At 32.0% G+C, this 61,704-nt stretch overlaps 3 protein-coding genes and 1 long non-coding RNA gene across 6 annotated transcripts; 2 read left to right on the top strand and 2 right to left on the bottom strand.

Moving 5' to 3' along the window:
• Positions 1 to 24,764: 24,764 nt before the first annotated feature.
• Positions 24,765 to 26,874, bottom strand: LOC134241252 (uncharacterized). Of its 3 annotated transcripts, none has more exons than XM_062723314.1 (3): positions 26,183 to 26,874; positions 25,524 to 25,646; positions 24,765 to 25,241 (listed from the first exon to the last, which is right to left on the bottom strand). In XM_062723314.1, exons 1-3 carry the CDS (start codon positions 26,823 to 26,825, stop codon positions 24,868 to 24,870), a joined length of 1,140 nt encoding a protein of 379 aa, XP_062579298.1. In that variant the 5' UTR covers positions 26,826 to 26,874; the 3' UTR covers positions 24,765 to 24,867. The 3 variants fall into 3 exon arrangements, with proteins under 3 accessions (XP_062579298.1, XP_062579299.1, XP_062579297.1); XM_062723313.1 differs by having other exon boundaries at positions 24,766 to 25,265; XM_062723315.1 differs by lacking the exon at positions 25,524 to 25,646 and having other exon boundaries at positions 24,765 to 25,265.
• Positions 26,875 to 34,929: 8,055 nt separating this feature from the next.
• Positions 34,930 to 38,208, top strand: LOC134241251 (uncharacterized). Its single transcript, XM_062723312.1, has 6 exons — positions 34,930 to 35,045; positions 36,541 to 36,772; positions 37,090 to 37,206; positions 37,672 to 37,744; positions 37,848 to 37,951; positions 38,129 to 38,208. The coding sequence occupies exons 1-6, from the start codon at positions 34,998 to 35,000 to the stop codon at positions 38,185 to 38,187; spliced, it is 633 nt and encodes a 210-aa protein (XP_062579296.1). The 5' UTR covers positions 34,930 to 34,997; the 3' UTR covers positions 38,188 to 38,208.
• Positions 38,209 to 43,696: 5,488 nt separating this feature from the next.
• LOC134241250 (uncharacterized) lies at positions 43,697 to 44,868 on the bottom strand. Its single transcript, XR_009986620.1, has 3 exons — positions 44,812 to 44,868; positions 44,577 to 44,711; positions 43,697 to 44,337 (listed from the first exon to the last, which is right to left on the bottom strand). It is a non-coding gene; the product is annotated as an uncharacterized LOC134241250 (long non-coding RNA).
• A 1,868-nt stretch (positions 44,869 to 46,736) lies between these two features.
• LOC134241249 (uncharacterized) lies at positions 46,737 to 58,296 on the top strand. The gene is made up of 9 exons (XM_062723311.1): positions 46,737 to 46,787; positions 47,834 to 47,915; positions 48,048 to 48,276; positions 49,040 to 49,156; positions 49,881 to 49,956; positions 50,198 to 50,316; positions 50,423 to 50,488; positions 52,995 to 53,049; positions 57,830 to 58,296. The coding sequence occupies exons 1-9, from the start codon at positions 46,762 to 46,764 to the stop codon at positions 57,918 to 57,920; spliced, it is 861 nt and encodes a 286-aa protein (XP_062579295.1). The 5' UTR covers positions 46,737 to 46,761; the 3' UTR covers positions 57,921 to 58,296.
• The last annotated feature ends 3,408 nt before the right edge of the window (positions 58,297 to 61,704 follow it).

The raw sequence follows: 61,704 nt of genomic DNA, 5'->3' as shown, positions 1-61,704 counted from the left end.
ACTTCTCTGCTAAAGGCTGATGGTCACCTTTAGAACCTACTAGCTCCTGGATGTATTCAAAACTTGTCCACCAGTCTGCCAGATCATTATCAGAGCAATCAAATACATTGTCAATAAAGAACATTTGTTTCTTTTTGGGGTTAACTAAGCTTCCAAATTCATGAGGACGCTTCAGTTTGCGCACTACAAAGTCTTTCAAATTCTTTAACATTAAATGATTTGCAATCTCTGTTTTTCCTGTCCCTTGTTTTCCTACAATAATGGCACATTTATTCTGCTTCAGAAACTTTTCTACCTCTTTAAATACTTCTGTTTCAACATAATACTGATTTTCCTTTACAAATCCTGCTAGATAGTGTTCTGTCTGGGCTGTAATATAAAAAAAATATAAACTTAACAAAAGTAAGACTTATTATAAAAATAAACATGCCATACATAAAAAAAATACATGTACATGTTATCATTATAATAATGATAATGAAAATGCACTGGAGAATACAATATTAAAATAAATCACTTCACCTACACAGTCAACACTATGTTAATGATCAGATATAAACTGTCTAATACCCCCCCCCCCCTCCACAACCCACCTTACAAAAAATATAAGTATTTTAAACAAAATCTTTCAATAGACACTTCAGCTTCAAGAACATAAATTTAACATGAGGCTCATGAGCCTTATAAGTCACCTGAGTATTATGTAACAACTTTCCAACAATTAAATTTGATTCGTCTTTTAAACCAGAGGCCATGAAATTTGAAATTCACAATTTTGAAAGAGGAATCAGTGCTTAACATAACTATAAACTTAGCATGCTTACTTTGGTTACTTAATACCCAGAGGTAGATCAGAGTAACAAAGAGAAAATGCACTTCCACTTTATCAGTTGTGCACCCCATCCCACAGGAACCACAGACCCTGGGGCCACATCTTTGAAAATTTTGGAAATTTTTTATACATTTCATTTCATTATGTTGTTGATTAATACCAAATTGCAGATTTCAAAGCATTTAATTATCATAGACTATGCCCCTCAGTTCCTCTGTCCCGAAAATTAACCATTTTGGAAGAAGCTGGTTTCTTCGTCATAAATATGTACTAAGATCATTGGCATAATTCCCAGGAGCAAAGGAAAATATTCTCAAAGAATTCATGTGTTTTCACTATAAAAACATAACAGGCCTGTCCTAACATAAGAAGCCCTGGTCCAGGGGCCCTGAAATTCACAAATCTCAAAGAAGCATCCTTCCTATATACATAGTTCATTGGTTTAATACCCTGATGCAGGAAAGAAGATTTTAAAGAATTTATGCATTTTCACTATATAATCAATAGAGTCCCACCCTAACACCAGAACCCCTGATTCAGGGGCCATGAAATGCACAATTTTGGAAGAGACAGCCTTATTAAAATAACTAATTACTTGGTCGGTTTATTTAATACTCAGGAGCAGAGAAGATTTTCAAAGAATTTATGCAATTTCACAATATAATCTATACAGCCCTGCCCTGCTATTAGAACCCATGACCCTGGGGCCATGAAATTCACAATTTTGAAAGAGACAGTCATTTTCAACTTAATAATGCACTAGGTTTATTTAATACCCAGAAGAGAAGAAGAATTTCAAAGAATTTATGCATTTTCACTACATAATCTATATAGCCCCGCCCTAGCACTAGAACCCACGAACCCTGGAGTATAAAATTTTCAATTTAGGAAGAGGCAGTCTATTTAAACTTAACTATGCACTTGTTAATTTATTTAATGCCCAGGAGCAGAAAAGAAGAATTTCAAAGAATTTATGCATTTTCACTTTATAATCAACTAATATATAGCCCCGCTAGAACCCTCACCCTTGGGCCATGAATCTCACAATTCTGGTTGAGGACTCAATGCTGATTACAATCATACCAACAGTTTGACTACTTGATGTCCAGGAGTAAAGAAGAAAATTTTTTAGGTTGCAATAATTTTTGTGGTGTTGCCCCACCCCAGACCAAAGCGGTTAAGGGACCATGAAATTCAAAATTTTTGTTTCCCTTCACCCATATATGCTGTATGTCAAAATTGGTTGAAATTGGTTCAGTGGTTTCAGAAAAGAAGCCGAAAATGTTCAAATGATAGCGCACGACGAACAACGCACGACAACGGACGAAAACGGATAGCAATAGGTCACCTGAGTTTACTAGAGATCAATGGGTCACAATGCTCACTTGAGTATTAATACTCAGTATCTGTGGCCTTTATCTTTACAGTAGTTTTTTCCTATATACATGTACATGTATTCCCAAGTAAATTTTGATCACCCAACGTAGACTCCAGTCTCACCATGAAGGATATGATTTGAAGAAGCTTAAATCTACACATCATGGCCATGCTTGCATATACATATGACTGATCATGGATTTGCTGTATTTCTTTTATTTGAATATTTCTATATGTATCTAAATGAATCTATTTGTATTCCTGAGTAAAACCTTGATTGCCTTTTGTGGCCCCACTCTACTTCTAAATGTCAAAATTTAAACAAACCTGAATCTATACTAGCTCACTATGCTTACATATAAATAAGACTGAGCAGGGCTTTTCTGTTCTTGAAAAGATTGTAAAAGATTTTTTCTACGTAATCTTCCTATGTACAACTTTGATAATCCATTGTGGCTCTATCCGACTCTCGCGGTCAAGATTTTGATGGCCCATTACGGCCCCACCCTATATCAGGGGTCCTGATTTGAAGGAACTTAAACCAACCATACCAGAAATATCTTGCAAACCTCTGCTGATTCAGTCCCCATCATCAAACTTCGGCTGTACGAGGAAACTTGATATGCATATTACTTCAACATTTGTGATATGACTGTCTATTTACTGCCTGGGGAAAACGTAACACTTTGAAAAGCGTTACTAAACAAGCATCCGACAAACGTTAATTCTCTTCAAAAGCAGAAATGTAAAACTTAGAATAACACTAACCAAGAAACGAACATTTAATTTTTTTTATTTATCAAGTGTTTGTGAATAGAACAAATTCAGCACATTATAAGGGGCAGTGATATTACTTATAATGTAGCTCTATTTCAGTGGTGGTTTATATGATACAGCCGAGGTTTGATGAGTTGCGAATTGGCCGAGGTGAACCAAGATATTTCCATATAAATATGACTAATCATTGCTCTCTTCATTTGACTTCACCTGCGAATGTACTGGTGAAAAGAATAGCATATTCTTCATCATAACATAAATCACGTGGAGCGTGTTTGTTTAACATTTGCAGAATTTGGCAATATAAACGTTCTAATTTTGCGTGTTCTCATCTTTATTTAAATTTATTATACTAGTAGACACCGCTTTTATATACCATATACTTTTTCGAATTTCTAGAAATAGAGAGAGATGTCGACTATAGTCATGCCTTCCATTAATATTGGTAACCTAAAACCAAATCAGGGTACATGTCAAATTCCGGACAGCTGTGTATGTATCTTTGATTTATGGCATCAAGGCATTAATTTTGTACAAAAATATTCTACATAATATAATCAAGTATACGTAGCTCTTTCTATTGTTTGCAAAATACTTTGGATTCATTTTTTTTACAGCTTGGTATAGTACTGTCAAAAAAATCCAGAATAGGGTGCTTAATCCACCCATTCTTTTCTGTATAATAACGGCTTATATGTTGCTATAGCATTTCACACAAAAATATAGCAAAAAAACGTATTCTTATATGGAAATTATTGAACCTACAAAGAATATAGGGTTAAGGCGGACGAAGTGCCTGTAGTGCGACAAATAAGAAGTCGAAAATTTAATCTCAATTATCATTGATTATATCCCAATTTTATTTCAGATTTTATCTAATATCAAAATATACTTATTGTAAAATCTCTACAATTTAAAATAATTTCACAAACATTTTTTCATGCAACAATTTTCATTTTATTCATCTTTATAAGATTCAAGGTTTTGGGAAGTCTTAGAAAAGGTCTTATAAAAGTTGACATTTGTACCCTATTAAAGAAAAAAATAAAGTTTTAGAGAAATAAGATTTTCTTGAATCCAGCCTTAGATACAAATGCTTATTAGCATGTTTGAAATGAGAAGTAATTTGTGGTGTCTTGCAATGAAAGCAAAAGCCTTTTACACCATGTATTATAGAATACATGATGGAAATAGAAGACAAAAATACCAAATAGGTATAAAAATCATGACAATTTCTCTGAATGCCTGGATACCTATTTTGTTAACCTAAAATATATTTCTTGATCAATTTGCAAATAGAAAATGCATTGCTGATATTCCAATTCACTTTTTTCTGCAGAAATATTGGAGATTTGACAATTTTTCTTACATAATATGATTAACTTTAATCGTTAACTTTAAAAAAAAAAATACTGTGGATAAAGGACAAGATAGGGTGAAAATTTTTGCCTTTGATGAAAAACCATACACACACTAAAAAGAGCAAAAACGATCATTTTCTTGTACTTTAAGGAAATTTTTCAATATGAGTGGGTCTTCGCTCCATTTTTGTGAGATAATCCAAAAAGTTTGCAATGAAATATACATATTTTGGTTAACAAAAACATGGAGTGAAGACGAAAAAAATTGGTTAGCAACTGTTCCTTCGGCACATTGAGGTGAACTTCGGATGAGACCTTAAAAACAGAGACCCGTATCAGCAGCAGGCGTTGGCACGATAAAGATCCCTCACTGCTCAATGGCCCTGAGTGCCCTGAGTGCCAAGTAAAGGTCAAAATTTGAAGCCCTTCACTGGCATACGGTGATGTCTCCATATGAATGAAACAGTCTTGAGAGGGACGTTAAACAATATACAATCAATAAATCAAAGCAATATGATACGTCGGATTTTTTTTGCAAGCCCGTTAGAGTTCGAATCCCACGAATGTTATTTTATACTTTTATAAAAGAAAAATGTTTACAATATTTTTTTTTCATCTCGGAAAAGGTTTTTTCTCATAATTTCATAAACTTTAATCATGAGAAGTTAACTTAAATACTCAATTCACATATTGAATATGGTTTCTTAATATCCGACATTATAGGCATTCTGCCCGCCTTGTTCCGCCATCTTCTTTCGGGACGTGTTTGATTAATACATTCTTGTCCTTTCATAAATTTTAATTTTATCCTATATTAAAGTAGCAATTATATTGCTATGTATTAATGAACATTATTACACCAGTCTACAATCCAGAAAATTCAGATGTATGAAAACTTTAATCCACACACAGGTATTGTTAGACTGTGCTCTGTTTTGTGTACAGTGTTAATCTCCCTTGGTGCGCTCTTTCGTTGAGGAGGGGAGTTTGGTTGCCGCGTAAACAAACAGGTGGGACAGATATTTATTATTGGATATATCGCATCATCGATATACTGGTTTATCATAACTATATAATTGTAAGGATGCACTGATCAACTCGAGAACAACCGAATTTAAGTAAAGGTGTCATTTTTTAAAGCAAAAAAATCAGAACAAAAAGAAAAATCAGTGGATGTAGGCAACAAAAAGATAAATGACGTGTGAAGGTCGACATAAAATGGGTAAACATGAATCAGATCATTACATGTCGGCAATCTAAATGACACATTGATTTTTTACCTTATTATAACTTAAAGAAAACTTTTTAGAGAATGTTGGTACAATCAAGAAAATATTTCACTTTTATGAAGAGCACGACGTTTATTTCGTTTTCAAGTACCCTATAATTCAAATTGTAATTGAAAGTAGATTTATAAATATACACAGTTCAGCTCGATACAATCATAAAATACATCACTGATTAACATCTTTATCTTTCTATAAAATGAAATAAATTTTAAAAGCCATAGACATCGTTCATTTATTTCTGCACGTTTATATACATAAGCAAACTGTCCCAACTCCATGCTGAAATGGATATTTTTGCGCCTATATCCCAGGAGAGTTACAATCTCAAAATTGGCGTATTGAATACATCCGAAAAAGCAAAAATAAGCTGTTTTTGTAAACAGGGCACGAGCTCTGTTGTTGCTAACGTTTATTTATGTTTTACTGGGTGTAATCAATTATTAAACTCTTCACACATTACTGGGCACGGACTGACGATACTGGTGAGTTGGTTTTGTCTTCTCAAATTTCTGCTCAGAATAAATTTGTAGTTTCGACAACTTCCATATAGAATAATACTTTTATTATATCTTTGTATGAAATGCTACAGCAACATACAAGTCATGAAACTAAACAGAAAATTTGAGAAAATATTAACTTCAAATCTGTGTTGAAGCACTTCTTGTAATGTGAAATAACATGTACATGCATCATAAGAATGCTAAATGGACAGAACCCCCCCCCCCCCAAGATTCTTATCCCTCATTTGGTCCTAATATGGTAAAAGGTTGTAAACTGGGCTGTATTCAATTCATCATTATGCATATTTTTAATGCTACATAGTACACCCTTAAGCATGTGCGATTTGTGGATATCATAACATTTTGAGAATTTTTTTTAACAATACAGAACAATGAAACTTTATCTGGTACAAATTAAGATTTTTATATTTGTCTCACCAATATTTGGGTCCTCTTGTCTGTTCATATCCACATGCAACTTTGACCTACTGGACCCTGAAATATGTTTATGAAAAGTAATTAACGTGTAAATTTATTGATAATAACATGATAAAAGCGAAACATACATACTTTGTTAAACTTTTTTATTAACTTTTAGACATCTCAATTAAGGTTATTGATTCAATGTCTTTATTTTCATAATAATTGTTTTCAAACATACATCATAAAAATACGGGTAATTATTCTTAATATCCAATATAACTAATGAAGTCATTATTAAAAATATAAATATTGATAAATGTTTTGACTTTAACATCTCAATCATAAGCTTCCCGAGCACACACAGCAATATACCCTTAGCACTATCATGCTCTGTAATTGATATATGCATTAACCTTCTACTGTGTTTACAAAATTTAAAATTTCAAAAATAATTACAGAAAACATTAATTACCCCATATAGTCTTCCTATACTTTTTTCTTATGCTAAGTAACTCTTCCAACTTGATATCTGTCTCAACTGAAATTAAAATGGCAAACTCAAAACAATCTGCACAAGTTTTATTCTCAACACTTTGTATTAAATATGTAAAAATTAAATAAAGTATAATTCAACATAAATTGATCTAATGATTTACCTGTCACTTCATATGCATCCATCAACCGTTTTTCCATTTCTGCCATACGCTGAAAAAGGGTCGTTGTTTTTGGATCAATGTTTGGATTCTTCTTTAATTTCTTTATTTCATCCATGTAACAGATAGCAACAATAGAAGGGTCTAAGTTTTCGTCTATTTTTTTCACCGCTACTTCAATTTCAATCCATATTTTATTGAAAACTGTGTCATCAACTTTTGCAGATGTATTATGAGCAAAAAATTCATTTCTGCAATGCCTAATTCTTTCTAAAGCAGCTAAAAGGCTGAAATCATTGCCATCTGGTGACTTGCCCCACTTCTCTTGCTTAGTAGCATCTGGCTCGATTTGATAAGGACAGACATTTCTTACTATGGTGTACATTAAGGAGAAATCGAGGGAACTGTATCTAACAAGCTCATTGCTTGGAGGCAATATCAATTTCTTCTGAGCATCATGTAGGTTTTTAAGATTGTTCAATTTGTTTCTTTTCTGATAAATTTTCTGCGTCAGTATAACTTCACCTCCTTTAATTTTGCATCGCAGTAGGTCCCTCATTGCATCACTACACACATCAAGAAGAATGCGTGCTAGTAAGCAAAATTTAATGGTTCCTGTCGTTGCTTCATATTGTGGAGCTTTTAAGAGTGGGGAACCCATGGCTGCCTGTGCATTAACTGACTGTTGTCGTGTAAGCAGCCTATAAATTCAAAATGAAAATAATAGCCATTAGACAGGAAACTGAAAATAAATTTTTCATTTTATGGAACAATCACATTCATTTGATAAAATTAATACAAGATCTACATTGCATCAAGAGTCACATTATTTTTAAGAAATGTTAATATCATTAAAATAAAAAAGAACATGTCTCTGTCTGTGTTTGTTTCTTGTAGCCATCATGTTCAAGAAAAAAATTCACTTTATTCTTTTTAAAATTTTATTTTTTCTTCTGCTGAAGTTTTTTTTCCTAGAAATGGCGATGGGAAATGACTTTAACAGTAATGTTATTAGCAAATATCAAACGACTTTTTAAGGGGGGCTTAGGTGATACATCCTAAGGTGTAATCAAAACATACATATTTCACATTTCCTATTCTTCATACACAAAAACATCAAATTCATTTAGATACTGTGTATTGCTTGCTGTCAAAAACTTGGATGTGAGGAAATGAGGTATATAAAAAGGTAGGTCAAATGCAGCATTTTATCTAAGCATCAGACAAAAACATTTAAAAAGAAAACATGTGAAGGTTTTGTGTGCATATTACCTGTCAGAATAATAGGTACAAATAAACTGCTTAAACATATTTTCTATATACATGTGGTAAGTCAAAAATAAAAATGTTTATATAATATGCAGTCTTTATCATCTCCTATAAATTTTAAAAACAGAATATTTATGCCTACAAAATTGTTTCTTAGATCTCTTACAATAAATAAAGAGGATACCCCTTCCTCAATTTCCTGTAGTTCGCCAAAGTCACTTAAACCTCTAATGAAGCATTCATATATACACCAACATTAGGAAATAACATCCATTAGAATATATTCTTTTCCAAAAAATTAGGAAAAAATCATAAATGGCATGCAAAATGAACTTTTCAATGCTTTTTATATATCTTAAGAAAAAATTATTCAGATATAAATGATTCATTAAGATGTGAGTAGGGAATAATCCTTCAAATATCTCTTAATTTATTCAACTTGGATTCCCTAATGTGGTTTTCCTATATATTTAAATATATATATATTTATCTATTATATATAGACTTTTCCTATATATTTCTATAAAACTTGGATTTCCTTCATGGCCCCGGCCTAACCCCAGGGGTCGTGATTTGAACAATTTAGAATTTACACTATCCTAGCATGCTTCCACATAAGTTTCAGCTTTCCTGGCCCACTGGTTCTTTGAAGAAAAGATTTTTTAATGACCCCACCATATTTTTGTCTTTTCTTTATTATCTCTTCTTTGAAGGAGACATGGTCCTTTATTTTTACAATTTAAACTCCCAATTTCCCATGGATGCTTTGTATCAAGTTTGGTTAAAATTGGCCCAGTGGTTCTTGAGAAGAAGTCGAAAATGTGAAAAGTTTATAGACGGACAGACGGACAGGCGACAGACAAAATTTGATCAGAAAAACTCACTTGAGCCTTCAGCTCAGGTGAGCTAATAAAAAGCTAACAATTTCAACTAGAGATACTTGTTTCAGTTTGTTCAATGGACAAACTAAAATACAGAGTGTGAATAAATGACAGAATAGGACAAGACAAACACTATACATGCATGCGTAGACTATATTCATCATAGGACCAAAAACAAAATTACCAAGATGGTGGTGTTGATTGACCAGAGTTGCTGCCATGTGGTGATGAAGTTGATGGTGATGATCTTGACTGTGAAGGCTCATTGCTTAATACAAGAAATAGATATATAACTAAAATGACGCTGTTTGCATATTAAAAAAAGTACCTCATATAACACAAGCAGAAAAAATCAGACTTTACTCTACAAAGTTCAAGGAAATCAATAAATTGCAATCATTCATTTATATTTACATCCACTGAATATTTTCTCCTTTATTTCTTAAGAAAACCCATTGCGTTAATCACTGCATGAACTACATTAGGCATGTCGCCTGTACAGATTTTTTATCAGTGGCTGTTCCATCAATTAAACGTATTAAAGACGGTCGCATCATTAATACAATAATTAATCTTTTTAATCCTACTTTAAATGATTCTTTAAACAGATATAAATATAAACAATAAAATGTCTTTCTTTGTTTGTTATTACTGGAAATAATGGAAGCAGCTGCTGCAGAAAAAAATACATAACCCATGTAAGCGGGTTTACATGTAGGTTATGTAATTTTTTTCTGCAATAGCTGCAACCATTATTTGTTAAATTACTGTAATTAACGGAAGCAGCTGTTGCAGAAAAAAAAAATAACCCATGTTAACGGGTATGTAATTTTTTTCTGCAATAGCTGCGACCGTTAATTCCAGTAATAACAAACAAACAAAGCATTTTATTGTTTAAAATACATGCATGTAATGTACCAATCTCCCATGCAGAGTTGTCGTTCGTTCCTCTCTCAGACACCTCTGCAATGGGCTCACGTCAAGATTTTTGACATAACGTATAAAACAAGATATTTGCAGGAATATTTCAAATTAAATTAATAGTTCTGGATTTATTTAGTAAATATCTAAGTACTGAGAACTCAGACATAAGCATAGAAATTGAATTATTGTGAATTAAAATAAACGCACTAATTTTCGTGTTTATCACTGTGACATATGCGGGCCAACGACATAGGTGAATGTATGCGCCGATGGTAGAGAGTGGGAATGTACCATTACTTACAGATTAGATGAGACCTGTGTGCGGACAGATAGTGATAAAGATGTCCGATCCTGGACAACTTCTGCAGTAGATGTACCTTCTTCTTGCTCGTAGACACTTCTTGCATCACACCTTGATGGTGTACATATTGCCTCTCTACAATGAACAATAAGAATGCATTATGCGCTTGTGGTAAAAGAAATGTTTTAAAAAGTCTTTCTTCAGTAATCTCTACATATATTCAAAATTCATTTTTGTAGTTTTTAGGCTTTACCAGCCCATGAATCTAAACAACATTAGGATGCCATTAATGAAAATAATATAGACATTCCTTATACAGCTACTTGGTTCTGATGCAGTTAATTTTTTTTACTTATATAAATATGACTTTAACTTACTTTCGACTGTTCTTGGGTGCCTTCTTTACTGGAATGTTTCCCATCACTTAATACATCAAATTCATCAATGTACAAATTTACATTATGGGTTCTTACTGCAATTCAAAATTGGAAAGGTTAGTACTTACATTATATTATTTTTAGAATCTCCCAAGATTTCGAATTGGATAATTTTTTATCCAAAGATTTGGACTGATAAACATCATATCTAACCATGTGCACACCCTGGAAAATTCTTGTAATATAAGACATGTACTGTTTTAAACACAGGGTAAGCTAGCTATATGTTATTTCATATTTTACAGTTTTACATTTATAAAAAAAATTGTGACAATGACAAGAATGGATATGAGAACATTATCTTATACAGCTGTTATATGAGCTATTTCCACTGTAACTGCAAGTATTCAATTTCGCACCATTTCAATGACCCCACAAAGCGTAATGATCTGATTTACACATTTGCATGTGCATTTATGTGCAGCCGCCCCCCACTTTTTTTCCCAACAATACCTTTACTATTGAAAATGTCCATTGAAAGGTTGGTTGGCTCCTCTCTTCTTACCACAGTATAGTGATATGAAGAAATATAGTATTGTGTGCAAAAAATTTCTAAGTGAAAAGTTAGTCTTGAAAAAAGGTTGGCCAGAACTCCCACCCCCCACACACATACACACACACCACCACCACCACCACCACCAAATAGGATTTTCGAGTTTGGCCAATTTCCTTTTTTTTTTTTTTGCTTGTCAACTTTTACAGTTAAGTAAATAAAATTCTCTGATTCTCCCCCCCCCCCCCTTCTTTCAAAAACGATGCTACATTCCTGTTTTAGAATTGTATCCAATAATTTATTATATATTTAAATCTTATTTTTGGAATAACGAAATATTTTCGTCATTTCATCATATGACATAAAATACAAGGCTTACAACGCTTGGATCTGTATATAACTCTCTGCTATATCTGTCTGTATTTTTTAAGCAGAGAGCTTCAGTTCTGCAGCTACCCGGAAGTTAAAAAACACACACACACACACAAAAGAAAATATGCGTAAATTTAGTTTAACCATAAGTTTACTTAAAATATTCTCAGATTTTTTCTCACATACGTACTCTATCCTTATATTAAAAATGAAACCACATTGAGTATGTGAATTTGTGAAATTAAAACAATCTTGTTTCGTTTTAACAACCTTATAAACCTCACCAATCGATGATTGACACAGTTGCACCCACCTTAGGACCAGGGCAGACTACACATTTTAAAATTTTGCATGTAATTTGTGCTCATATAGCTTAAATTACTGTATCTAAACTATCTGTTGAGTAAATTAAGTACATACAAGTACTTACATGTAACTGCACACAGTAGAAGAATGACATCACAGCGCCCCCTTCCACTTTGCAGTTCCAACTTGTGTTGTTATAAAGTAGGTCAATACACTGTTAAATGTATGGAGAAATATAAGTGCAATAACTCAATAGGACTTGTAATTACATTATCAGGCGTGTTCTAAACTTTTATAAGAATGAATAAAATGAAGAAATTAGTTGCCTGTAATTAATAATACAAACTTTTAAGATAAGGTTAGCTTCATAAAAAAATATGTAACCCTAAAATTAGAAAGTAAGGCTAACTATAATCTATTGAAGGTCATCGTTCAACGAAATATTGTAAAGGGAGATGGGCGTATTTGTAAGGCGGGCAGAATGCCTATAGCGCGACAAATAAGAAGGGAAAAAATTAATCTCAATTATATCCAAATTTTATGTCATATCTCATCTAATATTAAAGTATACTTAATGTAAAATCTCTATAATTTGTAAAGATCTCACAAAAACTGAAAATAATTGCCCGTGAAAAAGCATAGACAGACTTAAAAGAACAAAAACGATCATTTTTTCATACTTTAACAAAATTTTTCAATGTGAGTGGGTCTTCGCTCCATTTTTTGAAAGATAATCCTAACAATTTGCGATAAAATATATATTTTTGGGTTTACAAAAAAAAAAAAATGGAGGGAAGACCAGCTATACCTTAAAAATACACTTTTACGACAAAACATTTTCCGAGAAATACTTCAAGTCCATTTATTTTTTCTGAGAAAATTTTTTTTCTCATAATTTCATAAATTTCAATAATGAGATGTAAATTTAAATACTCAATTTATATATCAAATGTGATTTCTTTAAAATATCTGATGCTATAGGCATTCTGCCCGCCTTATCCGCCCATCTTCTTTAGGGCCGTAGCTTCCATTGTAGCAATGAGGCTGCCTCGCTAGATTTTTCAGCAACATATTCCCCTTTCCATGATTAATTAATAATTTATCGCAGAAAATATTTATTATATATATTTCTTAAACCTAATTGTTTTATTTATCGTTTAAATAAATCTATAAATTATTGTACTGGTTCTTGGTCAAAATTCACGAGATCGGGATCTATAGTTCTAAAACCTAAATGTATTAAGGGGGGGGGGGTATATGGACCACAAGAATAAGGGGCAGACAAGGTTTACATCGTTTCTATGGAAAAGGAAAAAAATGAAAGTCTAGAATCGGCATCAAGTATTTCACAAACCTTGTAAACTAGTGAATAATTTTATTATCTTTCCAAATGATGCCGAATTCAATTATATATATTTAAATATTTCAATAAATAAATAATGTAATTTTTTGATTCAAATTGTGTTACACGTTGGAATTATAAACATGTTTTTTACTCTATTAAAATAATTTGAAATACAGTACGTACTTGTAATACTAGTATCATATAAATGCTGAAAGTCATAAAATCGAAAATTTCAAGAAATTTCTGTCCAGGACAGATGTCATTTTTACATTTTAAAACCAACATTTTCTAATTTTTGTCGGGGGGCTTCACCTGAACCTGCTGGGGGCTTAAGGCGGCCCCAGACCCCCGGCCACAATAGTTTTGCCTCGATCACTAGAACTTTAGGTTAAGCTACGCCCTGCAATGTATTAAATATTTTAAGCGTGTACATGTACGATATTTTGCGGATATTAATTTTGGGGCATATTAGCGCGTAAAATGTTATCGTTCTTATTTTTGTGTACAAATACATGTATGTGTATGTGACATTTAGCGTTGTACTTGGATCAGCGGATGTTGCTTTCCGGTAAAGGCTTTTAAAAGATTACACAGCCAAATGTACTGTTTTATATAATATATATTTTGTTTCAATTTTCTTCAATATCAAGAAATTATTCAACAATATTTAGGATATTTTGTGCACAGGCACTTCGGATATGGACCCTCCCACCTTTCATTTTTTTTTCTTTTTAAACCTGGGGGTCGAGTCACCTTTTTCCTAATAAGTCTACTTTTGTATTCTAATATGTACACTTTATATTATCAATAATGTTTCTCTTTTGTCTCTATAAGATGTATTTTTAAAAAATATATCGTTTTCGACTGATAAATAAAAAGAAAGTATCAGTCGAAAACGATATTTTTAAAAATTAGCTTATAGAGACAAAAGAGTAACATTATTGATAATAATTATATATTGCATATTAGAATACAAAAATAGGAAAAAGGTGATTCGACCCCAGATTTAAAAAGAAAGAAAAAATAGAAAGGGGGAGGGGGTCCATACCCCTAGTGCCTGTAATTTTGTGCCAATTCTTCATCATAGACATGCTCTGATCAACTGATAATTATATGATGTCTTCAGCTGCAAAAGTGTAACGAAAAGTCAAATCTATATTTAAGGTCTTCTTCGGACTTCCGTCTTCACGAAAGACCTTCTAGTAATTCTATTGTTTATTATCAAGGTCTTCCGGCTTCCTTCGGAAGACCTTTCTGTTTTCTTATGTTTCTTATTATTATTATTATTCCCTTTTCATAGTACACGTAATTTCTCTGAAACTACTGAACCGATTTCAAAGATTTTTACAGGAATGATGCATTGTTAATACATGTATATCTCCAGACCATTTTGTATTTTTTGAAAAATCCCTTCCGGTCACATTTTTGTCCGATTTTCTTTTTTTTAATTGCCATTTTGTCCAGCATCTCCATGTTAACCACTCAAGATTGAATCACGATATTTTCGGGATATGTATATATATATATATGATTAAAAATCTCTTTGAGTTATTTGTACTTGTGACTTTGACGTCAGCCGGAAATGATGCCTAAATTGTCTAAATTCGTCAAATGATGTCACATCCAGTGAAAACGGAAGTAATCAGCAAATGCAAATTTTGCGTTTTTTGACATGTTAATGGTAAATGTATGGCACTATAAGCGTCCAAACAAATTTTCTATCCCTTGTCATCACTTCCTGTCAAACCGGAAGTAGCCAAAATAGCTTTTTTTGTAGGTTTTGACGCAAAATTAAAGACTTAAAGACATAAATTAAAAAGTCCATGAAGGCGTCTTAACTCATTGCTTTCTCTTGTTGACGTCACTTCCTGTCGAAACTGGACGGAAAACCTACTCGTTGCTTTGCAACGAGCTTTGCTCTAGTTATTATTACTATTTTTTCCCTAAAATTTTGTGCAAGCGATTTCTCGAATACTTTTCAGTGGTTTTCAATGAAACTTTCTGGAATTATGCGTCGTTATATGAAGTTGTGGCATGACAAGAAAAATTTTGAATGGTTTAAGATATTAACTGGAGACTTATAAGAGATGATAGATGATGCTAATTGAAACCTTTCTTTTAATGCTTACTGTATAATTTGTTTGAATATTGATAAATCCAAACTCTAGATATTAACATTTAAAAATCTGAAGCGTGTACAAAATGGCGGTTGTCTCTGTCAACTCTAACATGGCAAAAGTTAGGGTTTAAGGAGGCAGCCGAGCGTTTGTTTATACAGAAGTTACCTAAAGATAAATGAAATGTAAAGAAAAACTTGGATTGTCACATCGTAGTTACGATGCAATTCTGTGTCAAACTAAGTTTTAATGCATAGTTGTCTCAAACGTCTTCTGTAATTAGCTTCGGCTGGTTCTCAACACAGGTGCTTGAGGACAGGACTCCCCCCTCTAATATAGACCCCCGGGCCTGTTGGACTTTTTTTCACAAGAATTATATATGGATGACACATTTGTGATATAATCTATCCTATCAATTCAGAAAATTTGCTTAAACTTAATTTTATAAAAAAATATCTACCCTCTCTATATATAAATCAACACGTTGATTTTTAAATAGAGAATGTAGGATGTTTGTTTTGGGTAATTTTTCTATTTGCTGGTTTAGATCTTATCACAAATATGGCAATGAAAGATTTTTTATGAGAAAAAAATGGAAAAAGCCCAGGGGTCTATATCGAAAGGGGGAGGGGTGGGGGTCCTGTCCTCAAGCACCTGTGGTTCTCAAAGAAGAAAAAGACTAAATGAAATACAATACCTAGTATATTTTGCTTTTTTCGGAAAATTAGATTTTAAATCATAGTTATGTTATTGTTTTTAAGAAACAATATCGATGTACATGTATATAGTAAGTATCAAACGCGTGACCACTGTTTTGCTCATGCACACTTGTGTCATATTAAACAGATAGAAAAGACAAATGTAAGAATTTTTTTTAAAGAATGTACGGTGGTATGTTTAGGACATGCAATTATTTTTTTTTTAATTTATAAGAAAAAAATTATCTTGTGAAAACGACATAATTATCTTGTGAAAACGAGATATTATCTTGTGAAAACGACTTATTATCTTGTGAAAACGAGATATTATCTTGTGAAAACGAGAAATTATCTTGTGAAAACGAGAAAATATTTTGTGAAAACGAGATATTATCTTGTGAAAACGACTTATTATATTATGTGGTTTTCACAAGATAATATGTCGTTTTCACAACGCAGCGGAGGCATATAGAGGGACTGCTGACTCATTTTCGAGCCAAAATATGCGATATGCCTGACGTCACAATAGCCGTATCAGCCCTGAAGGGCTGATATTGATTTGCGGGGCTGATACGGATCAATATCACATCCCTAGAAAATTAAGCCTAAAAAAATCATTGTTTGTTAGCATACACATATTTGGGGTTACAAGAATTCTTAAATTAACCTTTTGAATGTAAGGATAATCTTATTGACAAATAAAAGATTATTTATTCTTTCTTTCAAATTACGGATCGGGAACATTTGAAATCTAAGTAGAAAAAACTCAGACACTGGCAGTATTAGGCCGTGTACATGTAACGTCCGTGCATGATTATTGACTTAATGAATTTTATTCTCAACGTAATGTGTACTGTATTGTATTACTAAGTTTGCAATAAACATAACAAAACATACATGTACCCTTTTCCAAATCACATCCTGTATCAGCCCTGAACCAATATCAGCCCTCGTGCCGTCGGCCTTCTGGCTCAAGTTGATACAGGATGTGATATGGAAAAGGGTATGTATTATTTTCTGTACGTCAATAAATATTTACATTAGATGTATATCTTGAGCCAACTCTGTACACAATACTTAGCTCGGAATAACGATACTTGTGAAGGAGTTTTGCTTTCTAACATTTCTACTCTGAATAAAATTATTTTTCTGGATTAAAGTTTTTCTCATAAATACACAACAAGATTGCCACTTTTCCTAAGGATTAAGAATAAAGTTAAAATTTGTGAAAGTACAAGGACGTGTCAATCAAACCCATCCAAAATTTGAAGTTTTAATAACTTTTAAATGAAATAAGATTTTTAATTAAATTTTGTGTAAAATGCTATTCAAATTAATTATTTAATTCGTGATATTATACAGAAAATATTTACTTCAAATCTTTGTCCAAGAACCTTTAAATTTTTACATCATGTAAATATGTACTCGCGTTTTTATGAAAACTGGTTCTTCATGTAATCTCCAGTATGAAATCAATCTCCTCAACTGAACAGCAGACACAGGTTGCAAGCAGGGGTAAATGAATGCAGATGTGGGAATGAGATGTAAAAGCTCGCGTATTTCAAAATGTAGCATTACAAATTAACATTCAACATTTCATTCAATAACAATGTTTTTCCGGAAGTTAATCATATTAATGTCAAAATAAGGGAACTTTTTAATTGACGTACGTAAAGAATTTGATATAAATACGGAAAATTTTTAGTTTTAATAGCCTGACATAAAAATCTTATCGAATATATATATATATATATATATATATATATATATATATATATATATATATATATATATATATATATATATATATATATATATATATAAAGCACACATTACAAGAACTCTTAAACTAATATAACTGCCCTAAGTGTAGAAATATTAATATAGAAAGCACAGAGATTTTTTTTTTTTTTTTTTTATTCACATCTCTTTTTACAATATAAAACATTGAATTAATACATGATGTTTTTTTTTAAATAGAGATAGGTAGAAAGAGGAATAGAGGAGAGCAAGAGAAAGAGAGGAGAGAGAGAGATAGTAGTGAAAGAGAGAGTTTAATAGAAAAGTTGGTTCCATCTGATCCACTGGGCATCAAATTTTTCTTTTCCACTATTTCTATAAGATATAAATTTGTGTATTTCATAATAAAACTTCATTCGTGATATTGCAGCACATAAATTCAAAGATTTCTTAGTACATCTTGATGTGTAAACATAATATTTCAGCCAAAGGGCAATAGTATTTTGAATATCAGTATAATTCTCAATGTAACCTAAAATAAAAGATTTTTTTGTAATATTGATGACTAGACCAGTCTTATCTTCAAGAAAAATTACAAATTCTTCTAGAAATGATTGTGTATAATCACATTCCCATAAAAGGTGTTCTATTGTTTCTTCTTCTGAGAGGCAAAAGTTGCAGTATTTAGAGTCATTTTTGTTAATTTTGAATAAAAATGAATTTGTTGCTAGAATTCTGTTTATAATTCTATATTGAAACCATTGGAGTTTACAGTCTTTTGTCACTCTGAAGGGTATTTTGTGGAATTTTTTCCATTCTTTATTGTCAATCCTTTTCTCCCATTGTCTAAGTATTGATTTAATCTGTACTAGCTTGGGATCATAATTTAAATATAGTAACTTATCCAATTCCACATCAAAATGCATTCCTAGAAGGGTAAATCTAGTAGTTCCCCAGTTAAGATTGTAATTTGGCAGTAATATTTCATTGCTATACTTTTTGGAGCCTATCCATACTATATGAGTTTTGGCATAATTAATATGTAAGCCAGACATTTCTGAAAAACTCTTTAGTGTTTTTAATGTTTCCGCTAGGGATTCTTTACTACCATCAAGAATAAGAGAAGTGTCATCAGCTAATTGAGAAATCTTTTTTTCAGTATTGTTCACAGTTATTCCTTTAATATTTTTGTTTAATCTAATTTGAATTGCTAGTATTTCTGCACATATAATGAATATATAAGGGGATAATGGGTCCCCTTGTCTGCAACCCCGCTGGATGTTAATTCTTTCAGAAAGATTACCACCTTGATTTATTGCAGATGTAATGTCCGTATTAAAAAGTGACAGCCAATTCCTAATTGAGGGACCAAAGTTAAAAAATTTAAGTGCTCCTTGAATAAAATTCCTTTGGATTATTGACAGATTTATAATTATAATAGCCCAAATCTGGATTCAAAACTAAATTGAAATCTCCACACAAAATAATATTTCTACATTGCATATCATCAATATATTTTTGTAAATTTTCAAAGAAAAGTGGTGTATCATTATTTGGACCATAAATGTTACATATCAATACCTCATGGCCCTCTACAGACGCTTTAAGTAAAATAAAGTTTCCTTCAAGGTCGCCCTTTTCTGTTAGAGGTTTAAAATCAAAGTTGTTGTTAACTAGAATTGCCACTCCCCTAGAGTTTGTAGAGTATGAGCTGAAAAAGCATTGGTAACCCCATAAATTTCTTACTTCGTTTTCAATATCACACGAAAAATGTGTATCTTGCAAACAGTAAATGTTATAATTTAAGGCTCTTAAGTAATTAAAAACATCCTTGCGCTTTGCAATATCACCTAAACCTTGACAGTTTACTGAAATAATCTTAACCATTTGAAAAACGTTTACAAGTTGATACCCACCGGACCAATGGACACGAACAGTCGGAACTCATGATGAAAGAAAGAGAGGAAGAAAGAGGAAAGTAAGAGCTACAATATAACAATAACAGAAAAATTAACTTATTGCATTTAAAAAAAGTTCAAATGTTAACCAAGCTGACTACCGTGATAGGTGTGTTGTGAGTCACAGTTTGGGATTTTATTTGTAACGCAAGTTATGACCGGAAACGCATTCTGCTAGCTAATGGCGGAGAGAATATGGTAAGAGTTTTTAATCCCGGCTTTTTTTAATATTCTTTACCTTATGGTCAATATCGTCAAGGATGTCGAATTTCACACGTTTGTCCTTCACTTTTGCGTATACAGATCCGTTAAAATACCAAGCAGATGTAATGCCTTCTATACTGTTCATTGTAATTTGACTTTACTGTGGCAAACTGCGCTAAATCCCTCACCTCATTCAGTTCCTTTTCCAGATTTCTTGTGTTTTTATTTGCTTCACACACTTTTTCTCTCAAAGTTTCATTCTCCATTCTAAGTTTGTCAACAGCGCTTTAGACCGCTCGGCTATCAAGGCAAGTTAAAAAACTTGCTTTCGATGCTGATGGAATTCTCACAACGCTGTGAAGAAATATTAATATAGAAAGCACAGAGAATTTCACTTTTACAAGGATACTCACTTCCGCCCCAGCCCGGGGTTGAACTCTCGACCTACGGAATCTGTCTCCTAGCAGTGCAGGAACAGCGCGTTAGACCGTTCGGCTATCTAGGCAAGTTAAAAAACTTGCTTTCGATGGGGCGGAAGTGAGTATCCTTGTAAAAGTGAAATTTTCTGTGCTTTCTATATTAATATTTCTTCACTTAGGGCAGTTATATTAGTTTAAGAGTTGTTGTAATTTGTGCTTTATAAATAAAATTAAATTCATAACAACATGTATTGGTAACAATCCTCTAAAAACTAATGTCCAAATAACTGTATCTCACTTCCATTCTCAATGACCGTGTAGTGTAGGACAGCGTTGTGAGAATTCCATCGGCATCGAAAGCAATTTTTTTTAACTTGCCTAGATAGCCGAGCGGTCTAACACGCTGTTCCTGCACTGCTAGGAGACAGATTCCGTAGGTCGAGAGTTTAACCCCGGGCTGGGGCGGAAGTGAGTATCCTTGTAAAAGTGAAATTCTCTGTGCTTTCTCTCTCTCTCTCTCTCTCTCTCTCTCTCTCTCTCTCTCTATATATATATATATATATTTTACAAAATAGTCCGTGCAGTTTGTGATATGCGAGGTAAATTATTGGGATAAAACGCATTTATGTGTAATTTCAGGATTCTTTTTTTCTCCACTTTATAAGCCTTTCCTTATACCCATTTAAAGTCTGCATAGCTTAGTATTCGGCGCTCATGAAACCCGTGATGATTTAAAACTACATGTGTACATGTATATAATTCATACGATAAACACTTGTGTGAGTTGATCTGCACATGGAGTTAAGCATTATCGATGAAAATCGGACGGATAAGCAAAGTAATATTTACCAACATATATTCTGGTATAAGTGTTATAATTGAACTTGATAGGAACCTGCTGGTGCGATCTATACGTCTGTACTAGTTAAACGATTACATTCCATCATACATTATTTTTTCTTTACCGAGATAAAAATATCAAGGTTGTTCACGGCAAATATGTGGGGAATACCTTATTCTCCAAAAGTTTTCATCTTACTTCTACAGATTTTTGTTGAAAAATCTTTTTGAGGAAAAAAACAAAAGCATGTGTTATCTTTTTGTTCTTTTAAAAAATGTTTTGGGGTGTGTAAAAATGCTGTTGTCTGATTGGTCAGAAAAATAATTATTACGTTTACTTGATGTCCGTTTATAGCAACTTTCGGTTATCGTTCTTGACTTCCATATTTAGAAATCGTCCAGACCTGTTTTGCATATCCCATTTATTATGACCCCTCCTATCCCAAAGATGTCACGACAAACCCATACGTAAATCCATGTACATAATGGAGTTGCTTTAACATAGGAATGAATACCACGGCTTGAAGTTCCTGATAGAAATATGGTAAAAAGTCCAACTTCCTTTCCTTTTTGTCCTTTAAAATTCATTGATTCTTTGATTGAAAAGGAATTTACGGAAGTTGACTCAGGGGGAATAACTCTAATTGATTGTAGGGATTATAGGCGGATCTAAAGCTTGCATTATATATGGGAAATGAACACTTTCTTCGATAAAAGCCTCCAATTCGAAAATAATTGGATGTGGTAATAACGCAAGTAAACATTGCAAGAAAATAAAATGACACATTAGTTTTTGTGCACATTTGCTGTACTTTATGTTAATTTAAAAGGGTAGTTTTTAAGAAAAAATGAAATTGAGTCAAAGCAATATACATTTAGGTATTCCTAAATATTGAAAATGCATGTAGTTCCTACTGTGTATTCTACCGCACTGTGACAAGGTTTTGCGTGTGTTATAGAAATTTGAACGTCGTTGATTTCTAATGGATTTTATAACAAAAATTACACTGAATGTAAATATTAAAATAAACATGTATATGGAAGTGTTCTGGATTTTCTAATTAGTTACAAATAATAAGTTATTTACAATGTTCAAACAAAAAACAAAATGATCGTAAGTTGACGCTCAGACAACACCTACGTAACTTATTTTGTATTCTTGTGAAGATTTGCCCGTAAGACCTATGCATGGTTCAAAGTTTAAACTATTTTCTTTATGCAAAAACCCGTCAACCCCAAAAGGATCTTTCACATAATCTCATTTAATTATCTTGTCAAGAAATGCAGTTTGCCATCATACCTTTATCGGAACGATTGTATATTACTCTTCTTAACCAGTGCTTAAAGTTCCTCTGGATACACAGTGATGCGGTGTTCACAGTTTAGAGAAAAACAATTACTTATCCGAAACTCATAGCATATCACTTGATGAAATTTCTTGAGACATTCTGAAAGAAAACTTTATCATGTAGTGCCATACTACACCTCTCTTTTAACGTTTATATCAGACGCATGTGGCAACGCACTTTGAAGAAATTACACACTTTGAACACATTTTTCAAAGTGCGTAAAATCTTTCAAAGTGCGTTAAATTTTGGACACATGCAACGCACTTTGAAAAATTTTTTCAAAGTGTGTTAAGAATGCACATTAACATTTTTTACCATGGAGGCATTTAACGCACTTTGAAAAAAAGATATGTATGAAAATAAAAATTCTAGACTTAGATTTTATTAATAGAGGAAATCAAATTGTAATAATTATATCTTTCGAAAAACTTTTTAAAATTTACATGAACTCATTTAACCTCATTTAGAATAAGGAGAAGACGAGTAGAAGGTCTCTCATCATAACTCTTTTTTTCTTAAACATTGTACATAGCCGTCGGTAGCAAATTGAAAGTTGACCTTACAGGTAAGCCCCAATTTTTAATGCATACATGTATATATTATGTATATCTTTGCAAAATATTTATATGCCTACATGCAATCCCCCTTTCCGGTACTGATGCCTATGCTACACCCAAATATATGTGTTTACATAACTGGTATGACGTTGAAAACTTTCAATAAATTTAAGTTTACATAAAATACATGCAAACTTGAAAAAAATGAAGTACAGTAAAGCATTTAAGCGAGAAAGAATTTTCAAAGTATGGAAAAATCAAAATCGCTCACTTTCACATCCTGGAGTGACATCTTCACAGAAGAATTATCAAACAGGTTCAATTATTTATCATACCTAAGATTTGCAGGAATATTGACAAATCCATTTTCAAAGTGCGTTTATATGGTCCATATTAACATACTTTGAAAAGAAATTTTATTTTTTCAAAGTGCGTTGACTTGGTCCCAAAATTTAACACACTTTGAAATTTTTTTTTCAAAGTGCGTAATTTTTCAAAGTGCGTTGTAACAGACGCATCTTCAAGGTTTCTCATAACAAAACATAGACATATAATATATACTCTTTCATTCTTTGTATAACACAATGCTTTTTTTTTGGTTATATAATATATTTATTATGTCACTGTTGCACAATATAAACGTTCATGCATATACAGTTAGAACAATGTTGTCAGCACTGGTACAGTTGAAATATCAGAGATAGTATTTTGAATATCCACTGGAAGCCAAACTAGTAACTAGTACAGGGGGGCACAAAGTTCGTATAGTGGTACGTGTGAAACGTTTGTATAAAGTTCTTGTTCTGTCCTCCGCCTGTCCAATCTTGGAATATATCTTCAAATTTCAAATCATCCTGATATTAATTATTGGAATAGTTTGTAAGTCACTAATGGAATTGTTCCGTTCGATTTAATCGTAGATAGTAATCAAGTGTCCAATTAAAATATTGATTGTGGTCAGTTAATATTATTAAGCCATTTCCAATTCAATTAATTATTAAATACCAATAATGGATACTGACCACGTAAATGTTCAGATATTGATCTTTGATTTAATTGTGATAATTCATCAACACTGACCAATAATAATTCACATTTATATTTACAACAATATTGACTACATTCAACACATAATTAGTAAATAGAAATAAAGTGCGTAAGAACTAAATGGCTCTCAAGGACATGTAAGGATTATTATGCCTTATACACATATGTCCTAATTAATCAAATATAAGAAACACAACATATATTAAAAAGTTAATATGTAATTCATTCATATGTACGGTATGGTCCAATTGTGTTACATTTGTATAACATTCTGAGTTATAAATTGGAATGATTGCCTTCCCAATCAAATTTAAATATACAGGAAGTCTGTCACACTTCTATAAGAAACCGTGCAGGTTTATCATATTTACATAAAATTTTCATTGCTCCATTTTCTGTTATGCCACATTTATTAAGTATCCTGAAAATGTTGAAGGAGAGTTTTCGTTTGAATAAATCCGTGTCCCGGCTGCCATTTTCAACCAAATCCTGTCATTCTTTTGAAGTAAGAGCAAAACCATATTTGAAACCGATTGATCATGAGCTGCACCTGTGTATAACCTGACTTTAATACTGCCATTACGAACAATGTAACATGAACAGTAATCAGTAGAGTAAGAAGTGAGAGACGAATAGAACAGGTAAATTCCATTCACAGGGGCTGTAAAGACACCATCGTTAGAATTGTAACCGTTTCCTTCATTAAGTATAATGTGCGGGAAGACCAATCGTCGTCCAGACGTTGTACTCGTGTCGGATGTAGTCATTGAAGCTGTAAATCCAATTTTGAGTGTTTCTGAAGTAAAGAATTCGTAAAACATAGTAAAAAATCTTTTGAAAAGTCCTTTTTGTGGATAACAATATTAGATAAATAAGTTCTTGACTGGGCACACAGATGAGAGTTTATGTAAGTAAATGAAATATGTTTTCTGTATAATATCAACGATTTGCATCTACAGTGTACATGTATATTTTCTATAATATCTAAAACCTCCAGCGCAGCAGTAATCACCAAAAACATAAACTACATGTAATTATATCGTAAAGGAAATACCTGACTGGACAAGGGATGACATGTTCCATTCAAGTGCTGATAAAGATTTCACCAGATCAACCTGTTGACGTTCTGTTCTACCGAGGCTAGTCTTCAGATCACTTAATGTCACATTCAAATCATCTAAAACAGATTTGCTACATCTTATATATTCTGTCTGGAAGGTAACTTCAATGTGATACTATGTAAATATTATATAATAATATTATACACTGATACATGTGTTCCTATATAACTGTCAGGTAGTATCCTCACAACCCCGAGTCCATTGATAGAGGTGCACTCTTTTTATTTTTTTTTCAAAGGCTTATTGTAGCTATGTGTTTCAAAGAAAGTATAAACCTTGATTGTTTTTTGTTATATTGCAGCCAACAATTACATAAAGCGTTTAAGCATAATTTGAAACAGATAATCTGTGACACATGCATTGTTGGTGTGAATTGATCACTTACTGTTTACATTTCCGTCTACTTAATTAAGAAATCTTTAATTTAATAGGTGATTTCCAATGAGAAAAGCATAAAATTGTGTCTTTTTTATATGATTCCATCGCCATGAGTGATTTCTGATTTAACCTTCCGACAGTAACAAAGAATTGTAATATGATTGAGTGCAAAAAAGATTGCTCTAAAACAAACAACTTTAATGGAATAACAAACCTTTTAATGATGAAGTCATTTGTATATGTGTTTTGTCCATACTCGCAAGTGAGATTTTAATTTTGTTCTGTTCCTCTTTTACATTTAGGATATCTATCATTGCGTCTTTCAAACCCGAATTCATATTTCCTGACACATTCCTAAAGTTATCTTGTAAAGTTTCATTTAATACACCGGATTGTTTTTGTAGGTCCAAAAGAGAAAGTGACAAATATCTCACTTGTTTCTTTAGGTTGCTTATTGCGTTAAAATCATCCATATGCACTGTAGAAAAAGAGACATTGTTTTGGCATTCATGACTACAAAAAGATTTCAAAGCAGTATAATTCTGGCGAAGTTCATAGTTTTCAGTCTTCAGTTCTGCAATATCTTGTTTCAAAGAATTTATTTCGTTTGTCATAGATGCTTTAAATGTAGCAAATTCATTCATCATTGTCTCTACGTCTTTCTGCAGGCGAATTCTTAGTGCAGTTTCCTGTGAAAGAATATCATGGAGGATGTTGGTATCCAGTGAGGTCCCTGAATTTTCCGACGAGTAAGAATGGGGGAAGGATCCATCATTAGTACTATTTTTGGATGGAGGGACTAGAAAGCATTTCCCAGCATGAAGGATAACTAATAAAATAAACACAGAATTTCCCATCTTCTATACAATTCTTAAGAACTGTGACAATTCAATACTTATTTTTAAAATAAATTCAATTATCATGTTTACTTATCTTTGATTGATACTTGTACTTTGTATGTAGTGAGATCATGAGAGCTACTTGAATACTATCCGTTATCTCCATACATTTTATAAAATAAACGCACAGGTTTTGCCCTTTAAAAAGATAACACGATAACGCAAAATAATTGACGTCGACGACATGAAAAGGGACAATTGAATTTTTTTCAAGTCAGAGGGTTTATCTATAATAACGAAATGAACCAACATTTGTACTTTATTTTTTCATTAATCATAATGATATTATATAAAATGTTTGATCATAGAGCACAGTGTATTCATCACGTTTCTTTGTCATTTGTGCTACATGTATATTATGTTTTACATTTCCACCTTTTTGATATCATAAATTAGCATTTGGTTGGGAAGATACTAACTCAACAGTATTAAAATATTAAACAGTTTTCGTTTTACATACATGTAGGAACATATATATAGGAAAAATATTTAAAACAATATGGGCTGCATTTTAAAAAATATTTTGCTGTTTTTAAAATGTGTTATTATGATAAATTTGTATGTTGTAACTTAAACCTTTATGATCAATTGGACCAAATAAAGCAGAAGAAATACTTTTGTATACAATCCAATACACAGTTTTGAATAAGAAATCATTCTTGTACAGGGTGACAATAATGTAATTTTGATTAAATCGAGACTTATAAATGGTTATTCCATCGCAAATATGAAGAGTAGTTTAAGTTTAGTAATTAAAAGTTATTTTTTCTTTCATTAAAATAATTATTTACAATTTTGCAACAAAAAATTCCGATTTCCAAGTTGCAGGTTATTTTGCTTTAAACATCCTCTTCTCAAGAACACTGGGCCAGGATTAATTGATTGATTGTATATTGTTTAACGTCCCTCTTGAGAATTTTTCACTCATATGGAAACGCCACCACTTGCAGGTGGAGAGCTGCAAATTTTTTCCTATACTCGGCACTCAGGGCCATTGAGCAGGGAGGGATTTTTTCGTACCAGCATCTACTGCGACACGGGACCTAGGTTTATACAGTCTCATCCGAAGGACCGGTCTTGTTTGTTTGTTTATTTACACTCAGACCATACAATGGTATATGAGGTACAAGAACATATTTACATAATTATATACAAAATACAAAGTCAAGCGAGGAAGAGTAGTATCAATTAAATAGTTACTAAAAGCAGGCCAATATCTTTTTAGCTAATAAAGACAGTTTAAACAGTGCATCAACATTTGTGATGGACATAATTTTCTCAAATTTATAAGTATTTACATGAAGACAATACTTCTTATCAATAAGTTTTACCCGTTAAGACAAAAAATATGGACACTCCATTATATAGTGAAATTCATCCCCCAAAGTATTTTTGTTACATAGATTACATAATCTTAAAGATCTATCAGTATTAGTCCATCTACCTGATTCTACTGGGAGTTTGTGATTACAAGTTCTAAATTTTGTTAATACAATTCTTAAGTCTTTTGGGAGTTTACTTAAGTAAATGTCTCGTCCAAAATTGTTTTTGAAAATCCTGTAATTTAAACATTTAGGTGAATTTTCTATGTTCATATGCCAGTCTTGTAAAAATTGATTTAACAACGTTTCTTTCACAATAGATTTTAACCATGTAACACTAATGAAGTTTTGATTTATCCACACATAAGACAGGCCACAGGAATTCAAGATATCCCTTATACATTTCAACCATGGGTGCTTAAATGATCCGTCAGAAAATTGTTTATAAAGAAAGCAATACATTATGTATGTCAGCTTACTCTCATGTGACATCAAAAGTTTAGCCCAGTAAGTAATCATTCGTACCTTTATACATATTATTAAAGGATATCGCCCAGTTTCCCCATACACCATACAATTTGGGGTACTGGACTTAACATGCAAAACAAATTTCAAAAATTTCAAGTGTACCTTTTCTAAAATATCTATGTTTTCGTAGCCCCAAACTTCACACCCGTACAACAAAATCGGGCTTATAACTTTGTCAAAAAGATCTATTTGACAATCTACTGGCAAGTTAAAATACCTTATCTTTCTAAGTACTCCATACATTGCTTTTGAAGCTTGTTTAGTTAAATGTGTTTTGGCACTTTTGAAAAAACCACTACGGGACATGATAACACCTAAGTATCTAAATTCGTTCACAATTTCAATTGGTGCTTCTCTGTACAAAAATATCTTTTTGGGGATCCTTCCCCTAGAAAAAATTACTATCTTAGTCTTGTCTGTATTTACTTGAAGTTTCCAGTGGTCACAATAATCAGAAAAAATATTCAACGCTCTTTGTAAGTCCTCAGGGTTATCAGATAGTAAAACTGTGTCGTCAGCATAGAAAAGTATAAATAATTTAAACATAATCTGCATTTCATTTTCTATTTTCTCACTTAAGCTCTTAATCCCATCAATATTATTCTGCAGTAAATAATTTTCTAAATCATTAATATACAAATTAAAAAGAAATGGGGATAAATTTTCCCCCTGCCTTACCCCAAGATTACACATGAAAAACTCTGAGGTATTTTGGTCAATACATATCATCGATTTTATACCACTATACATATTTTTGATAAATCTTAGACATTTACCATCTATCCCACTTTTTAACACTTTTGACCACAAACCAGATCGCCATACCGTATCAAAGGCTTGCTTAAAATCAATAAATGCACAATAAAGTTTTTTTTCTTACTAAACAAGACAAATTTACAAAAAAAAAAATCTAATATCAATATATTATCTATTGTACCATATCCTTTTCTAAAGCCAGTTTGAGCTTCAGTAATCAGTTCGAATTCATCAGCAAAAGTATTCAAACGCTCACATAAAATGCTGGTAAAAACTTTTCCTAAACAGCTAAGCAATGTTATTGGTCTATAGTTTTCAGGAAGAGTTGGGTCACCCTTGTTTTTATATATTGGCTTAACGATACCTATGAGCCATTCTTCAGGTACATAACCAGTATCAAAAATCACATTGAAAATATCAACATAAAGTGGCAAAAAACTTGATATGGTTGTTCTTATAAATTCGTTACAGATTTGATCATATCCTGGAGCTTTATTATTTTTTAGTTTGTTCACTGCTTGCAAAATTTCTTCTGCAGAGATCTGATAATTTAAAGGAGAGTTATTATCGAGATTAACATTATAATTATCATCCTCTTCATCATCTTTAGATTCTCTACGTCCCACAGTGGGATTCGAGCCCGCGACGTAAGGATTAACTCCTTACTTCGCGACTGTAGAGCAGACACTCTAACCACTGCGCCACGAGGGGGACTCACTGGGCCAGGAAAGATGAAACTTATATGAAAACATCTTTAGGTATATAAGATTCAAGTTTGTTCAAATCATGACACCCACCCCTCCCCTCACGGGGTAGGACATGGCCATAATTGACGATTAAAGTTTAAGATAGGAATATATTGGAACAATCTTTTAAAATCTACTTCTCAAGAACTACTGGGCCAGGAAAGATGAAACTTATGTGAAAACATCGTCAGTAAAATTGGATTCGAGTTTGCTCAAATTATGAACCCGGGGTAGGGCGGGGCCAAAATTTATATCAAAGTTTTACATAGTAATATAAAGGAAAAATCTTTCAAAATCTTCCCAAAAACCACTGGACTAAGAATTTGAAACTTATGTGGAAACATCCTCAGAAAGTGTAGACTCAACTTTGTTCAAATCATGACCCCCAGGGGTAGGGCCGGGTCATAATTAACGATCAAAGTTTTACATAGGAACATATATAGGAAAAATATTTAAAGCAATATGGGCTGCATTTAAAAAAAAATATTTTGCTGTTAAAATGTGTTATTATGATAAATTTGTATGTAACTTAAACCTTTATGATCAATTAGACCAAATAAAGCAGAAGAAATACTTTTGTATACAATCCAATACACAGTTTTTAAATAAGAAATCCTTGCACAGGACGACAATAGTGTAAATTTGATTGGATCGAAGCTTATAAATAATTATTGCATCGCAGATAGGAACAGCAGTGTAAGTGTAATGATTAAAAGTTATTATTTCTTTCATTAAAATAGTTATTTACAATTTTGCAACCAAAAATTCCGACTTCCAAGGAGCAGCTCATATTGCTTTAAATTTCCTCTGCTCAAGAAACACTGTACTGGACCAGAAACTATGAAACTTATATGAAAATATCTTTAGATATATTAGATTCAAGTTTATACCATCAAAGTTTTGCATAGAAATATATTGGAAAAATCTTGAAACATCTTCTTTATAATAACAAATTCATGATTAGTTATATTTATATAAGAGTATCTTTAGGTAGAGTAGATTCAAGATTATTTAGTCATGACCCCCGGGGGAAGGGTGAGGACACGATGGACAGTCCAAGTTTTTAACATAGGTGTGTATAGGGAAACTTTTTAAAAATCATCTTTAAATGAGAAACAGAAAAGTCATGATTGGTCATATTTATATAGAAGCATCCTCAGGGAGTGTAAATTCAAGATTGTATTAATCATGATCCCCCGGGGGTAATGTGGGGCCACAATGGGGGATCAAAGTCTTACAAAGGAATGAATAGGAAGATATCATTAAAATCATTTTTATGAGATTAGAAAAGTCATCGTTAGGAAAGATCATCTCAAAAAACTCATCATGAACAGAAAATTCATGATTGGTTATGTTTTTATGGAAGCATTATCATGTATATTGTAGATTCATATTTGTAAAAATTATGACTCCAAGGGGGATATGGAGGGTAGGCTGGGACCACAATTAACGTTCAAACTTATAGGGGAAAAGCAGTTAGAGTAAAAAAAAAAATGGGTAATCGTCTTTAGTGCAGATTCAAGTTTAGGTAGATTTAAATTTGTTAAAAAAAAACCCTTTTAGGGTTAAGACAACTTAAGCATTTACTGTATTGATTGTTGCTTGTTCCTAGCCATGGTGTTTAGGTGAGCGATTTGGCCCTTTGACTTCTTGTTTAGTTTAAAAACAAGTAGGTCAAGATACAACTGTAAAAAATAAAATTCAAATCGGCAAAAATTTATATTTTTATGAAAATTAACGAAATCTATAATTGTTTTTAAAATATATTTCCAAGATCTATCGAAATTACTTTGGATTATTTCTGACCATATGCAATACATGTATAAGCGATAAAAACCTTATTAAAAACATAATTGTATGCCAAACTAGATGCCTTCAGCTTTTCCATCGTCAACTTTACTAATTATGTTCCCCAAACGAAGTTGGGGAACATATTGTTTTTACTCTGTTTCTTATTAAGGTCTTCCGTCTTCAGCGGAAGACCTTCTTGTTATTCTTAGGTTTCTTTTTCACTTTTATTATTATTATTGTTTTTTTTTCTTACCGATTTTGTGCACGCGATTTCTCGAAAACGGCTTGATGGATTTCCATGAAACTTTCAGGACTTATGTTACATTACTTGAACCTTATGCGTTTTTTTTGTTTTGATGACGTCACTTCCGGTCCGGACTTATCAGCACTTTAATGGTTTTTTGAGGGTCGTTTTGCCCGCACGATTTCTCCTAAACGGCTTTTGATAGACACATGATACTTTCAGGTATGGTAGATCTATGTCTGTAGATTTGCGGAATATATTTCATTTTTAGCGGAAGTGCCGCACGTCGGCGCTCGCTATGGCCCGAAAAAAGTCCTATTGCGAATTTCAAAATTTTTGACATCTTTTCATCGATATCTTTTTACCGGGAAATATTTTGTTAAAACATATAGAACAAAAGAATTGTAGAATCCAAAGATCTTTCAAATGATATCTCGAAAAAAGGGCTGGCCCCTAAAATTAAGGGCCTAGAGGGGCCGAAAGATTTTCTTTTATATCTCAAAAAGTATTGAGAATTTGTAATACATCAAAGAAGCAAAGTTATTTAAAATGTCAAGCTTAATCCACTGGCGTCGTCAAAATACGTCCGGCGACGTCACTTCCGGTCAAACCGGAAGTAGTCAAAAATGCATATTTTTGCCTTTCTTGACAAGTTTTTGGGTAACATCTGTCACTGGGAGCATAAAATTTGATTTTCCGTCCGTCGTCGTCACTTCCGGTCACACCGGAAGTAGCAAAAAATGACTTAATTTTGCAATAATTAACAAAGATTTGGAGGATTAAACCATTTTTGGACTTCATTACTCATTTTTTTAAAATTAAAGTTACTTCCGGTCAAACAGGACGGAAGACCCACTCGTTGCTTTGTAACGAGCTCGGCTCTAGTTATTATTATTTTTCTTCTTCCTGGGAAAATTTTGTCCACGAGTGATCTTGTAAACTACACATCCGATTTAGGTGAAACCTTTTTAGGGTCAGTAGGCATGTTATGTAGACTTGCCGAACGAAGGTCATTTTGCGCGCACGTGCTTGCAAGAGCGCGCACGTGCAACACGTGAAATGACCAATATAATGGATATTGCCGTAACGTGTCTATTTTTTGATGAAATTTTTTGAAACTCATAATGTAAGAATACATTAGTAGTATAGACAAGATGGCATGGTCAAAATAGCAAGATCTCACGCGCATGCACGTGCGCTTCGTTCTGATTGGCTGAAACTAAAGTCTCAATATCTTTCTTGTTTCTCGTCATAATCCTTTGAAATTTTGAACATAGTCCTACACTATGAAGATCTACAGCATGATATATAAGAATTTTCAAAAAAACATGCGCATCGCGCGTGCTGCAATCTGATTGGCTGAAACTTTAAATGGCTATATCTCCTTTGTTTTTTGACGAAATTCTTTGAAATTTAAAACATAGTCATGCATTAGGATATCCTACAATATGATATAGAAAAAATCTATGAAATCACGCGCATGCACGTGTGCTGCAATCTGATTGGCTGAAACTTGAAATGGCTATAACTCCCTTGTTTTTCAAGCAAACAGGATGGGATTTAGAACATAGATAGACATAAGGGACTTCTACAAGACGTTATGGTCATCATGCACGTGCACGCACGTGCGTGCAGTTGGAACGAGTGAAATTAAAAATACACTTGAATGAGTGATTTTTATTATTTTTGGACTGGATCCTTTAATACATAGTATATAAAATAAATAGATAGTGTAGACAAGATGATATGGACATGCATTCACATGCGCACGGGTGCGATGCTAAAATTTGAATATAACTGGTATCCTTCTGGGAAAACATTGTTAAAGTAAAAAATGCACAGAGTTTGTCTTATTTAATGAAGCTTACATGGAATATGGCACCAAAAGGGAGTTGGGGAGCGTTTGGGGAACATCTGTAACGGTCCCCGTTACAATTAGCACTAGTTAATTTATGTACAGGTAGCAATATATTCCGTCACTAATGTTAATGTGTATGTCTCCTTACTTACTACTGAAGAACTTGCTCTGAGTACGATAAATATTTAAAGCGAGTCAGACTACTCACTGGTATGGTACAATTATAGAACATTCAATAATCCTATAATCTCGTATTATTTCTGCATTTCGTAAATTTTATGGTCCTTAAATTTAAATGACCTGTTGGCAAATAAATAAGCTATCCTTGTGACGGTTTTAAGCTGATCTGTTTTATACCAGTTGTTAAGCCTAAGATTTCCTTACTCGATTGACTAAAGAAAATTTTGTCTACATGATCATAACATAGGGTTCAAGTCAGGAGAGACCAGACAACAGGGGATCCTAACTCATCCTAGGCACCTGATCCCACCTCATAATTCCTCAAGTCATTGAACTACCTTGACAAACGTTTATTTATGGCACCGCAGAATCTGTTTCTTATTCATAACTAGTAAAATACAGTACTAGTGACTGTATCATAATAGCAATCTCCGTTGTAGAGTTGTCGTTCTATCTTATCCCAGACGCGCTATTCAAACGTATATATGAGTCAATGGCAGTAAGTGAGTATTTAGGTGAATAAAACATTAAATTAAATGCATAAAAATAAAATAAATATAATATATTATTAGAATAAAAAAAAATTCCAATATTCCGTCTATAAATAAACACACTCCATTCAGGAAAGTTTTTCTCTAATGTTACCTGGTCTTTTTCCTTTTTTAACCGTGTGTCATAGATCTGAAAAATAAACAAGATACTGTGATGGAGCATGGGATATTATTAATTTTTTTGTTTATGCATTTAAGAAAGGTAGGTTCTTATTTATTAATATAGGAATTTGAAAAAAATGTATGAATTTCATCTTTTGATATTTTCGATTTACATGCCAAATTTATGCAAATTTGAATTTTTGATATAAGTGTAAATAAAAGTTGATTTATCTTTCTTCAAGATATCCTAGCCTGTGATTAATTAAGTCAGAAAAGAGGAAATGTGTTAAACCGTATTAAAATTTTTATATTCGTCAAAAACATGTTTGCTTCTTTGATCATAATATTATATGTTCTTAAAATGTATCTGTGTGTTAATTAGCATTAATCCTATACGATACGCTAAATGTAATTATTGATGAAGATTTTGACGGGTGATACGGAAATATTTGGGGTCTTAAAACCGGTATATTGGTCGAAGCGTAAACAAACGTAATATATATTTTTTTCTAGGACCCTTTAAATTTCCGTATTATCCCTATAGTTTTCTACAAACGGAATTCATCTTGTCGAAGAAAATTTGATAAAGTTCACTTTCTCTGGGGTTAACCAAACTGTGACGTCATTTATTAGGCTCATTGCGTGCTCAAATGAAAACTACGTACTGAATATGTACATGTATAGCAGTGATGTGGTGTATTGACTTTATATGTGGTTAGTATGTAAAGTAGAGGGAGTATATTTACGACACTTAGTCGGCAGGCAGCACAAAATGGTGATATAGAGCATATTTCTCCATTAATGAAGTTTACGGGTTCTCTTTTTATTAAAGGCAAGACAAAAAACAGTGTATCAAAACTGAACTGTTTGTAGCGGCTACATATGCTGGCCCAGGATAATTTATTTGGCACGTTAATAAATTAACAAAGGAAGGTATTTAGCCTGGTAGATTCTTGAATGCAGACAACGCTTTGCCTAATTGATATGCAAGATAATATCCACCGTACAACAGTTCTCTTCATTATTTATTTTTTTTTTGCTAACTAAGATGTCGATAAATATATCAATAATCTAATTATAATTGTAACACGTCCTTTAATTGGGTGAAAGAATTAATTCTTTTCCTATAACACAACTTGCCAACGTCACAATGCGTTACGTCAAAAACGTATTTCTCCGCTTGACGTTACTTCTAAAAATTATCTTAATTTGAAGCCTTTTCCGGAGGAAAAATTGTCTGATTGTTTACACTGAAATTAACTTATAAAGAATTAATCTTATTTCAACTTGGGACAGTTAACGCTTTATTAACTACGCAGCGGTTTATAAGAAAGCGTAAACTCTCAAAAGTTATGATATATCCTATACAAAAGTTGACGTAAACTTCATTCCTTTCAAATAATATTTTTTCGTCTTTCATGACCACCTACATATATCCAACAGTGTCCAAGACATATTTATTTGCAGACGTCAATAATAACATGCCTGAAGACTAATTTAAGTCCGTAGCTAACAACCCCCCACCCCCCGTATTTATATAAGCAAAGTTACATATTCTATAATCATTGCAAAAGTGTAATGTGATCTATTTCCAGATTGTTGTATACGCCAATAACCCACGATCGTGTTCTGTGTCTTCTGCGACAGTGCAATTTGTGACGTCATGTCCTTCCACCTATCAGGACTACAAGAAAAGGTCAGAAGCTAAAAGTTGCCAGTATATAGGCCAAGACTGCATTTCACCTGATAAATTTAAATACCACTGTGTTCTGAACAGCTATGGAAACGCTTCTTTAGAAGTTTGTGCACCAGTGTTATTCATAACAGGTTACTTTTTTTTTTACCATTTTGTACCTACATTTGATTTAATTCACTGAACTCTTTAAATTAGAGACACGTGCAACGTCTTACTGGGACAGTACATGACGTACTTTAAAAATAATACAAAGCATGACAAATTCAATATATTTTTGAAAGTATTTGTCATTCCAATTAAAGAAAAAATGTAAATTAACTAATAGACCTATGCAAGATAGTGAGAATCCTTAATTTATCACCCATTTGATATTTCTTTTCATCCTACCTTTAAAACTCTTTTTGGGTGATTTTCACAATTTGCCTTTAAGATTTTATTTTATTTCAAGGCTTCTGCACTGAGTATAATACGGAGGGAAAAGTCATACAGGACCATTACAGCAAAGACTGTACAAAGTATGCAGAACCTTGCCCCTCACGCTACCTTTCTACTGATGGATATAAATGTACGTGTAATTCACATTTTTCGACTTATATGCATGTTTTTGTAGATTACCTTAAGGGAATTCAAAATAATTTTAATTCTATTCTATTGAGCTGATATAATCTGTCAGCATTATAAATATTCAGTCCATATAATATATTGATTAGCGTGTAAATAAATTTAAAGATATCAAAATTAGCTTATGTATTGTTTGTATCATTTTGATTATAAGTATATATATCTTCATATTTGTTAAAGAAATACAGTTTATAGCTTTCATATTTTGCACTGAATTTGAGAGCAAGAAGAATCATTCATATCAATAAACAGATTTTAGACTATATTTAATTATCGTTTACATATGGTATGAAGTTAATAAAAAATTATCCTGAAAACTGCATGCATTTGCTATATCCAGCTTGACATATTTTACATTACTAGGTTAGGAATGCAAATTGTTTACAATGATATCATTTTTGTTTTACAGATCATCAATGTTATACACCTCATCCTCTTTCCAATCCACCAGAACTTACTTTGCAGAAATCAGGCCTTACCAGGTGCTAGTAATTATAATTTTAGAAACATATCTCTTTTTTGTCTACTTTTTAATTAAAAGAAAATATTATAAGATGAAAAGGTATTGTAATACTCTACTTTCAGGATCGGTCTGCTAGTTACAATATCCTTAGTATTAATTGCTGGAATCATATTAACAGTAATATGGGAGAAGTTAAAAAATATATTTCAGCTTCCATGGAAGAAAGGTACTTAAGTTCCAGATGTATCTCTTTACATTACAATTTTTGAGAATGGAATATCATAATGATATTATATCTTAAACCTAAAAAGTAAATTGTCAACTCTCCAAGATATGTTTCAATTACCGATATGTCTACCTTAAAAAGGGAAAGCTTAATATTTATTTTAATTTATGATTTTAGAAAAGAAAGCAAATCATCCACCTGCTGCAACTGAATTGTCACTAATGAACACCAACTAAGATTCCAATAAAACATATGCACAAAGACGAAACATGTATTTGTTATTTATCTTAATTACAACTGTTTGAATTTCAGTATCCAATATAGTTTCTCTGTCTCCATCTGTTAAAAAGACAATACTGTGTCGTTGACTAAGAAATCAATCCTTACGTCGTGGGACCTGGAGACCGGTATTACGGACGAGACCATATAAGCAGAGGGTCCCTGTTGCAGTAGGTGTTGAATCGAGAAAGAGCCCTCACAGCTCAAAAGGCCCTGAGTCTGGAATATTGTCACAGATATGTAGGCCTTCACCTTCAAATGGTTGGTCTCCATATAAGTGAAAAAATCTTTAGAGGGACGTTAAAAACACCACAAAATCCACTATTGTGTTTCTATTAATTGTTTTGTTGTACACTGTATAAATATACATTGAAATTAACTAACGCAGGATTGTTTAAAAGATTCCAAACAAACCCGCATAACTGTTTTCCCGGTAGCGGTAAACTATATGTATTTTTAAACCTATATCCAGATCATGTTGATATATATATATAATTATATATACTAGTATATTACGTTCTTCTTCATCTTTATCACACAGATATCTCCATAAGTACGACGTACAATAAGAAACCTATTGTACCTATTGTACATTTTGTGATAAAAGCACCATGCTTGGCACAACGGTAGACATTTACAAAATAAAAAACAACTGGACATTGGGCCATCGCAGAATCAGGCGGCCATGGCAGCAATTTTACACAATGGTCTCTAAAAATTGCTTTTATGATTGACATTTACTAACTTCTTTCAAAGATGTCACCTACCATTATAATTTAAGATATTAAAAAAAATATTTTATTAATCACTATTTTATAAAATGCCTCGTGCTGTTATTAGTGCTTCTCATAAAATATATGCTTATGACACCACTTTAAAACATATCCAGAGGATACAAAGGTTAGTCAAAATTACATTTTCGTCCACCTGATTTAATACTGATTAATAAATGATCCATTTTATTAATATCCAAATAGTACAGAGAGTTTATAGACACCATATCCAATTATCAATATCATATGTTTTATTGTTCTTTTGTTTAATTCTTAAAGGACACGGGCTTGAGAAGTAGAGCAGCAGGCAGATTCTCTATAAGTTTTAAAAAATCTCAATTCTTTTGCCTTTTCTTCAAAAGCCAGTTTTTCCAGATGAAAACAATGAGATCTTTATGCTTAAAAATTGGTTGGTAAATTATTGACATTTAAAATTCAAAATTTACAATTTTCGTATATCATTATATCAATATGTAACTGGGTGCCATTTTAGAGAAGGGGAACTTGTTGCAATGTTTCTCTCACATTCCGCCACATATACATTTAAGGAATAACTCTAATTCTTGGCAAAATTATCGAGTATAATATGGTTTGGGTCAGTTTACGCTTTATAATCCGCGAAGCGGATTATAAAGAAGCTTAAACTGACCCAAACCATATTATACTCGATAATTTGGCCAAGAATTAGAGTCATTCCTTATAATTTAATTTTAAAATAATTAAACAACTGGGGGTGTAAAATGTGTTGTTTTATGAGTTCAAATTTACCGCGCAATAATACAACCGTAGTAACGGAAGTGATGGGAAGCGAGGGGAGGTAAAAACTGATACATAGATCTAGCAGCCATGATGCTTGTTTACACGAGGTAAGATCGAGCTACTGTTTGAAGCTGAAGGTACATTCATTAAATCTGGAATTTTCCATGAATCCCAAGGACTGGAAATGAGGGGATTGATGGATACAGATGATTCAGCTGGTTGTCAAGGGAGGTGTCCCCATACCAAACCAGGTTATACAAGTTTTATGCTGTCTCCTTTTTGGAAATCAACCAATGAGAGGCAAGAATACAAACAAAATTAAATTATATATTGACAAATTTTGCCTAGGAATTATTCCCTTTAGCCGCCATCTTGTAGGGCAAAACAATGAATTTTCCTCTTTGAGCGACCAATTGTAAACATGCATGCCAGAAATAAAGGGGCAAATATTAAAAGTCTCATATTAATGAATCAATACAGGCTATAAAAACGCATTTCCGTAAGAAAAATAGAGTTAGCTTTATCTCAGTATTCAGTATAACTAATTGAACTTGGTTGAATGATGAAGGAAACTGGGAGAGTTGCCCTACAACATGGCGGCCATGGGGAATAACTCTTGCTTAAATTAGCTCAATGGAAAACCATCTATACATAGAGACATGAAATTTTATCGGGGATAAATACTTTAGCGTTAATTGCACTCTACAAACTATCACAAATAATAGGACACCCCCTCTCGTGCACAAATACACGGAAATTGACTGTTGTGGAATTTCCGTAGATGTATTTCCTTGTACTTCCTTATTTAATTCTCGGGGAATATTTTTTTCCATTATGCTTTCAAAATATGTGAGATGAGGAAATTTAAAGTAAACGTCCCGCATGTGTTTTTATTTAAGACATAATATATCTATTTAACTCGAAGAAGAGGAAATATTAAGAAGGACTTTGTAATTAAAAAAAGGACCAACATCTTTAACAATTTAAAAAAACTGCAATATAGTACAACAAATCTTTAAAACAGAATAATTCAAACCTTATTTGCAGGACCCTTTCTTGTCTTTATTTGAGAACTCAAAAAAAAAAAGAAGAAATTAAAGATGTCGTCATAAAAAAACGATTCCATTTATACGAATGAATAACTATGTACATGTATTTTACTAGACTAGGTCAATGACCTACTCTTCATGCTTATGACCCTTGATTATGCCATTTTAGACAATCCATTGTTTTGACTTTTCATACTCAGAGACATGGCAGTTTAAATTTGAAGAGCACGTGCTTGCCTTAGGTTTCAAATCTCCCTTGATTTTTTAAATTCATGCAACGTACGTGCAATGAGTAATGGGATATTCAACACGGTCAACTGAAAATAGTTGAGCGTTCAATAGTGGTCAGCTTCAAAGGAAATAGAAGAGCATTCAATTGATGGTAAACTGCTAAAAAAAATAATAAAAATAGAGGAGTATTGAACTAACGGTCAACTGTAATGAACTTAGAAGTCAACTGCAAAGAAAATAGAGGAGCATACGTCTCATAGTCAACTACGAAGAAAATAGAGGAGCATTCAACTAATAATTAACTGTAAAGAAGACCACTCTATGCAAATGAGCTGAAAGCTCCCTCGTTTGCATGGCGAAAATTCAACTAATGGCAATTTGACGGTCATTTGATCGTCAGCTACCTGTAGCAGTAAACTGAATACTCCGATTGATTTCTATTAGTATTTTTTCGTTTGGCATATATATGAATTTGAACAATAACGTGGTTTATTTTCCAATCTGAATCTTCTCTGTCAATTTCCCCATTTTAATCAATTTTAAATTTAATGCTATAAAAATCTAAATAATTAGAATTCTAAAAAACTTTAGCCTCATTTTTTTGGATGCTCATATTCTGTTGGTATAAGAAAAATGAGGTTATTGATCAAAGTATTGATATATGTTATCTAGCATTGTTTTCGTTCATAAATTTGAAAGAAGAAGGTATGGTTTTAGCTTTATTGCGCCCTAAAAATGTAATGACATCAAAAAGTTTTGAAACTGGCTTAAATATTAGTTAAATAAATGACTCTGATAAATCAGGAAAGAACATGGCATGACAGTTTACCACTCTGCAAATATGACTTCATTAATGTGAAGCATTTTTCTATTTTCAACAGAAAAAGTCTCAAAATGGCACATTTCAAGGGTGATTTTCCTTTAGAAAACAGTGTCCACAGCCGTCGCCCACGTTAATTTTTTAATATTTCATGCAAAATTCAATAACAAATCACATATCTCAAGATCTTTGTGGGCGATGCCTGTGGACAATATTATCTGAAAGAAAATTCCATTGAAAATTGGTGTCTTCTGCAACTTTTTAAGAAAATACGGGAAAATACACTTGTTTATGACGTCATAATTAGCATTTAAAAACACATGTGAGAAAAATGACTTGTATGACTTTTCTGCATTAAATTTCAATTATTTAAAAAGCATGAGTTTTCAACTTTTACACCAGTTTCATTTTTTAGAAATTCACAGGGCAAAATTTGTATGGAAACCATACCTTCTTCTTTTAGTTGTATGTCAAAAATATGAGCTTTAAGTCATGTTATTATATAGCATATTTATAGTCCCTATATAATCTATGCAAAAGCAAACAGTTCATATCACTACATATTCACTGGATTTTAGGCCGTATTCACCGAAGGGTCATTGCGCGTGCAGCGGCATTGTGACATCACAATCAATACCTCAAATAACGTTGTATACGGTGGTTGCAACGGCCACAGCCAGCTCTGTATCTGAACAGGAAAAATATAAGACAAACCTATCACAGGATTATTTCTAAACAATTGGATGTCTTACACGTAGCGAATCTCGGAAAGGAAAACACGGAGGTTACAAACTGTAAATTTGGGCATGTTTTTTTAAATTTTCAACGATGGAAGTTCGTAATGAAAAGGTGTCGTCATGCAGCGTTCAGTGTCTTATTTATTCAAAACCAGACTATATAATAACACAGTTATGCACTCTCATGGTTCGCCTCGGTCAGTATTGATATTTTTCTGGTGAATATCAAATCATATTCAACACCAAACAGTCCATAATTGTATATCATTTTCAAAATGGTGCTTAAGACACATACCGTTACGTCTAAACTTAATATGAATGTTTGGCGAGAAATAAAACAATATTGTTTCGATATAGACAAACTAGAATTTCGTCCAAATTTCCTCTACGTCATCATGTATACTCTTTTGTATAATGAAATATTAAAATTGATTTTAATTTATGATATGATTTTGTCTATTTAGATCAAATTTGATATAACATAGTTCTTTGTGATATTCCATTCCTTTTATCTAAACACTGTCAATGTAAATTTCATTCTTTTATGATTTATTCAGAAAAGTTTGAATTATAGAATAAATACAAATGCATGAATGTTTGGATATAACATAGTAGCACCCGAAGATTTGAACCTACCAAATGTCTACATGAACAAAAACTTTCGGTATTAAACTTTATAAATATGCATAAATACATGTAGTAAGAATATAAAACCTCGTGTTTTTCGTGTATTTTGCCAGTTGACATACAGTCAGAATGTGTTTTAACAAAATGACTTCGCAAATGCCTAATGATGAGGTAAAGAAATTTACGAGTTCCATTTTTATTTAAAAAGCAGTTGTAAACAAATTTGTAAATAATCATAAGATATTTTTTTTAATCTAACGGGAGATGAAATCGTCAATGATGAAGGTCGTACACAAATAGACAAACAAATTGACCCTCTGGTATTGAATGGAACAGCGAGTTTAGATAAAGAGGAAACGATCAGCCGTTTTAGAGCTTTAGTATGTTAATCATGAAGACCTTGTTGTCGTGAATGATTCACGAAAACCTCCTACGTCTCAAAAAAATTGTTTGATAACGCCTTACTTTTATATTTTTGACAACATTTTTCGACCTCGGAGGTTATCCTGTAACATTCACGACAACGCAGACATTATTTCTTAACTAATCGTAGATGAAAGGGTATAAGCCACAAAAAATAATTTCTATGTTTAATTTTCATATATATCTTGATGGGATTTTGGTTTAGCTTCTTAAGTCTTCTGCAAATACGTCAGGCTCTGAAGAAAAAGTCAAAAACCATTTGTTGTAGAAATAATTTAGTTGGGTTCATCGGTATCATTGCGCTCTAGATGATTGAAAACGTTATTTTGGTAAAAGTTATCTTTTTTAGTATTCACATCGATGTAAGTAAATTCCGATCCATCAGTTGTGAATGTGTCTGCAATTGAGGGATTAGTAATCCCCGCAGACAATTCTCTCAACGATAAATAGTCTATATGGATCTGATTTACTTCGGAAAATTCCTGATTTCTTTTGGTTTCCCGTTCAACTATACTTTCCCGCTGCTCAATTACCCGATGCTTTATTTTTCTGGAGATTTTAAATGCAGAGTGTAGGAAAACTATAAGGAGAGCAAATAACGAAACTGCAAGACACGCAGAAAAGAAATAGGTTCTCTTTTCATTTTCTGTGATGTTTTGTGAGGTATTTCCAATGCTTACGGCATCAGCTGTTAAAAGAGATGTAGGATGTAGATAGACTAATAGACTAATCTTTAAATATATATAAAATTATATATATATATATATATATATATATATATATATATATATATATATATATATATATATATATATATATATATATATATATATATATATATAATGCAACATTTAACACTGCATGATTCGAAAACTTATCCATGATATCCATGATAGCATGTTCTCTAATTTTATTTATCTTACTTACTAGTAGGAATAGTGCAGCCTGTCTCTGCATTACAAAATATTTCATCACAAACGCATAATTCTTGACAACCGTCCCCGAAATTTGGATATCGACAATTAGATGAACAATCTATCCCTTGACGACCAGTCGGACATTCTGGGATTCAAACAATTTTTTAAGTCTTTTAAATTGAAAAATAGTGAGACAAGGAAATAGTTACATATATACAAAAAATAACTATTGTTTAAATACCCACTGATGCATTGTTTTTCCTTTTCACTCCAACGAAAACCAGCACAACACTTCTGTAATCTGCAAGGGAAAGTTCATTCTTTTGTTTTGTATTTATAATTTTATATTATCACACTCTTCAAATTTTAAAAAGAAGATATTCAGTATCTTGTGGTTTGATGTGGACCTTTTTTCATGTGTGGGACAGGATTTTAAATTTCATTTTACATGCGAAGCACATTTGAAACAACCTTTAACAATTCTGTCTCACATTTATTACATTTTCTTTTATTTAGACAGAAAATATTGTTAATATTGGTTTTAACTACATGTGAGAAAAATTGGTACGTTGAATCTCTGTCAGGATTGTTTATTTGCTATCTGTATCTCTTATCAGACAAGGATGTATTTTTTACAACAATAAAATTAAGTGAGGGGTAATTTCAGGTTCTGTCACACTGTGATATAATATCAGTTTTATATCCTTTCACATTGTGACATAATATCACTTTTTCACATAAAATGTTTTAGTATTAAATCTTGAAAATATGATAAACATGAATAGTACATACCCACTACATCCATCTACCACATTCTTTATACACAAAAGAGATACCGACAATATTACGATCGAAGCAATATCCGTGATTCTTGAAAGATGCATGAGATTAAACCTCTTAAAGGACTGTTCCAAAGACTTTTGTTAGCTCAGTTGTACAATGTATGATGGCTGATTTATTATGTATGCGATGCGCACCACTGGATCGTCGACATAAATCCTGACAATATCTAGTTTTCATTAAAGTCATAATTATGAAATATCTAATTACCGGTACGTGTATATAGTGGACGATCATCATTGGCTTATTTCCGTTCACTAGCAGATATGATCTTTTTCGTGATAAATTACAATTAACTAGGATAGAAAATAGTCTAAAATTACATATGAAAAAAAGAGTAACTGCATTAAGGATAAGAGTCGTTTGCGTCAAAATAAACTTTGAAAGCAGACATTTTTCTTTTAATTACAGTAATGATCAGTATATGATCTACAACTCTACCTATTACATAAAAGTGTGTATTTACGACGTACGAAACTGTTTTCTAAGGCGGGGGTAATCACATTTCGGATAATTTCCATACAATAATGAGGACGCCCACTTTTTTTACTGACTTTATAATATTTCGTCACGTGACTTCAACGTAGCATTTTTTGTGCTAACTTAGACACTGTGATCGAACAGGTTAAATATTCAGCCATCGATTCAAAGTATTCTTTTTTTATATATGAATGGGCTCATATATTTTAAATTTTTAAAGAAATGTACTTCTGACATATAGAATAAATAGGAAGACGGAAAATAAAGATGTCGTATGCTAGTATTTATGTTCCCGTAAACGAAAATTCGGCTGTTATATATAGTCTTTGCTCTGTCCGCCATCTAGCTGTATATACAAGTTTGGAAGGGTCATTTGAAAAAAAAATCTGGTTAAAAAGGTGTAATAACGATTTGGAGTGGGAAAAGGGAAATAAATTACAATTTATTGCGCAGGTATTTTGTTTCCGCTTACGAAGAAACTAATTTTTCCAATAAAATGTTAATATATTTTGAAAAGTGTTATTTGTTTGTAGCTTTAAGAATACGCAATTTCTATTATACCTAGATGGCATGAACCGATATGATCAAAATCGTTTGGTTTTCAATTTAGCACAGGTCTTATTATGACAGTTTGACAGGGCAATCATGATAGAAAACACTAGAAAATACATGCGTATTCACAAAACATAAACCAAGAAAACTTTGTGTTCTTCAAATTATCAAATTTGAAATATTTCATTTAATGTAAACATGTTTTTGTTACATACATAATTTCCGTGTAAAAGGTATCACAATGGTCAAATGTTTACCTAATAAAATTTAAATATAAATCATAAATCTCTTTTAAAGTCTCATTTACTCGTCGGTACACTTGAATGACAAACTTGGAGTTTAAAAGAAGGTATGATTAGAAATAATAACATTTTAAACAGTTTAGTAAATTATTGAACATATAGGATTGGGATATGACCATGTTATATAATGTATGCAATATCATGTTTTTTTTGGTCTCTTGCAGCTACATTGATTAAATCCACGTCATTTTTTTTAGATCTCTTATTTTTAAAGGTAAACTTACGAAGTGTTAACCCCTATGTTTAAATAGAATAATTATATTAAATTTTCCTTATTGAAGCAACATTTAAATAAAGTTGATAGAATTGTATATATTCTTTTTGAATTAAATGTGGAGTTATTTACATTAACTTTACACGATACACATGGGATGTTCATGAAGTTTGTAGACATGCTACCATTTTCGGGGTTATGTCTACCCTGCCAAATGTGTACGGTACTATTTCGATAAAGAATATGAATTAGTAAATGTATAAATCTGAAGCAATGCACACTTTATTTCACGAAAGTTATAGGTGTAAATATAATTTTCATGCAACACACGGCTGGTATGTCGTGAATGTAGTTTTGTGGTAAAGCATAGATATGGCTTTTGAATTTTCATAACATAGGATGTTCCAAAAATAATCACACTTTGCCGTTTTTGACCACATTTGTTAATCTTTGATTTCTTTATTCGTCTCTGCCCCTCAAAGTACTGATCCTCATATACTGATAAATTGGAGACCCAAATGCATTTATGAATTGTATACTTTTCCGGATAGGCGGATATAGGTTTGGGGAACCGAATGACTTTATGCACAATCTGCGATATTTAATGACTATAGCCGTGTATTAAGTTCAAACTACAAAAAAATATCGTGATTTTGATTTTTATAAAAACTATGTATTCAATAAGTATATCTGGGATCATTAACTTTGAGAAAAACGTCATTGTTCACAAACTAAAGGACAACCCTCGTACATTCGAAAGAGTTAGAATATAAGCTAAATGGCTTTGAAAATAGCAAAGGAGTTAAAAACATTTATTTTGCAATTCATGTTTTAAATCTATTATGTTAAAGTCATTAATAATCATAATTTAATTTACAGAGAGGGAATAGCTGTGTATTTATTCAGAAGAACGATGATTTTGTATCTAAGTGATCTCAGCTTAGTTTTCTTGGTCAAATTGGTAACTTTTATCTATATTATTTTCAGTCAGATATAGTTGACTATAATGGTAGTTAAGAATTATCGTATTTAATTGAGTATTTCTGGTTATGGATAACAATATTTTATACGTGTACATTGCTTTATATTTCAGATACCTGAAGTTTATGGTAGGAAATGTCTAGCCTCCCTTCCTACGATTAATTATATCAAACAATGCCCAGATACTAGAGAAAAATGGACAACTGCAGCAAAATTGAAAGGGTGTGAAAACATCAAGCACACCTGTACATCAAAGGAAGAAAAGCTCCAATATCATTGTGTAATCAACAGCTTTGGAAACGCGACACTAGATGTTTGCGCACCAACCTGGTACATTGCAGGTACATCAATTGAAACCATAGATAGTTTTTAAATAAAATCTTTCTATTCTCTTTATTTCCTTATGTAGAGTAAAATACTAAGCTCTGCAGGATTAACTGATGCATTACTGTAAATGTATTACATTTGGCGTGTACGATATTTGGCGGAAATTCAATTTTCAACAAGTTAGCGTAGGTTTGATTTAGCGCTGTCTGAATTTGCAAGTTATAAAAGTTAATATACAAGACAGTTAGCGATGTACTTGAATTAACGGACTCTGTTTACCGCCATAATCGCTAAATAGAATACACCTCTAAATGTAATACATTTACAGTATTAAATACCCATTGCAACATCAATTTATAGTTTGATCTACTAGCCTTTATCTCGTTCTTGGTTACCTTAATTAACGTTGTCTGTACTATACTTTAGAATAATATCTCTTTAGATACTCAGTGGTGTATGCAATTTACATCATACATAAAACTTTATATTTTAGACATATACAATTTAGAAAAATAACTTGGATATCGAAACCAACAGAAGAAATGAACAATATTACTAAAACATTTTCATATGAAAATATTACTTCCCCTCCAATTTTGTCTTTTACGCTTCGTTTCAACTGGTCTATTATACCTGTCAGATATTTCCTTATTATTGTTATACGCACTGTGCAAACATATATTTCATCGATGAAAATAATATAAAAAAAAAATACTCGAAAATTATTCAGTGACACTTACTTGACATAATATATGTTCTAATTATTGTTTTACACAGGGTATTGTACTGAGTTTAATGAGGAAGGCTTGCTGATACAAGATCATTATGCAAAAGACTGTACAGAGTTTGACAACCCCTGTCCAACACGATACCTGTCAACAGATGCCTACAAATGTACCATTGCTTTTGCCAAACAATACTGTACTTTGAAAATAATTATACCTTGATAAAATCAAATATGTAGGATAAAATTAACACATTAAAAAGTCATATTCAACACAGAGTAATAGATTATACCTTACAGTCTATGACATATACTTAATACTTTTATATTAATAAAAGTGTAAAAAGAAAAGATTTTGTAAAAAGAAAAATACAATATAAATAGAGAATATAACTTGAATTATTATATAATATATCAAGACTTAATCAAGCAATGACGTTTTTTTTTTGGATGCCGTCGGTCCGATAAAACACCTGAATCGACAAATTGAATACCCAAAATTAAAGCGCAACAACGAAATCAAATCCCCACTAACCAATTTGTTTTACGTCAAATCTCGAAAATTTTACCCCACGAAAATATGTGGTTTTACAGTAATTACGAAATGAACATTGCGAGGGGGAAATGACAAATAATCTTTAATAAACAGTAGCTATATTTTTACTATGATGTGGCAGGGTAATTGTTTTGAGTTAAATTGAGTCAAAACAATATACATTTTGGTGCTCTTAGAGTATTTATATAAATGTAGATTCAACTGCGCAATGACGAGGTTTTGAGTGTGTTATTGAGATTTGAAAGTCGTAGATTTCCAATAGATTTCATTAGGAAAAATACTCTATGTATCTAAATATGAAAAAAAGTTTTTATGTAACATAAATATGCATTTTACAGATCAGGGGTGTTATAAACTACTTGCTACAAACACCATGGGAAGCCATTCTGGAAAAATGGATTCTTTGGTAATTGGGTATGTAAAATGTTGCATGTCAATTCACCTTTAGTGGAAATATATTGCAGAATTTACGTGCATTGACTTACTCATATTTTTTCATTGGGGGTGTTATGTGTAATGTGTAATTTTGTTAACTTGGTAAAACTGTTATGAACGCAATATATTGTATTGAATATAAAAATGAAGAAAAAATTATATGTAATCTTGTCCACTTTTCTGTGTATTTGTGTTTAACATAGTTTCTAACTCTTTACAGAGAGATTGTTATGGGGATACTTGTAGGAATACTTTTTGCAATATTCGTCTCGTGTTTGATTATCAGATATCACAGAATTCGGCTTGCCAAGAAAAGGCAGCTATCAAGTGCATATTCGGGTATTTTTATGATTTAGATAATTTTGAAGTTCATGATTAAATTTGCTATGAAATAGTCAAAATGTGTATATATGTTTATAAAATATTGTTTTTCTATTTTTTAAAGATGATTTTGATCTTTATTCCGACGGGCACACAAGCGAGACACAAGCAAGTATGGAACACCGAGAAGGTGATTTAAGTTTTTGTGTCCATTTTTTTTTTTTTTTTTTACATCTGTTTGACATCTGACTTGTATCTATCTACATAGAATTACGCTTTCATTATGAATTGCTCTCTTTGAAAACGGTACAGTATTACTATCAAAAAATACTCCTTCGTAGTATCATTCTCTAATCTTGATTTGCAACATGCCTATGAGGGTAAATATTGCCGAATAAAATAAATATTTGATAAAATACGACAGTTTAAAACATGATTAAGATGCATATAAATGGTAGGTGTCTGGTATTGAAATGCATAGATAATTCTTAAAAAAGATAAAAAAGAAATGATGATCAAATTAGTACTGGGAAGAAAAATGAAATAAATTTATAGGATCAAATAAATTTAACTTTTGATAGATATACTCGTTTCATAGGGTTCTTGAGCCAAACATGAAGAAGACAACCTTAACACTTTGTAAGGATATACTAAATGTATTAAGCGATTGGGGGCTATACATGTACATAAAGATATATAACTTTTTGACACTTTTTAATATTGTAACCAACGAGAAATTTATATCAAGGGGCTCCATTTCTAAAAAAAAGCCTACGATTGACATGTCGTGTATAAGCTTAGTCTGATCTTAATCAGAAACTAAACGCAAAAATCGTACTAAGAAGCGTTTAAGAAAAAGCTTAAAGTTAGACGATGCTAAACTTTGTATTAAATATATACCTGCTCAGAAATAGACATTAGTTCTTATTCCGTGTACAACTAAATAAAAGGGACTAGTGATTTTACCATGAAGAATTAAAAGAATATTTTTTATACGTATACAATATAATATTAATTCATATACAACTACTACAGCTCTCATATTCCCTTTAAAAGAATAAAAATTATTTTTTTTTTAATTTTAAGGGCACATATCCTTTTTTATTTCATAAATACATATAATGCCCTGTTCACATGGAGAGTTTAATTCGCAGTAAATTAATGCAAAGTAAACTAAAGCGAATCATACTAATGCAAATTGAATTGCGTTCACACGACAGCTAATGCGAAGTAAACTAATGCGAATTAAAGTTTTACTTCTGCAGCACGGCGTCAGCACGGCTATTATGACGTTACTTGCAAATCACGTCACCTTTTGCAGAAGCAGATCCATTTGACTAATGTTACAGTGTCTGTACACACATTGTAATGATAATAACAAAATATTCTATAGTTTTTCAATCAAAAATAGCACAAATACCTATAGCTGACCATCGACAAGTGGTATTTGACTAAATTTTGCCATTACGCATGTGTCAGATTATAATTTGAATTAGCTTCGCTTAGCGTTCACACGGAGCTAATGCGAAGTAATTTAATGAGCAGTAAACTAATTTGAATTAAACTAATTCACATTAAATTCTCCATGTGAACGCTAAGCGAAGCTAATTTGCAGTAACTTTACGTTTAATTCGAATTAAACTCTCCGTGTGAACAGGGCATAAATTTAAGGAATCACTGTCTAGTTCTGTTTGGCATGCTAACAATGACAGGTGGCAACGCAAGATGTTTAAGGTTTCGTCCGTTTTTTTTAAATGTTCCTAAACCCTCGACTATTACATATAAAAAGCTGCTTCAACTTTATTGATTTTCCAAAAGAAATGTGTTATACAAATAGAATAAGAACACTTATGAAATAGCTTGCCGGGTAAAATTTGACAGACATGACAGTGTATTTTGAAATATTATAATGTACATCTACCACACAAAACTAAAATTGAAATTATAACTTAATGACGTAGCACCGTTGATATTGACATGCCTCGAAAGAAAGTAGGTAGTGTTAATTCTAAAAAAAAAAATAAATAAATTTTGCTAGCTGCATCTTTGAAATCATTTTGTGACAGTTGCTGGAGCTTTAAATCAATCGAACTTCTGATTGAAATATGTAAGGACCATGAAATTACATTGAAAAAATTAACTCTTTGTGCCGTGGCAGTACAAAAGTACAAAACGTGCTAGGCAAGGCTGCTTGTAGATTCATTGTTTATCCATGGTAAGTTACACCTTTATTACTAGGTAGGCGTACGTAATGTAATATCAGGAAGATGTGAAAGGAATCCTATAACAACAACTTAACTGCTATGCTTTACTTTCTCCGAAAAAACGATTTAAAGGGGGGGGGGGTACATGTAACATAATTTATGTCTTCAAGTAGCCAATACAGGTTCCATTGATAAGATAAGACACTCCTTTGACATATACGGGTCTTTTTCTTGCTTTTAACGATATAATTGCTCAATAATTTCATTCATTTTATAAAGTAAATAATTTTCACAAAAAAAAGTTTCGATAAAATAAAATCTTGAAGCGAGGGATCGTGTGAAAACCGGAAGTGCTATTGATTAATCATCTAATCGTGGAAAAAGCTTAAGTTTATCTAATGGGCTGTATCCCCCACACGTATGAAGTAAAATGAACCTCTGTTAAGCAGCAAATTATTGTATTGTAACAAAAAGTTTATGTTAATTTTGTAGAAGACCACGAAGCACAAAATATAAACATAAGGTCGACAGATGAAAGTCTGCAAAGGTATTTTAATTTCTTCTAAAAATGAAATATAAATATCCCTCAAATGAATCGGTGGATATGTTATTTCAGAGTTGTAATATTTCAGTATATGTAAATAAACAAGATCATATAAATGTATGCCTATGTCTGCTTGTGCTCTTGAAATGATTTTTATGTGAAATACATTGTGTCTTCGTGATTCCTTTCACTTTTGAAATTTGGCTACAGCATGAAATTTAAGGGACAGTCTCAAAACAGTATTTGTTGACCGCGTATATAGCTAGATTAAGAGTTATAAATGAGACTTTCAAAAAAAAAAAATTCAACAGAACAATTCTTTAATTATTTTTTTTCCAGAGTTGCTTTGGTTAATTTGTTAAACGTGGGATTTAACAAAGGAGATACAATGACAGATAGACAGAATAGGAAAGCAACAATATACTTTCTGAAGAAAGTTGTTTTAGAGTGTTTAATCATTTTCATCAAAGCAGAAATTCTAAAAAAGTATTTAAACTGGTAAATGTACATTAATTGATACACGATAACGTCATACTGCTAGTATTCTAGACAAGTGCATGATATTCATTACATTTTCAGGAATGATATTCTAGACTTTGATTTATTAATTGAAATAAAGTGATATTGTGTCTAAGTGCAAAAGTATATCATTCTGATATTCTCTCAGAAGAATGTTCCAATGTTAGACTATAACGAAACAGCCTAAGACATTGTCTTACAAATATAATAAAATAAGCAGAAAATTTTATATTTTGTAATTGGTTTTGGAATTTACATTTATTTCAGTCGTGAGACAGGATTTAAAAAAAAGATCATGGTTAGCATTTGTTTGAATATGAAAATATCCTGTTCCACTCGAGTAATAAGTAACGTATCCTTCAACAAATCCTCTCTTTAAAAATAAAAATGAAATAGGAAAAGTGCGAGACTTTATAACACTAGTTCTCGTTATTCTGATACTTTACCTACTATCAATGAAAATGAAATAACAACTAAACTAATCTGCACGACGAAAGAAATTACTTTAACTATTCAATCATCAAACATTCCTTATCTATTTTATTATATCCAAGTAGGAATACTTATGCGTTCGACATATATGTTTCAATTTTTACAATTTATATGATTGTGATCTTATCAGAGATTTAGAAAATCAGATAAGTATATTTAAAGAAAAGGGTAAGGTGATCCTTCTTGGTGACACAAATGCTAGAACTTCAACTCATGATGATTTTATAGCTGAAGATTTTCTACATGATGATATTTTGCGAGAGATTCATGAAATTTGTTATTATCAATCTGATGAAGTTCTTCCCTGTAGAAATAATCCGGATCCAACGCTAAACGATTTAGGCACAAAATTACTGTCTTTGTGTAAAGCTAGTGGCTTGAGAATCTTGAATGGTCGGCACAAATTAGGTAGAGACAATGATTTTACTTTTGCGGGGGCTAAGGGTTTGAGTGTTATTGACTATCTTATAACTACGCCAGATATTTTTAAAATTGTTGACCAGTTTATAGTGTCGAATTTTACTATTTATTCAGACCATGCCCCATTACATGTAAGACTATTGTTAAAAAAGGGTATTCATACACCGTCGGTAAATAAATTAAGCGGCCAGAAAATTGATACTGAAACCCTGCCCCGTTTTGTTTGGAATCAAGAGCGATGTTCAGATGCGAAGGCAGCATTGATTGAAAATCTTGATAATCTTTATGCATGCATTGGAGATATCAGCCAATCAGACTCTGTTGAAAATTTTTCGATTGACAAAACTGTTGAACATTTCACAGAAACTTTAGTTGAAATAATGAGCCCTTATTTTGAAGTCCGCGATAAGGAGGTACACCCGGCGGACAAAATATTTGTGATTACTCACGTGGAACCGGTCAAGCTAAGAGTTGTGTTTACTCACGTGGAACCGGCATTGATAAACCTTGGTTCACATCGGAACTTAAAACTAGATATTTCTCTTACCAGTCAGCATTGCGTACTTTTAACAAAGTAAAAAATAAGGAAAATCATCAAATGTTACACGAAGCTAAGAAAAGTTATAAAACTATGGAATCTCGATGTAAAAGGCAATATTTGCGGATGGAGGGTGACATGCTAGATCATATCCGTAAAAGTAACCCAAAAGCTTTTTATAAATATTTTAAGAAAAAGCAACCAAAACAATTAAATATTACCAACGACACTTTTTTTGAACATTTCAAGTCACTTGCTACTTCTGACTCAAACATACAAAGAGGAGAGCATAGTTCCGATCAAACACATGTTATCTTTGAGGAACTTGACGAAGAAATTACAGAAGACGAGATACGCAAAGCTATATCACATCTCAAGCGAGGAAAATCGCATGGTTTAGATAATCTACTTAATGAATATTTCAAAGAATTCTCAGATAGTCTCGTACCAGTTTTGCATCACTTATTTAATAGAATTTTCTCCTCGGGCATTTTTCCTTCATCATGGTCAAAATCTGTAATTGTCCCAATATTTAAAAAAGGTGACCCAGGTGACCCAAATAACTACAGAGGTATAAGTTTGATGAGCTGCTTCTGTAAATTGTTTACATCTATACTTAATAAAAGACTAATTGACTGGTCTGCAACGAATGACATTATTACTGATGCACAATTTGGATTTCAGCCAAAATTGAGTGCGGTTGATGCAATTTTTGCTTTACATAGTTTAATAACTAAATACACGCAAAGTCGGAAAAAATTATATTGCTGTTTTGTTGATTATAAAAAAGCATTTGATTCGGTAGTTAGAAGTAAGTTATGGATGAAAATTAAACATTATGGAATACAAGGGAAATTACTTAAAATAATTCAATCTATGTACAGTGATATAAGAACCTGTGTAAAATCATCAGGCAACATTTCACAAATTTTTGAAAGTCTTGTTGGTTTATTACAGGGAGAAGTGTTGTCTCCCATGCTCTTTACACTTTATGTTAATGATCTGGAAAATGTATTTATTAATGAAGGTAATATCCCTTTAGAACTATATACTTTGCATGTTTTCATACTTATGTACGCTGATGATATGGTAATTTGTGCAGAGACAGCTAATGAATTGCAGAATATGTTAAATACCTTATCTTATTATTGTACAGAATGGGATCTGGAAGTTAATGTCGAAAAAACTAAAATTGTTGTATTTAGAAACGGGGGGAAAATTGGTTGTAATGAAACATGGTCATTTAATGGTAAAGAGATAGAGGTGATGGATCATTTTGTGTATCTTGGGTTACTCTTAAATTTTAACGGAAAATTCTTGGTGACCCAAAAGCAATTAGCCGCTCAGGGACGCAAAGCTATGTTTGCTCTTAAAGCATCCATCAGTGAATTATATCTAAACCACTGTACAATTTTATCTCTTTTTGACACATATGTAAGCAGTATTTTGAATTATGGATGTGAAGTGTGGGGTCATCATAAGGGTCCGGATATTGAAAAAATTCATTTAGATTTTTTAAGGAATGTACTAGGAGTGAAAAAGAATACAAACACTGTGATGCTATATTTTGAAACAGGCCGTATGCCTATGTACATTTCACGTATTACTAGAATGTTTAAATACTGGTTTAAATTGTTACATACAAGCAATTGTATTTTGAAAGCGGCTTATGGTATGTTATATAGTGAGTGTGAGAATCCAAATTTTAGGGGCAATAATTGGGCATGTGTTATCAAAAAACAACTGTGTAATTTAGGACTTAATTATATCTGGAATGAACAGAAAAATTTGGATAGTCGAATTTGTCTTCATGTCATACAAGAGAGATTGAAAGATAATTTTGTACAGAATTTATTATGTGATATGGATAAACAATCAAAGTGTAGTATATACAAACACTTGGTTAGTAACTTCTGTCTACAGTACTACTTGGTGAAGCCTATTTCAAAAATGTTAAAGAGATATATTTCTAAAATTCGTTTGTCCTCGCACAACCTATTAATTGAAACTGGTAGACATAAAAATATCCCAAGAGACCAAAGATTTTGTCCAATTTGTAAATCACATAAAGATATAGAGGATGAATATCATTTTATACTCATATGCCCTAAATACGTAGACTTGAGAAAAAAATTCATTAAGAAATATTATTGGAGTAAACCCTCTATGTTTAAATTTATACAGCTTATTAGTGTTAATAATGTCAAAGAACTCTGTAATCTTGGAAAATATATTTTAAAAGCTTTTGAAATAAGGAACTGCCAATAATTTATATGTATGATATATGTAAACTTTACATGCATATTGTATTTATTACATTTGTAAATCTGTAAAGGACAGTTATAAGATCCCTGTCATACAGTGTCATTGTGACTTTTTTCCCATCATATGTACAACCGTTCATTTCCTATGTAAATATTATTGTACATTTTGTTATATGCCATAGGATGTTTATCCTGAGCAATAAATAAATTACAATTACAATTACAATTAAAGTGCTTATCTATGAAACGCTGACGTTAAGTTTTTAAATCTGCTGTGTTTAATTATGAACCATGTTTGCTCAAAACGCAAAAACAAAATAAGCATATTTTACAACGAAGGAACATTTTACGTCATTTTAAGCCTTTGAGAATCCAAACACATTGCGTGTCTTGAAAATGATTACAAATTTTAATTCTACTTCAAAGAAATTAATAATTTGAATTTTAAACTTAAAACATATTATTTTATCTTTCAGGGGAAACATTACTGAATAAAGGACATAGTTTATTTTCATAGTGGTTTATTAAGATGTTATGTTCCTTTTCAAAGGTTCCAGGAGGGCACGGATGAAGTGGCATATGAATCGTACAATTATCCAGACCCAAAGCAAGCTACTAGTAATAATTATTCTTCTGCTTAATGAAAAATTAAGCAGAAGACCTATGCAGAAGATCTATTGGATATTTTTAACCAAAGATATAACTGACGTATTTTGTGATGAACAAAACATATATCTAAAATAAAATGAAAATAATCTGATCTTACATTGAGACTTAGTATAATTGAGTACATGTATAAAGCTGTATAATTGCTTTAATTACTTTCACAGTTTATGGATTCATATAATTGTAACACGGTAAAAGCAAGGAAAAAAATAGGAAGTGGGGATATTAAATATATTTAAAAGTTATTATGTTCACACCATTTTTTTCAAATTTAAATCTATGTTAGATAGATCTGAAAACATTTATTCGAAAAAAAAATGTGAATCTTCCTTACATTACTCACTCGAAATTTAAAATAAGCCCAATATAATATGTGAAAATATTTGTTATGTGGATGTGTAAAGTTTCATTCCATTCAATTTAACAGATATTAATTTTCCTCATTTAAAATCAGCATGTTTTGTACTCGCGGAGCACACTTAATGGCTATGAAACGTCAACAAATAGCGACAAGGATTTCTGAAAATACTATCCCTATATATTTCACACAGTATTATTTAATATCCACTCATTAGAAACCTTTTTTCTAATACTTGATTTTTATTTTTTTTAACAATTGTTCCCGATGTATCATTTCCTTTGCTAAGGATTTAATTTGTTTTTTACTTAACTCTGCCTTCTCAGGATAAGCAACTCTGTTCAAAGTGCATATGTTTTCCTTGACGATTCAACTTTTAAAAGTTGTTTTAAAAGATTTTTTTTTTATAAATTTACAGTTAAACGGTTTCTTCACAGATTGCCCTCATACGAAACAAAGTCTCTGTCACTCAAATACTCCCTATACTATTCGTCAACACATGCACAACTCTCCGGTGACATATTTTATATATATAATTCCTCCATCATTTTAAGATTTCATTCAGGATTTTTCCGTAGTAAAACTGCATCTTTATTTGCTGCTCCGCGAAGTTCTAAAATGGCATCTGTTTTGTCTGTTTAATTGAGGACTAATTATCTTCTAAAGTTGATAACTTTTCTAAGCAAAATATAAACCATAATATAACTATTCTTTATTTGAATTTCTATGTTGTTTTTCCTTTCTGCTCCATTTTACAGAGAAAAAAAAATACAGTCATTATTTAGTGTATTTTTTGTACCTTGCTAAATTTTGACCTGCTCTGAGACCCGTTTTTTCTTCAATTTTTAAATCTGGATAAGTTTAAAATAAATTTTGATATTTAAGAAAAATTAATACAAATCATAGGAATTTATCGTTAAGATATCTCTACCAAATTTAGTTAACATATGACGTCAAATAAGAAAGATATGACAGATATCCACGATTTTTTTTCGAATAACCTTAAACAAGGGAACCGTGTAACTATAGAACTAATACGGTTCCCTTGTTATTTTTTTTTTTATTTTCATATTTATTACAGGAAATTGTGATATTATGTTTCTTTTCATTTTTGGGATATATATAAAACACCTACACCCTCACACAATATCATTTTTAAGCTCTCAGACACTTGATTGATTGAATGTAGTTTTACGTCTCGTTCGAGAATTTTTCCACTCATTCATGTATAGAGATGCCAACATAGACTAAAAACGTACGCTTTTACTCGCTTTTGGTCCTCCGAACAGTTAAGTTAGGGTTGTTTATAATGACAATCTACACGGGGCTTCGTTTAATAAAGTTTGAAAAAAAAAATCAAATGGTACTTATTTGTTTAATCGACTTATGTCAGCCGCGGTCGCGATCCAAACACACGATCTTCTGATCACAGACCTAGCGTAGCAGTCTACCGACTCATATTATGAGCTACATGTACATTAATTGATGGTCTACTCGGAATGTGAAGAGGTAATTTACACATCAATAAATTGTACATGTAGGATGAAATACAATAGGAAAAAAATCTTATTCAAATCGTCATTCTTTGATACATGTATTTAATTTTTGTAAATGAAAATTCGTGAAATCTTTTGTTGCACTCTATTTGTATTCGACCAATTTTAAACTGCGGAAATAACTGTGGATGAGTTGCTGGCTTTTAAGCATTACCATATAGTTTTGAATTTGATTAAATACTTCGCATTTTTCAAGATCTGACTCCTTTCTAATCGAAAAGCCAAGAAACATCTTTGAGACCGAACCAAAAAAGGAAGGTTTGGTGTTGTCAGAAAAAGAAAACAATATCAACCTCCCTGTAGCATGCATATGTCAACTTGATAAAATGGTTTTACCAGTGTTGCTTCATGATTCTGAAATCTGGGGTTTTGAAACCCTAGACATTATTGGACGTGTTCATTTAAAATTTTTGAAATTTTTAAAAAAATTTTAAAACATAATTTGTACTTGAAAAGTGGTACCCCCAATTATTTGGTTTATGGTGAAACAGGACGCTTCCCATTTCTGTCCTTCTTTATTTCAGAAAAGTATCATACTGGTGTAAATAAATGAATTGCCCAGAAAAGAAAACTTCATGTACATATTATCAATATCTAGGGATGTCAAAATTGTCAATAATTGATATTCGAATATTCGATAGGAGTATTCGAATATATTCGAATATTCGATAAAATAAATACATCTTGCATTATTATGTTCCCCAAACGGAGTTTGGGAACATATTGTTTTTACTCGGTTTCTTATTAAGGTCTTCCGTCTTCAGCGGAAGACCTTCTTGTTATTCTTAGGTTTCTTTTTCACTTTTATTATTATTAAGGTCTTCCGTCTTCAGCGGAAGACCTTCTTGTTAAGGTCTTCCGTCTTCAGCGGAAGACCTTTTTGTTATTCTTAGGTTTCTTTTTCACTTTTATTAAGGTCTTCCGTCTTCAGCGGAAGACCTTATTGTTTTTCTTAGGTTTCTTTTCCACTATTTTTATTATTATTGTTTTTTTTTTCTTACCGATTTTGTACGCGCGATTTCTCGAGAACAGATCGATCGATTTTCATGAAACTTTCAGGTCTGATAGAACATCAAAAAATCTAGATATATATTTTTTTATTTTGATGACGTCACTTCCGGTTCGGAGTTTTCTGCGATTTAGTGATTTTTAGAGGGTCACTTTGTCCGGCAGTTTTCTCAAAAAGCACTTGACACAGAAGCTTGAAATTTTCAGTGATGCTAGAGCAACTTTTGGAGAAGTGCACTAAGTATATCACAACTACTGGAAGTACGAAGCGCCGACGCTCGCTATGGCCCGAAAATAGTCCTATCAAGAATTTCAAAATTTTCAGCACTTTTTCAACGATAACTTTTTAACTAGAAATATTTTGTTAAAGCATGTAGAACAAAAAAGGTGTAGAATTTCAAGATCTTTCAAATGACATCTCGAAAAAAGGGCTGGCCCCTTAAATCAGGGGCCTGGAGGGGCCAAAAGTTTTTCCTTTATATCTCAAAAAGTATTCAGAATTTGTGATACGTCAAAGAAGCAAAATTGTTCAAAATGTCAAGCTTAATCTATTAAAGTCGTCAAAATACGTCCGGCGTCGTCACTTCCGGACAAACCGGAAGTAGTTGGAAAACGCGTATTTTTGCCGTTCTTGACAAGTTTTCTGGTAACATATGTCTCTGGGAGCATTATAATTAATTTTCCGTCCGTCGTCGTCACTTCCGGTCAAACCGGAAGTAACAGAAAATGGCTTATTTTTGCAATTATTAACATGGATTTAGAGGAATCAAACCTTTTTTGGACGTTATTTCTCATTTCTGTTAAAAATGAAAGCCACTTCCGGTCAAACATGACGGA

This window comes from Saccostrea cucullata, unplaced genomic scaffold, assembly GCF_032062105.1.
Source record: "Saccostrea cucullata isolate Sc308-1 unplaced genomic scaffold, CSIRO_AGI_Scuc_v1 ctg2897, whole genome shotgun sequence".
Taxonomy (NCBI): Eukaryota; Metazoa; Mollusca; class Bivalvia; order Ostreida; family Ostreidae; genus Saccostrea; species Saccostrea cuccullata.
Note: the sequence above shows the minus strand (reverse complement) of the source record. Positions and strands in the feature narration are given on the sequence as shown.

Bases quoted from the DNA above. Each gene is read 5' to 3' on its own strand.
- LOC134241252 (XM_062723313.1), bottom strand. From the start codon at position 26,825: ATGGGAAATTCTGTGTTTATTTTATTAGTTATCCTTCATGCTGGGAAA. The intron at 25,647-26,182 runs GTTTGTTATTCC...AATCTGTTTTAG, and splicing joins AATGACTTCATCATTAAAAG to ATGATTTGAATGTGACATTA. The intron at 25,266-25,523 runs GTATTTCCTTTA...TCTTTACTTCAG, and splicing joins GTCATCCCTTGTCCAGTCAG to AAACACTCAAAATTGGATTT.
- LOC134241249 (XM_062723311.1), top strand. From the start codon at position 46,762: ATGACAAACTTGGAGTTTAAAAGAAG. The intron at 46,788-47,833 runs GTATGATTAGAA...TTTAATTTACAG, and splicing joins AACTTGGAGTTTAAAAGAAG to AGAGGGAATAGCTGTGTATT. The intron at 50,317-50,422 runs GTATTTTTATGA...TATTTTTTAAAG, and splicing joins GCTATCAAGTGCATATTCGG to ATGATTTTGATCTTTATTCC.
- LOC134241251 (XM_062723312.1), top strand. From the start codon at position 34,998: ATGGAGCATGGGATATTATTAATTTTTTTGTTTATGCATTTAAGAAAG. The intron at 36,773-37,089 runs GTTACTTTTTTT...TTTTATTTCAAG, and splicing joins ACCAGTGTTATTCATAACAG to GCTTCTGCACTGAGTATAAT. The intron at 37,207-37,671 runs GTACGTGTAATT...TTTGTTTTACAG, and splicing joins TTCTACTGATGGATATAAAT to ATCATCAATGTTATACACCT.